Source organism: Marmota monax, unplaced genomic scaffold (genome assembly GCF_021218885.2).
Source record: "Marmota monax isolate L192 unplaced genomic scaffold, Marmota_monax_Labrador192_F-V1.1 WCK01_AAM20220418_F8-fsc00041, whole genome shotgun sequence".
In the NCBI taxonomy this organism is placed as follows: Eukaryota; Metazoa; Chordata; class Mammalia; order Rodentia; family Sciuridae; genus Marmota; species Marmota monax.
The window spans coordinates 8436991-8509079 of record NW_026695238.1 but is presented as its reverse complement, the minus strand read 5'-3'; the positions used below and the strand labels follow the sequence as shown (position 1 = coordinate 8509079).

Sequence of the window (72089 nt, the reverse complement as noted above, 5' to 3'; positions counted from 1 at the left end):
GAGTAGCCACTAGCCTGGGAAGACTAGAAGATACCTAGAGCAGAATTGGGGCCAGACCCAGCCAAACTCAGACTCGAACAACCACATCCCACACCCCAGCCAATCTTAGAATGTATGAAACAGAGATAAATGCCAACCACTGTCTGCAACTAGGGTAGTTTCTCATAGAGTATACGTGACCAACAGTAACCAATGGTCAAATTTCTCAGGCTTCAATGCCATTAGCTCCAGTCAGTGGTTCTCTCAGTATGTTCATCAGCATCACCTAAAAACAAAAGCAGCATCACCTATAACCTGTTAAAAATGATCAGGTCCCAGCCCAGACCTACAAAGCCATAAACTTCAAGGGAAATACAAGCAACTTTTGTCTTAATAAGCCTTCAAGTGGTTTTGGTTCACTGTAAAATTTGAAAAACATAGACCTAGATTATATACCCATTCTTAAAATTGCAGTAGCTGAACAGCTTGACCTGGTGCTTTGGAATAGCTCAGCAACATCAAAATGATTTAATCTACTGGGGAATAACCCAAGAATGTACACTTCTAACAAGTTCCCAGGTGATGTTGATGTTGCTGCTCTGACTATACTTTCAGAACCACCATCTAGGTTAAGTGACAAGAGTGTTTCCCCATTTGGAAATCAACATCCTATTGATGAAAGAAGGAAACAAAATAAGTAAGATGCTGGACAAGGAACAGATATCTGTCACTGCTGTCAATCATTCTTATTGAGAGAAAAAAATTCTAATGGAAGAGATCAAACAACCATCAACAGTCTCCAGCGATTCTGCAGGGACAGGGAAATATGAAGTGAAAAGAGAAACCTCATCTGTCATTCAGTTCATGAAATTGATTGAGACACAAACTGATTCTTTCATCTCTTCAATTTTACCAAAATTCAATACAGATCTGAGGAATCAAATAAAAGACAGCAGTTTTTGCTTTAGAAAGCCATGTATCATTTTCAAATGTGATGTGAGCTGTCACACTAATCTTTCTTAGTACAATTCGCTGGAGATAAATAAAGTATTTAAGACAGTGTCTATGTATCACACAATTGAGTCATTCTGATTCAGTCTGGTGAACCAAGACAGCAACCTATAGTTTTGAGTGATCCAAGATAAGAAATAGAACCACAACCCCTGATTATTGACACATTATTTTAAATCTATTTTTGAAGTCTGAAAATCAAAGCATTTGAGACCTCAGAGGAGCTTAGGGTTCACCTAGCTCAGATATGGTGAACTGCCTAAAAACAGGCCACATTCTACCCTGAAATATGTCTTATTCTTATGAAACTTTTCTTTTCAGTAAAATTATCACCATATTTAAAATTTTTCAACTTTTCCTGATGATTTTGAAGATCTAGCAACACATAATGTGGATAAAAGTCTATGTTCCCTCACAGGCAGTCAGAGATGAGTGACCACTACCGGGAAAGAGGCAGATATTGTTAGACCACAACGAAAAGAAAAGACCACCGACTCCAATTGAAATCAAATTAAAGCAAGCTTATAATTTTTACCCGCTGGGCTGTCTTTCCCAAAAACTGCAGGAACAGAAGACAGCCCCGCAGTTCTCTAGGAGCCCAGCTTTAAAGCACAGAAAGTTACACAAAGTGGGGTTTGAGAACTTACAGATAACAAAATTTTGACAAGCATAACACAAAGGCTAGTTAATATTTTAGCTGGCCCCGAAATCAGAATTTATGAGGGTCATTAGAGCTTCAGAGAGGGTTGTTATCTGGTCAGGGAAAGCCAGGCATGGATGAGTTCAAGGCATGGGCAGGCATTCCAAGCAAAGTTTAGAAATCGCAGTAATTTATAGTAAAGCCAAAATTAGCTTTTCATGCCTTTGTGGTGAGATGGCTCCCAATCTTAAGAGGGAATTAGGCTGGGTTTATCAATATCCCTACCCCCTACCCCAATTTGACAGGCCTCTTCACTCTTTTCCAGGGCCCACCTGGGTCCTGCAGGCATTTGGGTTCCTCAACCCTCATCTCAACCAACTCCTTTGTTCTGTCAATGAGAACACTGAGGTCCCCAGTGGTGACAACTTTAATTCACATCATCTTGGTAGTGCAGACCAAGCTGGTGTTGTTGGACTTTCATGGTTCTAGAATGTAATTTTCTCCTAGAGATGTTTATTCACCATGGAAAAGGGGATTGTGAAAGTTTGCCATTGGAATTCTGCTTAGTCGATACCGAGGTAGCAATAACATCAGTATATGAGTAATCTCAGCAACCTCAAGAATAAATCCATGCAGAATGTGAGCAATGACAGAAAACAAGTTTAATATGAAATAAATCTTATTCGAATTATGTACTCTAGATATTTTTCAACTCCTCCGGCTACAAAGTGATTTTTTTTTCATAAAAAGGAATTTGTTACACCTTATACCTATTAGGATGATTACTATCACAAAGACAGAAAATAAGTATTAGAAAAGGGATAGAGAACTTGGAATCATTGTGCACTGTTGGTGGGAACGTAAATGGTGTAGCCACTATGTAAAACAGTATGGGAGTTCCTCAAAAAGTTAAAAAAAAAAGGATTACCACGTGATCCAGGTAAGATAGGTAATAAATAGAATTCTAGTTATATATTCTAGAATTAAAAGCAGAATATCATCCCAACTGGGTTCAGGTGCTTACTAGTCATAGTAGCCAAGACATAGAAACCTAAATGCCCAGTAACGAGCAAGTGGATATTCAAAATGTGGTGTGGTGTGTGTGTGTGTGTGTGTGTGAATATTATTCAGCATTAAAGAGGAAGGAACATTTGATACATTTCACAGCATAGATAAACCCTGAGTACATAATATTAAGTGAAATAAGCCAGTAATAAATGACACATACTAAACAATTCCATTTCTGTGAGGTATTTAGAATAGTCAAACTCACAGAAACAGAAAATAAGACTGTGGTTACCATGGGCCTGGGGGAAGAGTAAATGGGGAGTTATTGTTTAATGGGTATAGAGTTTAAGTTTTGAAAGACAAATAAGTTTTGGAGATAGGTCGTATAACAGTGTGAATATATTTAACACCATTGAATTGATTAATTAATTTTTTAAAAAAATAATTTTAATTCCTCTTGGAGCAACAAATAATGAAATGCTCTCTAGAGCTGGAACTGATAAATTTTTGGATTAGCACTTTATCTCACTTCTAAAACTACAACAAAAATTATCACATTTAATGTTTCAAACGTATTCTAAAAATAACATGTTGATAGGGATATTTGATTGTTATAATTAATAAAAGCCAACTATGGAAAGATTAGGAAGGACATTTTATGATACTTCACTCATCCATCTCTTTGGGATTCCTGATCTACCTTCTGGATTTTAATCATCTTCTTGGTATAGATTAATTCCTCCTGTTTACAAATTCTAGAGATGGTTACTCCTGGAATTAGCTGGTATTGTAACTGTTTTGTCTCCACAGGGTCTCCATCACTGAGAAAAGGCAAGACCAGTGTCAATGCCCCAGAAGGCAGTCCTAATGCAGACCATCCTCAGATGGTTTTGCAATGGTTGGCTTATTTTCTTCTGCTGGATAAAACAATCTGCATGCCACTAGTGTGGTTATTACTTTGCCTCATCAGGTTTCCACCCTGTTTCTTGGTTCTCTGAAGACTGCCAAGGAAGGATCCACTCTGCCAAGTCCTCCAAATGTAACTCCACGGCTGAGTTTGGTTGGCTGGAGAAGTTTCATTTGGCTCCACTCTGTGAGTGTCGCTCACAGCCTCTCTTCACTGTGGATGCTCTTGAGCTATAAATAGTAAATGTTCAGTCCTATGAAATGGAAACTGGAAGCTATCCAGGAAACAGATTAGCCTAGTACTCCAGGGGAGGCCATCCCTGAAATGCAAACTACAGACCTGTTTGAGCCTTAGGAGGGAGCCACATTGTCATCCCTGCATTGAAGCTAAGTTGCACCAACAAGAATTATCATGATGTCAATACTCTTGTGAGTGTTGCGCAGGGGGGTTGAGGGAGAGGAATTGAAAACAATGAGGCCATTCTTTGCTTTCAAGAAATTTATAATTTAGTCAAAGAGATAAATGCTATTTACATGATTCCAGAAAATACATGACAGTATATAATCAAGTGTCAAATTTTGTGGCGTCTGCTCTATTTATTAAGAGAATTTAAAGAAGGAAAAGATCAAGGCTGTCGAGAAGGATTTGTTTCATGAACTTGATATGGTTCTCCATGGACCTTGAAAAAAAGATGGAATATGATACACAAAAATAATCCGAGAGTGGACCACCCATATCCTCCAGCCTGGACTCTACAATTAGTATTTCCTATATTGTCTTTATCAAATACCTAACCTTCCTGTAACCATCCACCAACCCATCTTGTTTTTAAAAGTATATTTAAGATAAATGACTGACAATATTTCACCCCTAAAAATCTCCAATACGAATACCACAAACTGGAGTTTAATATGTTCACAATTTTGAGGGGAAAAGTTACATGAAAGGAAATGGACAAACCTTGGGTGTGCTCTAGTAAATTTTGACAAACGCTGGTCCCTGTGTAATGCAACCCTCACCCTTTCAATATGTCACTACAATCGCCCCAGAAAGTGCTTTTGCTCCTTTGCTGTGAATTGTCCCCTTCAGGGGACCACTGCTTTAAATTTTATCCACAAATTAGTTTTGCCTATTGTACAGCACCATGTAAATGGACTGACAAAGATTCTTCAGAGTGAGGTTTTTTTTAAATTCAGCATGGTTTTTGACATTCATTCAAGTTTTTTATGAATCAGTAGTTCCTTTCTTTTTAGTGCTGGGTAGTATTCCACTGGATAAATACACCATTTTATTTTATTTATATGTTCTTCTGATGATAATCACCTGGGTGGCTTCCAAGGTGGGGCTTTTATGAACAAAATATCTGTAAATATTTGTATATGCATCTTATCATTTCCCTTATGTAAGCACCGAGGAACAGGTTACTGAGTCAAAGTAGATTATACATATATCTTCATTTTATAAGAAACGGACAGACCTGTATCCTAATTGATTGTTCTATCTTACACTCCCACTAACAGTGCAGGAAAGTTATATCTTTTCTACACCCTCACTATTAGGGTTTAGATACGAGGTGTCCCCCAAAGGCTCGTGCATGAGACCATGTGAGAATTTTCAGAGCTGAAATGATTAGGTTATGAGAGCCTTAACGTCATTGGTGAATTAATCCACTGATATGGATTAACTGGGTGGTACCTATAGGCAGGCAGGGTGTGTCCGGAAGGGATAGGTGACTGGAGGTTTGCCTTTGGGTTTATATTTTGTCCCTGGTGAACAGAGCGCTCTGCTTCCTGATTGCCATGATGTGCTAACTCATTTGGGCTCAGATGGAGTTGGCCATCTATGGACTGAGATCTCTGAAACCATGAGCCCCAAGTTATCTTCCCCTCTTCATATTGTTCTTGTCGGTTCTTTGGTCACAGCAATGAAAAAGCTGACTAAAACATTCACCAACATTTGGAGTTATCAGTCTTTTTCAACTTAGTATCCTGGTGGATGTTTGTTTTGGTTTGGGCTTGTTTTTTTGTTTTTTTTTTTCTTTCTTCTTAATGATGTTCCTAGATTCTGGGACCAAAAATAAGGAGAAAGGGAAATAACTTTACAGCTTATACCAGCACCTCATTTAAAAGAGAGAATACAGAAAGAATAAAACCAGATGATGGTGTATGACAAGTCTTAGCAGTCTGTTTTTAAATTAGATTTTGCGCTATAAAGCTTCTACAGCTTTAGTAAGTCAAGTCATTCTCAGATAAATTCAAGATGTTCTGCCACTTAAAATAATCAGATGTGGTTAAGTAGTTTTTGAAAATAAAATGTTTTTTCCTACCACAGGCAACACAGTCACTCAGAAAGCAGGACCCTTGCAGAGATCAGAATAAGATCATTGTTGTCAAGTTTGAGACTGAAGATTATTCTAGTGAAATAATATCTGTAGGAGAAATTCCTTATATGACATTGCATATTAATAATGCATTACAAAATTATCCCAAATCATTCTGTCTCCTGCCGTTTATTACCCATTACTTATTATCTGCTCTAATCTATCATCCATAGTTCAAAGGGTCCTTCTAAAACTTTAAAACTTACAAGCCAAACTCCTTGGTGCTGTCTGCAAAGCCTTTTGTAATCCAGCTGAGCTCCTGAGAGCTAAGGTATTCCCATCCTTCTGCCACAGAGATCTGCCCTGGATTTCTTCCTTAAGACTGTTCTTGGTGATTCCCATCCAATGTTAATCATAATACTAATCACAACCTACATTTTGGTTATGATTATTTTATGTTTTTATTTGGCCATCTTGTTTATTCCAGGCACAAAATCTAACTGTCTCCAGTGCCCTATTGGTACCTTAGATTGATGCTTAGTAGGTATTCATTAATATATCCATAAATAAATCAAACAAATGAATAAAAAGAATTACTCTCAAAAAAAATCCCTCTCCCTCTCTCTCTCTCTCTCTCTCTCTCTCTCTCTCTCTCATACACACACACACACACACACAGTGTTTTAGGCTTGCAGTAAATAAACCTTTTCAAGCTATTGCATCACTGAGTTGAGAACTTTAAGTGTGCTCCTCTCCTTGTGCTGGGCAACTAGGCCTCACCTCCTACAGTTTCCACCGCCTTCCAGTAATGCCACCAGGGACCAAGCCTTCAACACATGGGCCTTTGGTGGAAAATCCCAGATCCAAACCACAGCAGAGAGCAAAAGTAGAAACTTCAATGCCTCTTAGGAGCTAACTTTGAAAGTCACATACCACTTCCACCATTTTCTATTGGTGAAATCAAGTCTCAGGACAACCTGGATTCAAGAATAAGGGGAAAGACTCCATGTCTCTATATAGGAGGAGCTGCAAAGAACCTGTGGGCACAAGGAATCAACTATAGTTGCCCTTGACCCCTTTGGAAACTGTTAGAACTCTCTGCATTAACTCCCCATGTCTCCAAACTGTTCATTGGCCTAGAAAATGGATGTTGGCTTCCCCTATTATGTGGTCATGTAGTCAACCCTCAAGAATGCACTGGAGTTGAGATCATCATTATTCCCTCCTTCTGAACAGGCTGACCTGCAGTCAGCACTTCTGGAAAAGTCAGATAGCAGGAAATGGGGAATGGATGGATGGTGGGGGTCCCTAAAGTATTAAACACACCTTGATCCCTAAGGGAATAGTGGAGCACAGATTCTCAAGATGACACCACTGATCCTAGGCAGGGTGCATTAGCAGCTTCATGTCCTTGTGGAACTTCAGAGACTGAGAATCCCTTACCTAGTTTTTAGGAGCATCAACATTCTCCTTTGAGTAACCACCTCGACACATTTCCACATGCTTGTTTATTAAAGAGAAAAATATATCTGCTTACTAGTTCATTTGGTGTCTTTCAAGTAATTACATTGCTTTTGTAACAAACATAAACCTTCAAACATACACAAAATGCTTTTCTGATTGACTTGAGTGTTTTCTCTGGCTAGTCCCTTTTACTCCACAGGTGGTAATTAGTAGTAAAATAAAATAATTTAGATGTATTTTCAACTTGGATGGCAGAAGGACCTGACAAATTATTCATGTAAAGATCAATCAGACTTCCAGATCAGGGTTCTCTCAAATGATAGATTCTACCCAGCTTCTAATTAATTCTAAGTCCTTGAGCATATTTTCATGTGCCTAGTTTAGCAATTAGCATGTAGGGAGGAATTAAATAAATGCTTGTTGTTTAAAAATACATGAACAAAATTTGTATTAGTATGCCATACATTTCATCCTGCCTCCATAATTTGAGGACTAGCACGAAAGAAACCATCTCCAAGATTCTATGAATATACATCCCCTTAAATCCCCTCATGACCCATTTATTCAACAAACATTTACTGGATGCACCCTTCTTGGTATGGAGATAAAGCAAACAGACCAAGCCTCCATTCATTAAGAATGTAGAGGCACACAATTTAAAAAAAAAATATATATATATATATATATATATATATATATAATGTCAAGTGGATGCATATGAGGAAAAAAAATAAAACAAGGTGAGAAAACAGGGTGTGACGGGGCAGCTGCATTTGATAGTGAAGTTCTCTCGGAGGAGCTGACCATTGAACAGATCCCTGAAGGAAGAAGTGAGCAACATAGCCTGGGTCTTTGGATCCCTGTGGTAAGATGTGGCTCTGAGAGACAATGATGTGGCCAGGGTCCTTGTGTTAGTCAGCACAGGTTGCCATAACAAAATACCACAGACTGGGTGGCTTAACCAACAGAAATATTTCTCACAGTTCTGGAAGCTACAAGAACATAATTAAGGTGTTGGAAAATTTGGTTTCTGGTGAGCTCCTTGGCTCCTACACAGCCGCTTTCTTGATGTGTCCCCACATGGCTCTCCTCTGCTTGTCATAGAGAAAGCTCAAGCTCTCTGGTGTCTCTTCTACAATGGACACTAGTAATATTATGCTGGGTCTCCATCCTCAGGACCTCAATTAAACTTAATTACTTCCTTTTAGGCCCATCTCCAAATACTGCCACACTGGGGGTTAAGGCTTCAATATACACATTTTAAAGACAGTCAGCCGATTCGAGTTCTCCATCTAGAAAGTGTTCTCTGTCCCAGGGATGGAATTTTAACCCAAGGCCAGTTAACTGCAAGGCTCACTCACAGTCTATCATAGCCTAGAATCACTCCCAAAGACAAGATGCTCTGAGGACAAAGTAGGGAAATAAATGTAAAAATGCTTTCTAACTATTAATGTACTACACAAATATAAAATAGTATTGTTACTCCCAAGAATACTGCTGGTCCCTACCACTTAAAAATATTTTACTACACTGAAGTTTTATTTCAGTGGTAACTATCAGTATGATAAATATGTGATCAAGAAGAGTTTAAAACAAAAAGAAGTTCACAGAAGCAGAACAGAATAGTGGTTACCAGAGGTTGATAAGGGGAGGCACAGGAGAAAAAGAGAAGGATGCAGGGGTGGAGTTGGATAGGAAGGATAACCTCTGTAGCACAGTAGAATTTTGGATGAGCATAGTAGTTGGCTGACAATTAATCGTATATTTCAAATCAGCTAGTAGAGAGGATTTTGAATGTTCTCAACACAAAGAAATGATGTTTGAAACTACAGACATGCCAATTACTCTAATGTGACCATTACACATCGTAGTGTGTATTGAAATGTCACACTGTACCCTACAAGTACATACAATTATTATGTGTCGATTGCATTTTTAAATGTAAGAATTATTTTTTAAAAGAAAGAGGAGCTAATGAATCAACACAACCATAATGACTGCAGCACAGAGAACACCGTGTCTGTGCAAAGTGATTCTGATAAAATTAATCAACTTTAAAAAACAATCAGAGTATTTGCCAGCCAATCAGAAGTTATAACATTGGCTTCTTCCTTCTCTCTCTCTCTTTTTTTAATTCCTTCTCTGTTTTTCCTCTTCTATTTCAGACCTAATTCTCTGTATTCCTGGGCAAAGTGCTGGCGAATGAGAAGCATAATGATAGCACTTAGCGGAAATAGGTCAACATTAATAAACTTAACATTTATTAAAGGACAAGCTCATAAGCAAGATTACCTGCGGGGACTGCCAACAGACACACACTGTGGAAGTGACACTATCCTCCTTCATGCTTCTAATGGAAGAAGTTAGTCCTTTCTCTCCCAAAGGCCTTTCTCCTAATATTGTCATAATTCAGTTAGAATTTCTATATATGAATTTGGGGGCAGGGGGCTCATGGACATTTTGTCCATGACATTTCTCATGGGAAAAATGAAGGGCTCTGCCTCCTGGAAGCCACACACATTGGAACCAAGAGACTCAATCCACCCCCTCTGACTTGTTTTGCTGGACTTGCATAGTATATCGTAAAAGATTGAATCAGCTGCCCATCTTTCAAACTTGGAGATCTCCTATGGAATCTGGATTCCCAGTTTCTTTTAGGAAGTTAAAGAAATGGAAACACTGTAACTGCAGTCCTTCAAAGCAACACATGGCTGCCCAACTTAGCATCTTCATTCATTATTTTGTTTGCATCTCTGCTCAAGTCAATTGATTTATAATTTTTGCAATGTGTCCGTTTTACAATATTTAAAAATGAGTTAGTAACAGAAGACAAGTTAGGACCTTGGACTTCTTTACCTTTCCGTTATATCACTTCAGATTTTTTGCACACAGAATGGACCTGACATTCTTATTCTCATTAGAAACTTACCACAGGCCATGGAAGCCTATCAAATAGTGGTTGTTCCTTCCCAAACCTGTCTCCAAAGAAGACCCTTTATGCATAGCTAACCAAGCCAAGATCATCTCACAACTGGCTACACCAGGAAGTGGCTAATCTCTTTCATGTGAATTGACCCAGGGAAACCTTAAATATCCCTCTCACAGACTTATCAGCATTTCATGGATGATGTGCCTGTCAAAAACTGCTGTCATCTCCTTCCTTTCTACATGATTGCTCTGCCACTGTGTGGTAATCAAGTGTCAAAACAACAGCAAGATGGCAGACTGTCAAATACAGTCCTGAGTCTGGGCTCATCGCAACACCAGATGCTTCTGGTCACCTGGGAAATAACTGCGACAATGGCCGCATATCAAGTTGAAGGTCAGTAAGAATTCTGAGCAAATGCTGCAAAAGTAGAATTTCTCAGGAGCTGTTTAAATAATTTATAACAGCAGGATAGATGTCTGCTTGAAAAGTAAGACATAAGATTTCATGTAAGTGACACTTTCCTATTATGTCACAGCGGGTAAGGCAATTGGATATCTCTGCACCAGAAGGAAATGCAATCGAGTGGTGAAGAGCCAGCCAGAATTCCAGCATTCTGTGCTGACCTTGCTCATCCTCTGTCATTGACTAAAATGGAAGGTTCTGACAGATAAGGAAGCCACAAGTTGACCCTACACCTCATATTCCAATGAGGCATGATTTTATGCCCAAGAATTATTTATTTGAGGAGGAAAGAAGGCATTTGGTGCCAACTCTCCATTGTCTGAAAAGTGGACATCCTAATGTAGCTAGTCTCCACATTTAAAATATCACCCTCAGATATGAAAAGAGCTGAAGTTCTCCCCAGTCCCCACCAGGCTGACTCACCCTGGAGGTGGGAGACATGAGGATTATTAGCTGACTCAGGAGGTCAGCCACATAGATGTCCAGGGGGACCTTGGCCTTCTACTCCAGAAGACACCCACATGCTTAAAATAAATCACAAGAAATTACAGAACCATCAGTCCTCACATTTACACAAAAATTACTAATTTTAACCAGCTTTTGTTCTATATCAAATTTTAAAACTATGATGACAATTATTGCAGACTAAAACCACCCTGGTAAGGAAATTCCAGTTCTCACAAGTCATTGTGAGACTTAATCACCATTCGATCTCAGCAAAACTCTTCCAAAAAGTCCAGAGAAAATGTAATGATGATCCATTTTATTAAATTTATTTCATTTTAACTATTCCATTTAACTTACTTGACATTTTCCTTGTCAAAGTCCTTAACATAACTATAGTATTTTTTAAATTTAGATGGCATATATGGGTAAATAAAAATCACCCAAAATCTTACTACACAGGTAAGAATTCTTTTCCTTTTGGAGTACATCTTTTCAATCCTTTGTACATAGTTTAGATTTTATTCTATGTATAGTTGGGTATGCTAGTTTTTTTCCCTCTACATTTTTCAGGTTCAGAATATTACTGTTTTATGTCTGTACAACATTTTATATATTCATTCTCCTCTTTTGAACACTACGTTATTTCCAATGTTCTGCTATTAATGTGCAGTGCATCCTTTTACAAAAAATTTCTAAATGCAATTACTTTCTTAGGTAGAGTCTAGAAGGTAGAATCTTAAAGTTTGCAGTTAAGAACTTTTCAAATATATTTGATGCTTATTGTTCAATTGCTTATCAAAAAGAACTTCCGGAACTGGGAATGTGGCTCAAGTGGTAGCACGCTCGCCTAGCATGCGTGAGGCACTGGGTTCAATTCTCAGCACCACATAAAAATAAAGATATAAAAATAAAATAAAATAAGACTCTGAAAAAAACTTCCACTTATTAATTTTGATTTTTTTCCTTTTTCAACATCTTTGCTAACTACTTAGGAGCCTCCAAAAAATATTTATTTTAATATAAAAATTACTGATGAGGTTGGACTTTTTTCAAATTTTTACCACTTGTATTTCTTCCAGGAATTGTTTTGAGACTTCATCTTGCCTAAAAATTTACCAATATTTGCTCTTTTCCTTACCATAGCTTTACACTATGTTGAACAATCTAATTAGGCAAGTTCATTACTCTTCACTTTAAAATACTTCAAAATGATTGTCTCCGGCTAAACTTTAGAATGATTTAATAGATTTCTCTTTTGTTAAAGTCCCATTGAGATTCTGATTGGTCTTCCACTAAACCTATAAATCACTTAAAATACATGGTTCTCTTACCAGGAATGTAGCTTCCATTTTCGTAAGTTTTATTTTTTATCTCAGTAAAGTGCTAGTTTTCTTCATGGTAAACATTACAAACTTTTTAAAAAGGAAATTCCTTGTCACTTTATATGTGGAAGGCTAGCGTCACTGGAATACTTTCCAATCAGTTTTCTCTCTATAGTTATTGATAGTATTTTGAAAAACTATTAATTTATGAACAGGGCATAATGACACACATCTATAATCCCAGTGACTCTGGAGACTGAAGCAGGAGGATCCCAAGTTCAACACTAGCCCCTATCAATTTAGTGAGACCCTCAACAGTTTAGTAAGACCCTGTCTTAAAATAAAAAATAAAAAGGACTGGGGATGTAGCTCAGAGGGAGAACACCTGTGAATTCGTTCTCCAGTGCCAAAAAACAATAATAATCAATAAATAAACTATTAGCTTTTAGGTGCTCATTTTGTGACATGGGTTAATCACAAAATAATATTTTGGATTCATTTTCTTGGGTTTTCTAGACATACATTAAATTGTTTATAAATAATGATGATTATCTTTTCATTTCCCAATAATTATACTAGTTATTTTTATGTGTTGTTTAATTTCTAAGTACAGTTGCAAGAATAAAATGCAACTTCAGTATTGAATATAATTTTAGGAATGATTTTCACTGCCACTTTGTGGAATATTTCCTACAATGCTGTCCATACTCTGTGGCAATTTATGTTATGCCTGTCAGATGCCTTCAAGACACCTGGATAGCCTAGTTCAAAAGGCCTACTGATAAATGGGAGCATGTCCACAATGAATGTCATTGATGGACTCAAGACCCTTGAGCCCACGGTAGAAATCGGAGATATTTATTCTGGAGAGTAGAGACTCAATGGAATATGGTAGAACAAAAATTCATTAAAACAAAGATTGGATATACTATATAACATCTCCTAAAAAGAAGTTCTAAGAACAAACTACATGCCAATTTTTGGTCAATGTAAGTCATTTTTGTTAAAAAGCAAATAGCAAATCCTGTTCCACCCAGCCCAGGACTCCTGGACCTTTGCGGCTGGTCTGCTGCTGGGTGCGCGACTCTGGAGCCTGAGGTCACTTGCGGGCAGGGTCCTGACACCAGGCTGCTGGCAGGCCAAGTGGTTCTGGAGCCTCTGGACTGCGGAGCACAGCCTGGCAAGGCCTGGCTGCGGGAGCCCGAGCCTGGGGAGGTCTGTCCACAGTACCTGCCCTGCCCTGTCCTACCCTGTCCTGCCCTGCTGCTGTTTGGTTTGCTGTCGGCCTCAGGGGAACGCGTGAGAAGACAGACTCTTGACCTGTCTCACCAGATAGATAGGCCTCCTGAACACTGCACCACTCTGGGGGAAAGAACCCAGAAAAAGCACATGGCTTCTGAGCAAAGAGAAGCAAGGTCCCAGGTACATCTCCAAGTTGCTCTCCTGCCCAGAACCTTCTTTATCTCTGCGTCTAAGACAACCCCTACTGCATCTCCCTATCCTCACCTGCTGCCCGTGGGTTAATACCGGGTGATGTGGTATGTAAAACTCAGTGACAGGAAGTTTAGGACCAGACAGAGTGCTGGATTCACAATTGGAATACTTAAGTTATGTTCTTGCTGCTGCCACCGGTAAAGTATGTGATCTTAGGTCTTGGTTGCACTTGACCTTATTTTCCTTTTCTCTGAAATAAAGATTGAACTAGAAGATGGCATTTGCTCCTGCTTGTCCTGCCAGTTTTGTTTTGTTGCAGTGCTGGAGATCGAACCCAGGGCTCTTGTATGCTGGAGGAACACTCCGGGGCTGAGCTATACCCACAACCCCTACACAGCTGCCTTTCATCGTTCAAATGATTTAATGCATTTTCCTTGTGTGCTATTTGCATTGTAAATTCTTTGAGGGCAAAGATCATTTCTTGTATTTCTTCCATATGTCAATAAGTTATTTTTCTTGTCATATATTGCATGCTCATGGTAGAAATTTCAGAGAATAATAAAAGCGTATGAATAGTAAAAGTCAGTTTTTTCCACTGTACTCTCACAACATTCTTATGATACTAGGAGTGGGGGGCAGGGAGATTCCTCACCCACCAAGCAAGTAATGCTGCAGAACCAGACACTGGCTGGGTGTCCTTTAATTCAATTTATTTTTGACACTGCCTTCTTGGGGGTAACAATAGGTCCCATAGGTTGAGGGCTTAGACCCTCAAGACTTTCCCCCAATTCAGACAGCAGTTTAAGCCAGTTATGACCAACCTTTATCAATTTGGTAGAGCAGTTCACAAAATTAAGGGAAACATTCACCAGCTTATAATAAAAATTACCACCAAACAATAAAAAATAAATTATCAGAAAGGATCCAGATAAAGAAGTACATAGAATGAGGTATGGGTGTGCCACCCTCCAAAAACCTCATGCGTTCAGCTCTCAGACTCTCCAAATCCATTTTTTTTTTCAAGTTTTTATGGAGGCTCCGCTAACACAGGCACGATATATGAAATATTTGGCCAACTTCACCATCAGGCCCTAGCCTTTGTCAATTCTTAGCACATTAAAAAGTCACTTGTCATTTATCAATTTGAAGATTCTATGGATTTTAGGAGATGTGTGCCAGGAAATGAGATGAAGACCATATGTTTATCTTACAAGACCACATTTCTAAAAAAGAAAGCAAAATCACTTCCTTCAACATCTAGAGATAACCATTGACAGCTCTTTGGTTCATATCCATAAGAATCCTTTTCTATGTTCTTTTATTTATGTACATATGTATATGTATTTTATCTTTTAAAATTTTTATTCTAAAATGTACATACTGTGGGGTGAGGATATGGCTCAGTTGGTTGAGTGCTTGCCTTGTATGCACAAGGCCCTGGGTTCGATCCCAGCACCACAAAAAACAAACAAAAAATCCTATAGGGGTGATGCTAAAATGTACATACTGTTTAATTTTAACCATTTTTGAGCGTATAAGTTCAATGGCATCTTAAGTGTATACATTCATCTTGTTAAGGAACCATCATTATCATCCATCTCCATTGTCAATGATGACATAAAACAACAACTTGACTTTAAAGAAAATAAGATAGCTTATCCTGAACCAAGTATGAGTGGCACAGGAACACGGATTCAAGTTGCCTGAATAACTTGTTCTGATGTGGAAGAGGTTACATGAACTATTTTATAGCCAAAGAACAAAAGTCATCAATCAATATGTTTAAGAAATAAATTGGTGGGGCCAGTAGGTAGGTGAGCTGTAGCAAAGAAGGAAAGTTTTTCCTATAGGTATTGACTGTTATAGCCTTCTTAGCCTTAGGGTTGGTGGAGGCTAGAGGTCTGTTAAGCTGTTAATACATTCCAAGAGGTTTACCTAATAGGAGAACGTTAGGTCAGATACAAAAGTTAAAGTAAATGACTTTTTCTCTAAAGGCCCCAATGTAGCCCAAGCTAATTTTTTCCATTAACCTACAATTTGCCATCTCTCCACAATCAGGATGTTCTCAGCTGAGGTCAGTCTGCATGATCTGTAATACAGCTGTGGCACTGGGGAATAAAATTGACTGATTTATGTTATATGCATGTACAATTATGTAACAAAAAATTCTATTATTATGTTTAATTGTGATGCACCAATAAAAATTAATTGAAAATATTTTTAAAAAGCAAATAGCAAACTTTGGTAGGAAGAAGACTCTCTTACAATCGAAGTTTTCAAAATATAGGGTCAGTGATCCATTACAAAGATACCGTGGAACAGATTAGAACATCCAATAGGTGGTGAGACTGGGCGACCATTCCAAGTCTATCTTGCTCCGTATTCCATACTTCCACACTCACTTCTATATCCTCAGAATGCCCAGCATCAAAGTGTTTATTGAAAATCATTTAAACAGAAATAGCATCTGCAAATATCCCAGTTATTTTTACAGACTGACTTTTTCATAAGCGTATTGTAAAGTTTGAACATGTAAATTTGTATGAATAAAAAAGGTACAATACTTTCTCCAATCACTTCTTCCATCTGTGGCCTTGAATCAGTCAATAAATATCCATTAGGATAGGCAAAAACATCAATATAGGAAACATCAATATAGGAAATAGGAGTCAACAAATGGGTGGGAAAAATGATCTCCATGGAAAGTTTTCCAATGGTTTTCACCTATTGCAAAAGATCAGTTATGTTTAAACATTAATTGAATTTCCAGAGACTGCTATCAGAGTGTATATTATTTAAGATTCGTACTTTTCATTCCCAACAAAGAAACCCTCTTCAGGAAATAGGTAATGAAAGCTGTAACTGTTCCTTGTTTTTTTTCATTCAAGATTAATGTTCTGCCCTTATCTTCTTACATTCCCAAAATATCCCTGGGCATCCTGTGCCCAGGCAAACATCCTAAAACAAACTACCAACAAGATGCTCTAAGTTACAAACCTGCAGAGACATCCTGCATATGGTGCTTCCTTGGTCTGTCCTGAGGGATTTATGTATAATTACCAATATCATATTTAAATAATAGTCCTGCAGTTCAGATGACTCCCTTGTGATTAATGTCACCCGGTTCCTTAATCAAAAGGTGTCAAAATTAATAATTCTCCATAAAAACTACAGAACTATGGCATATTTTACAGAAAAGATAAGGCATAATTCTTAGGTCAGTGTTGTTCTACATGTGGCAGTTGGTGAGCCTTCAAAACATTTGATCCCAAAGGTGGCCACAGAGGAAAGATGGAATGGCTGTTGTGGCTATTATTTCAAGATGGGAACAAGAAACTCCGTCCTCACTGGAAATTTTTTTTTGGAGTATTCTCTTCTGCCCGGACACAAAGCCATGTGTAGAACTGTGGATTGACATGAAATTAAAGAAAGAAAAGCACTGTTCTGAAAAACAAAACCCAGAATGAATAAGTCATGGAGATCCTTCGCCTCCCCGGGCAGCCTAACCCCCGGGGGCTGAAAGATGGCACAGGGAAGAGAGACAGGCATTGTTTGGGAAGGTTCACTGGAGGACCACACTGTCCCACTGAGCAACAGTTGGCCTGTCTTCCCCAGAGGTACAACCAGAGAACCACGGATTGAAGCAATGGAAGCTAACACCCAGCTGCTCAGAGTCATCCAGGAAATGCGAGCAGAGATCAGCAAACTGGAGAAGGAGAATCAAGCCCTCCGCAGGAAACTGGCTTCAGGTAGTCAAAGAGCCGCGGGCTCTGGGGGAGAATCAGGAGACGAAGGGGAAGAAGAAGTGCACGGACCACATCCAGCAACCCCTCATGGTGGTACTCCCACTGATGCAACACCAACCACGCTGGAACACCAAGGTACTGGGCTTGTACACTCTTCTGGCCTGTACTGGTCTTTGCATATGTCCTCAATAGTGGGTCTATGGTGCTATCACATAACTGCATTGTTCAGTATTCCCAGTGATGGGTTCCCTAGACAAAAAAATTCATTAGCATTTCCAAGCAAACTATTTTAGCAGCACTAAAACAATTTCTGGATATGTTGGGAAGAAACACCAGGTTTGTGGAAATTAATCATGTTAAGAACCACTTAAATGCTGCATAAAGAACACTGAATGTGTATCTCTCAAATGGCATGTTCTCTTGAGCTGGGACAGTGTTGCAGAATAGGTAAGTGTATGGATATCAAAGTCAGACAAGTATGTTGTCAATGATTTGTTACTCAGCCACTTGACTGTGAGCTAGTTATAAAACTTCTTTAATCTTCATTTTCCAAAATCCAAAAGCATTATGGTACCCAGCTTGTGTTTGTGAGGGTCACCTGCAATTGTATGGACTTAAGGCTCCATATGGCACCTGGCAAACACACATCATATGGCAGACAGTGGTTCTTAACCACATTTTACAAAGAGCTTTACTGTCTTACGTGAGGCATGTTGCACATGACCCCACCTACTGCACAGAGTGAAGGCTTCCAGAAGTAAGATCAATGTTAGATATAGTCTAGAAATCAAACTTCACCTTTTATAAAAAAGATTTTTTAAATTATAATTATTAATGCATAGTACTTGTGCAAACTGATGAGCTTCACTGTGGTATTTATATATATATATATATATATATATATATATATATATATATATATTTATATATATATATAAAATATATCATGCTTTGATGATGCCTACCTTCCCTTCTTTCATTTCTTGCCCCCTCCTCTCATTCATCCTTCTCCCTAATATCCCCTTCTTCTTCTCTAATAGTCCCTTGTCTATTTCCATATAATCTGTCTTAGCTTTCTTTTTTTCTTTTATTTTCCACATATAAAACATTAAATACTAATCTTTCTGTATCTGCTTATTTCCTTAACATCGTGTTCTCTAGATCCATCCAACTTCCTGCAAATGACAGGATTTCATTCTTCTTTATGGCTGTGTAATAATCCACTGTGTGTGTGTGTGTTTCCTTATCCATCCATCTGTTGATAGGCTAATTCCACATCTTGGTTATTACGAATAGTACTGCCAAAATAAACATGAGTACACAAGTATCTCTTTTGTATGCTGACTTCATTTCTTTCAGATAAATACCTAGGAATAGAAAAACAGTGGAATGAGATGGACATCACCACTCTAAATACATGTCCTAGGAATGGTATAGCTGAATCATATGATAGTTCTATTTTTAATTATTTGAGGAGCCTTTACGCTTTTTCCCATAATGGCCATACTAATTTACATTCCCAACAACAGCATCTAAGTGTTAGTTAAGACTTTTGATTCTGGAGATTATACATAAGGTCAGAAACCAGCAGAGCAAGAAATATGTTCTGCATTTAAATTGTCAGTGATATATTCAACAACATATTCACATAAAATTGACATACATAATTAACCACTCAAAGTTCTTAATGTCATCTGCCAAGGCTTCAGGCAATGCCATTTGGAGTTTCTGAGCAGATTGACAATGTGCTTCTCTCTATTTGAGTTTCTCTCTCTAGTATGGCACACTAGACCCTATGTTTCAAAGCTGAAAACAGACTCTAATCAGGATCTTTCCCTTTTTGTCAAGTACAGTTATGGACTTGAGTAGCTCTGTCTTCTGATTATGTAATAAAATGGCATAAGGAGATTAGAACTTTTAATGAAAAACAAAAATATATTGGCATTGGTAATATATCCTTACTCCGGGTTTCTCAACCTCTGCATTGGTGTTTTGGACTGAATAATACTTCATTTTGGAGGTCAGGATAAAGGGAATTCCCATTATCCTGGGTACTGCAGGATGTTTAGTGACTCCCCTGGCTTCTAACTACTAACTGCTATAGTTCCCACCCTTACACCAGTTATGATCGTCAAAAACGCCTCCAGACACGGTCAAATGTCAGCTGCCGGCAAAATTCACACCCCACACCTGCCACCGAAAGCCACTGCCTTGCTCCAAAAGCAAACAACACTTCTTCAGATCTATTTTCTAGCACACTTATCCTAATAAGAAAGTTGGGTCTTTGTGTATCTTTGTCCTGTCTTAAAACAAATATTGCATGGTTCAAAGAGCAAAGAGTAGAACCCTTTCAACTCTCAGGGTCTGAAGATCATCAGGCTTAGTGGAGGTTAAAATATTTGTAAGAATTAAACACATGATGGGTGTCACACTCCTTCAGCACATAAACAATAATGTCCAATGAGACATTGGGAACTCTTGCTAGGTGCATCAACAAAACACAGATAGAAGTGTGATTCACATTTTGCTTGAGAGCCCGGTTGTGTTACTTTAAATATGTATTTGTTTATTATATGTGATGTAGTACTGTAGAGTAAGGAGAATGAATATTGATTGGCTTGAGCCTGAAGACAGCTGGGTGATAGCCCCAGTTTTGTGCTAGTTGTACAAGACTGAGCAAGTCATATCAAATTGCTGATTGTAACATCATCACATAAAAATGAATGGATTGGGCTAGACATCTTCCAAGGCCTCTTCCAACTGTAAGCTTTCTTAATTCCATAAGTGCAATGTGCTTTTATGATCCGTCTCTTTGCCTGTACAACAGGAATAGTGGTAAAACCAGTCTCGGGACTGTCAAGAGGATTAAATGAAATAACACAAATAAGACTCAGCATGAATTATTCACGGTTGTCATATAAGTGGATGTATCAGAAAAATAGTGGTTGACTTGAGTATAAGTTTTTATTAGTATTTTCAATAATATTTTGCCAACATCAATTGAAATTCATACTTGCAATTGAATCATAGAAATCTACCAGACAGGAATTTCCAAAGATCTTCCAGTAGAAACGCCCTTTTTTTTTTTTTTGAGAATATAAAATCCAGAGAGATTAAGTGATTTATCTTACCCTTTTTGATAATGAAATGATATAAACTTGGTTTTTGAGGAAGAATGATGTAAAATCAGAAGTATGAGTCTCACTTTAAAAAAGGGAACATCTGAGCAGGCATGGTGGTACAGGCCTATGATCCCAGCTACTAGAGAGGCTAAGACAGGAGGATTGCAAGTTTAAGGCCAGACTCCGCAACTTAGCAAGATTGTGTCTCAAAATAGAAGGTGCTTGGGATATGGCTTAGGAGTAGTAGAGCATCCCTGGGTTCAATCCCAAGTACCAAAAGAGAAGAGGGAAAGAGACAGGGAGACAGAGAAAGAGAGAGAGTGTGTAACCAAAAAACCTGAAAGCAAGTCAGTTGGAACTGAAAGTTTATCTCTTTGCTCTGTGATATATGTAGTAAGAAAAAATAAGTCTTTGTGAGTGGAAGATCCTGTTTCCCCTGTACTCACCTGAGGACACAGAACGCTGATATAGCTCTGATATAGCTCAGGGTATTTTACATATTAATATGGATGTTATAAATATAGCTATGTCTATCCATCAGGAAAATGCAAATCATAACTACACTGAGATTCCATCTCATTCCAGTCAGAATGGCAATCATCAAGATTGCAAAAAACAATCAATGGTGGTGAGGATGCCAAGGGGAAAGGAACACTTAAGTGCTGTTGGTGGGAATGTAAATTAGTATGGCTGCTATGGAAATCAGTATGGAGGTTCCCCAAACACTAAAAATTAAACTAACGTGTGATCCAACTGTACTACTCTTTTGTATTTATCAAAAAGAATTAAAGTCATCACACTTTAAATATACCTGCACAATTCACAGTAGCCAAGTTATGGAATCAGCCTTGATGTCTGTAAACAGATGAATGGAATAAAATGTGGCATATATACACAATGGAGTCTTATTTTGCCCTAAAGAAGAATGAAATTATGTCCTTTGCAGGAAAATGGATGGAACTGAAAAGTATCATGTTAAGTGAAATAAGCCAGACACCCAAAGACATACGTCATAGGTTTTCTCTCATATGTGGAAGCGAGAGGGGGAAAAAAGAAAAGAGGGTTATCATGAAAGTAGAAGGGAGACCATTAGTGTAGAGTAATGGGAGGATGAGGTGGAGTAAGGGAGGGTATTGGGAATGAAATTGATCAGATTATTCTATATGCATGTATGTTATGGTTTGGATGTGAAGTGTCCCCCAAAAGCTCACGTGTGAGACAACGCAAGGGGTTTCAGAGGAGAAATGATTGGGTTGTAAGAGCCTTAACCCAGTCTGTGAATTAATCACCTGATGGGGATTAATTGAGCAGTAACTGGAAGCAGGTGGGGTGTGGCTGGGGGAGGTGGGACATTGGGGGTGTGGCTTTGGGGTATATATTTGTATCTGGAGTGGAGTCTCTCTCTCTCTGCTTCATGATATTCATGTGAGCTGCTTCCCTCTGCCACACACTCTGCCATGATGTTCTGCCTCATCTTGAGGCCCAACAAATGGAGATTGCTGCCCATGGACTGAGACCTCTGAAACCGTGAGCCCCCAAATAAACTTTTCCTCCCCTAAAATTGTTCTGGGTCAGATCTTTTCATCACAGCAGAAAAAGAAAACTGACTAAAACATTATACAAATATGTCCCAATGAAACCCAATATTCTGCATAATTAACATGTGTATGTATACATGTATACATATGTATACACACATACATATATGTTATAAGAATGGAGGGTGCCCGCTCAGAATGAGTCCTTGTTGGATAAATGCTCAAGGAAACCTCAGTATGTGCCTAAATATTTGGCAGAGATGAAATCTAGCCAGTGCTTTCAGGAATGGTCCCTCTCCCCTTCTACCCTGTGCCACCTTGGCCTTGGGACTATTAGGGAAGAGGTAATTTGCTGCAGAGAAGATAAAAGAAACAATGCATTACAGGGAACTCGCAGCATCGCCAGGCCTCTTTTTTTCAATTTGCTCATCTCCTTTACTAGCACATAAACTGCATTTGGAAATTATCTTTGAAATTGTGCTAAGGATGTTGGGATGCTGTGTTGACTATCTCTTCCCTTGTGTTGATGAGAAACTGAAGGACACACTCTATTTGTGACCCAGGGAGATGAACAAAGAGCTTATTGCTAATCAGTTCCACATTGAGTATAGGGCCCAAATAAAAATAAACTCAGCTTCACTATCACAGCATGATTTCCCCTGTTGTTTCCTGTGATTCAGAATGAAGGGCTGTCGTCTAACCCATTTAAACAGAAATGTTCACGTTTGCCAGTAGTGGCAAATCTGTTTTACATAATTATGAAAGTTATGTATCATGGCCAAAATAAAGTGTTTCAAGTTAACTTATGAACAGAATTCGCAGTTAATCACTTCAGACAGATTTGAACTTAACTCTCCCCAGAATCTTCTCTAAACTTGGTCTTCTGCTCTTCCAAACTACACAAAGCCAAGGAAACCTCCACTTCATGCATTTGCCATAATAATCTTATGTCTGCTTTCTGCAGAGGCAGGAAGCAAATTTAAGAAATAATTGTACTTCTGCGATTCTAATGCATGACACAATATGCAATGTTTTTACACTCCCATGAGAGTTATTAGCAAAGCTATGGTGAGAAAGAGAAAAGGGTCCAAAAGATGAAAACCAAACCATGAGGTCAGTGTTGGCCTCCTCGATAATAAGTGGATGTCCAAGGAGAAGTCAAAAGAGAAGCAGGGTGCTGTGGTGCACACCTGTAATTCTAGCAACTCAGGAGACTGAGGCAGAAGGATCACAAGTTCAAGGCCAGCCTCTACAACTTAGTGAGACCCTCAACAACTTAGCAAGAATTCATCTCAAAATAAAAAGGAATGTGGCTCAGTGGTAAACTGCCCCTGAGTTCAATTCTTAGTGCCAAAAAAAAAAAGCAGTCAATTGACAAGTTCCAGGTAGCAGTTAGTACAGTGTGAGAGTTGGGATTTGACAAAGATCCCCTAAAATGAAACTCTTTTCATTGGGGTTCTTTAGTTTCAAGGAACAGAGAAGATTTTATTTACCTCAAGAAAGGATTTTATTGGAAAAAAACAGACAGAAATTGCACTGAAAGCCCTCAGGAGCTAAGGCCAGGGCTCTCTCTCCACCTCACCCAGGGTCACTCCAACTGCCTATGCATCTTCTCTTCTTTCCACAGGTCTTCTCTGCTCTCATCTCCCCTTCAACGGGTTTCCTCATAATAACTTTACCATGGAACCAAAACATGCAATAACAGGCCAGTTAGAGCAACCACTGGATCACTGGGGCATTCAAGTGGCCATTCAGGTGACCATTCAGGTCAGGGATGGTGGATGAGCCAGTTCTAGAGTGAGGGTGAGGAGGCCATCAAGAATTGGCATCTCAAAAAGTCCCACATTACTCCAATTTTAAGGCCTGGGTTTATTATCTATTTATGACTAGGTCCCTCTTCCTCATTTAAAATCCCAACGGCATTTCTTGTAGAAATAGAGAAAGCAATCATGAAATTCATATGGAAAAATAAAAGATCCAGAATAGCAAAAACAATGCTAAGCAGGAAGTGTGAATCAGGCGGTATAGCGATACCAGACTTCAAACTATACTACAGAGCAATAGTAACAAAAACAGCATGGTACTGGTACCAAAACAGGTGGGTGGACCAATGGTACAGAATAGAGGACACAGAAACCAATCCACAAAACTACAACTATCTTATATTTGATAAAGGGGCTAAAAGCATGCAATGCAGGAAGGATAGCATCTTCAACAAATGGTGCTGGGAAAACTGGAAATCCATATGCAACAAAATGAAACTGAATCCCTTTCTCTCGCCATGCACAAAAGTGAATTCAAAATGGATCAAGGAGCTTGATATCAAATCAGAGACACGCCGTCTGATAGAAGAAAAAGTTGGCTACGATCTACATACTGTGGGGTCGGGCTCCAAATTCCTCAATAGGACACCCATAGCACAAAAGTTAATAACTAGAATCAACAAATGGGACTTACTCAAACTAAAAAGTTTTTTCTCAGCTAAAGAAACAATAAGAGAGGTAAATAGAGAGCCTACATCCTGGGAACAAATCTTTACTCCTCACACTTCAGATAGAGCCCTAATATCCAGAGTATACAAAGAACTCCAAAAATTAGACAATAAGATAACAAACAACCCAATCAACAAATGGGCCAAGGACCTGAACAGACACTTCTCAGAGGAGGACATACAATCAATCAACAAGTACATGAAAAAATGCTCACCATCTCTAGCAGTCAGAGAAATGCAAATCAAAACCACCCTAAGATACCATCTCACTCCAGTAAGATTGGCAGCCATTATGAAGTCAAACAACAACAAGTGCTGGCGAGGATGTGGGGAAAAGGGTACACTTGTACATTGCTGGTGGGACTGCAAATTGGTGCAGCCAATTTGGAAAGCAGTATGGAGATTTCTTGGAAAGCTAGGAATGGAGCCACCATTTGACCCAGCTATTCCCCTTCTTGGTCTATTCCCTAAAGACCTAAAAAGAGCATGCTACAGGGACACTGCTACATCGATGTTCATAGCAGCTCAATTCACAATAGCAAGACTGTGGAACCAACCCAGATGCCCTTCAATAGACGAATGGATTAAAAAAATGTGGCATTTATACACAATGGAGTATTACTCTGCATTAAAAAATGACAAAATCATAGAATTTGCAGGGAAATGGATGGCACTAGAGCAGATTATGCTAAGTGAAGCTAGCCAATCCCTAAAAAACAAATGCCAAATGTCTTCTTTGATATAAGGAGAGTAACTAAGAACAGAGTAGGGACGAAGAGCATGAGAAGAAGATTAACATTAAACAGAGATGAGAGGTGGGAGGGAAACGGAGAGAAAAGGGAAATTGCATGGAAATGGAAGGAGACCCTCAGGATTATACAAAAGAACATACAAGAGGAAATGAGGGGAAAGGGAAAAATAATACAAGGTGGAGAAATGAAGGTCAGTAGAGGGGGCAGAGAGAGAAGAGGGGAGGGGAGGGGAGGGGGGATAGTAGAGGATAGGAAAGGTAGCAGAACACGACAGTCACTAGTATGGCAATATGTAAATCAATGGATGTGTAACCGATGTGATTCTGCAATCTGTATACGGGGTAAAAATGGGAGTTCATAACCCACTTGAAGCAAAGTGTGAAAGATGATATATCAAGAACTATGTAATGTTTTGAACAACCAACAATAAAAAAAATAAAATAAAATAAAAAAATAAATAAAATAAAATTAATTGGTACTGTTTTAATTGTATATAATTATGGGGTATAGTGTGATAATTTGATAAAAGTATGCAATGTGTAATGCTCAAGGAATTAGCATTTCCATCTTAAACATTTTTTCCATTTTTGACCAGTACATTTTATTTGTTCATATTAATAGAGTATAATGTGATATTTCAACATGTGTAGATTATGCACATGGCTCAAATCAGGATCATGAACATTTCTCTCTCCTGAACATTGCTTTGTGACTGGAACCTTTGAGTGCCTCTTTTCTAGTTATCCATAATAACAGCTTATCCGTAAGCTATTGTGAACAGATGCTACCTTCTCACAACGATTTTTTATAAGCAAAAACTTAAACAGGGCCGGGAATATAGTTCAGTTGGTAGAGTACTTACTTTGCATGCACAAGGCCCTGGGTTCAATCCCCATCACCACAAAAATAAATAAAATAAAAACTTAAACAGCTTCCAGTCACCTCCTTCATTGGTCTCTCTCCCCTGCCCCTATCAGACCCATCTTTCTCTGTATGAATCATGTCGTGTATTGTTTGGTTGTTATCTGTCTTCCACAAACAACTATAAGCTCTCTGCAAGCAAGAATTTTATATTCATCATCACACCCTCGTTTTAGAAAAAGTTACTGCTACATGGTTGGCCTCAACTGACATTTGTAAAATAAATCAATACATAGATGTCTTTTGTGCAAGAAATGAAACAAAAATAATAGTTTTGTTTAGTTAGAGTCAATAAAGTGTGATTGACATAATTTTCCACATGTGGATGTCATTAAGGGTAGAATCATGTTTAACTTGAATTTTTTGTCTCCCCTGCAGGCAATGTCATGATTGTTAGGCGCTATTCCATTTCTTCATCAGTTCATTCATTTACTGCAAATGATCCCTGGAAAACTAGGAAAAGACATCCAAATGGTGGAATCGTGGAAGCTCAGGGACCAGTTAAGTCACTGACAAGTTCTTCAGTTACAAAGCAGGACAACCAAGACAAGATGTTGGCTGCAGATTCTTTTAGCAACGGTAGTTCCAGCCAAAGAGCTTCTCCTGAGCATGCTTTCAGGTGCAGGTAATGTTCACTGTGCTAGGCACATGCTTAAGATTGGACCAAAATTGTTTCCATCTGATTTATATCCATTTGGGGAATCCATAGGAACAAAAAAATTTTTAGGTCAAACCTTACAAGCACACTCTGATACTTCAAGTAAACATAAAACATAAGCTTTCAATCGTTCATCAGGCCTTAGCAATGATGTTCTGAGCTAGGCACCAACAACACAAGACTCAGCAAAAGTAAGCCATTATGTTCAAAACTCTCATTTAATCCTAGAGACGCACAGCAAACTGCCCACACACCAAAGTGTTTCTAGGGAGAAGGCCTGGGCACGTTGGGAGCTGAGCAGACAGTTGCTCTCAGAGAGAACTCTTTCTGTGGAGGCACATGACTTAATGGGCCGGGTGGGCTTTAGGGTCTTTGAAGCACTCTTCAGGCAAAACTCAAAAGGGCCAAGAGTCAAAGGGAAAGCCAAACTGTCTCCAAATTTTAAAAATTGGTATTTGCAGAGTTCGGCATAGCCTAAGAATGAGAGGAATTTGACAGAATATTTGAGAAACATTTTGGGGTCTTCAAGAGGAATCTTAGCCAGTGACCCCTGCAGCAGGGAGAGTCAAGGAGTCTTCTAGAACAAAAGTGTCATATTAAGCATAATTGATCACCCTACCAGGCTGGAGGGTGGCCTCCTTTCCCCCACACTCTGCCTTCTACCTTCCAACCCCTAGTGAGGCCCTGACTCCAGCCAAGTCTCCACACATCTGTCTTGTGTGAATAAAAGGAGGAAAATCAAGAAAAGAAAACCAGAGCTTCATGATTAGCTTATCAGAGAAAAGAGAAAGTAGAAAATACAAATGTTGAGAGAGTAAGTGAATCATCTCCTTTGGTGGTGACAGAATATCCAATCAAGGGATAACCATAAGTAATCGCGCTGCAGGAATTCTCATAAGTATTGCAAAGAGCACAGACCTCCCACAGGATGTGGGATTCAGAAGTTGAGCCAGTTTTATTTGGATTTCAAAAGACAGAAAGAAAATTGTGTGTCCTTTGTAGAAAGTTCCATCCTAGGAACAGAGAGGAGCCTGAATCATAAAGGAAGGCTAGATTTAGTTAGGCAAAGAAAAATGGAAACCTTATCATAAGTAAAACAAAAAAAGATGTGAAGGCAAAAAAAAAACCCAAAAAACATGACATTAACAGAAACCAAAAGTCGTGATGTGAATGAGGATGGAGAGATGAGCAGAATCTGTCATTAGGGGCCTTCTGTGGCATGCTAAGGAATATGGGTTACATCCTGTAACTATTGGGAGGCTAGTGAACAATTAATTGTCATTTGAAATCTTTCAATGCACAGGAGTATTCAGAAATGTTACAAACACTGATGTAGACATCTACAAGAGTTCTGTCGCATTTGCTTCAGATATTTTTATGTATAGGAGAAATGAAATGTGACTAATTAAGAGGAAGGCCTTATCTCTCTCTTCCCCCAACCCTCTCAGGGGCAAATGTCATCACGAGTTTGGTTTCGATCTTTCCAACCTGTTTTTCTGCTTGAATTACATATAGTCATCTATTCAATAATTATGTCCTGAGTGTGTTCTTCCTGCTGGGCAAGATTTGAGGCCCCTGCATACAGCAGGAACAACTGCCAAGGATCCCAGCCCTCCTGGACCTTGTTTCTTTGTAACATGATAATCAGTGAACATGAAAATTGAGAAAGGGTACATTATGTCAGATGCTGTGAGGAAAAACAAAGCAAAATAGAGGGCAAGGGTGAGAGGAGCCAGCATTGTTAGAATATTTGCTGCCACAGCCAAAAAGGGCCTCACCACTTGAGAACAGAAGGAGCGAGGGATGGTACCCCAGGGAAGAACTCGGCAGGCCTTGCAAACAGCACATGGGAAACACCAGGCAGGAGCATGACTGATGTGTTCAAGGACAGGCAAGGCGACGGGGCTGCCAGCAAGGGAGTAAGCAGCCCAGAGCAGAAAGACGGGAAGGCAAAGAGCCAAGGGCGGTTTCCCCACCTCCAACAACTCTGGATTTATTCCAGGGAATTGGGGTGCATCACCTGCTCTTTTCATTTAAAAAAAAAAAAGGATCATGTTGGAAACCCTGTTGTGAAAAGACTATGAAAGAACAACACCTAAAACAAGGAGACCAGATTTAGACCAGGCTCTAAAGTCCTCTAGGCAAAGGGTGATCATTTCTCTGCCACAGTAGGAACATTGGATATATTTTCTGAATATGTTTAGAAGATGGTGCCAAACAGATTTGTTGACAGATGAGATATGGGATATGGAAACAAGGAGTATATGCAGAGCCACTGGATTTCAATGGCCATGTTTCTTCAGAGAGGGAAGAGGAAAGGCAGAGGTTTGTATTTTTTTTTTATTTTTGCTTTTTGTTTTTAATTTGTTTTCTCTAGAAAAGGAAGGAAAAATGCATAACACACTCACCTACCCCTTACAAATTGCAAAATATAAATGCAATATACAAAGGAAAAACACACAAAAAAGGAAAATCCTCCATAATCCCACTATTAAATGCCTACTCTTTAGATTTTCATTGATCTCTTGTGTCTATACATTTTGAAATTGAAGAATGAACATGTATTAAAATGTCTTATTTTTTATACTTAACCAGACCATAAATGCTAACTAAGAATTATAGTACTATTGATATTCCCATTTCAATTTTTATTTTTTTCTATGATAGTTTGAGAACATAACCAATGTTCATAAAGTATTATTTTTCTGAAGTAAAATGTTTTCCAACTTCCAGGCTGCCAACTCACAAATAGGTATAACACAATCCATTTCTAATTTAGAAGTTAGTTTAATTTGAATGACTGAGACAATTGTAGGATTATATTAAAAGAACAAAGTCAATATTGGCTTAAAATCAACATCAGAATTGGTATAAAATCCACTAGATACAGAACTTTAGTGTATGGTTTAAGTATATTTTTTATTGTAGTCCTTTTCTATTTTGTTCCTTACATTCTCAGGAATTAACTAGTAAAGTGACATGTCATTACATTATTTTTCTGATTGTTTGGGAAATTCACTTACCTCCTAATAACTTTCAAAGAATTTTACAAAGGTTTACAGAGAACCAATTTGTTGGAAATAGATTTTGAATCATATCAGACATCATGCCTAATTTTCTTGTGAACTTTTTCATTATTCTATCATGAAAGCATTTTTTTAGAATAATGCCAATGTCAATATTTTTAAGAACCAAAGCTTTCCAGAAACTAGAGATGGGATTTTAATTTTCATTTAATTTCAACAAAGAAATACAATCTTTTCTTCCTGGGTTTCAGGGGTGGTGGGGGGAGCAATCCCAAGCTGTTAACAAGGAAAGGGTCCAGACAGACAGTTGAAAGTTAAAATGCTGTTTATTTCATTTTTTAATTAAAAAAAGAAGCTAGTTGCATTCCAATAAGTGTATTCTCTCCTTTTCCAAATGGAAGTGGTTAAGAAGATGGTCTCTGGAATCAGATGGCTAAATTCCCAACTCCATCACTGACAAACAACGTGGCCTTGGAAAGAGTTATTAGTGTTGTTTGCCACACGAATTACTCTTCTGTGAAAAGGGAATCATAACAGCAGTTACCTCATAGTCTTAGTGAGGAATAAGTGAAATAGTCCAGTGAATGCTCCATAATTGGCTACGGCCATCATTATGTTATTGATTCCAACATATGAACGCCTGGCCAGCCTTCCTCCCCAGGGGAAGGTGCAGATGTGTTTCCTGAGGTCCGGGCCACAAATGCCATTCTGTGAAGTTATAACCTTATCTACCCATAAAGAGGACAATGCTGGGGGGAAAAAAGCACTCATTTTTAAACACAGCTCTTTAGACTTATTCTTAAGAGCCGTTTGTCCTGGTTTACATCAAAATTCGATATAACGCTTTAGAGATAAAAAGAAGTAAGGAAAATGAAGAGATTGCCCAGGTTACACTGGGCAATTGCTGTTTCCCCTTGTTCCATTTGTTGTTGAGGCATGATGGATAGTCAGTGAACTCAGAGTTGAAAATCAGCAGATGGGTCTGGATTATAAGATAATTGCTGCAAAATTTCTGCTTCATTTCAACTGAAGAGATTTTGTTGCAAGACTGTTTGCTTAAGTCAGTATGATATTCCACTTACATCAAGCTAATAACCAATCCTCTGAGGTACAGACCCTCCTTCAATAGTTTCAAATGCACTATTCACTGGGCTTAATTAAAAGCCAATTGCAATATTTTTTTCTCATGACTTTTTTTTATTTTAATTTGTTATATATGACAACAGAATGCATTACAATTCATATTACACATATAGAGCACAATTTTTCTTGTCTCTGGTTGTGCACAAAGTAGAGTCACATCCTTCGTGTCTTCATATATGTACTTAGGGTAATGATGACCATTGCATTCTACCGTCTTTCCTACCCCTATACCCTCTCCCTCCCCCTCCCTCCCCTTTTCCCCTTTGCCCTATCTAGAGTTCATTTAATCCTCCCATCCCCCCCCCACAGCATATTAGGGATCACCATCCTTAAATCAGAGAAATCATTCAGCATTTGGTTTTGGGGGATTGGCTAATTTCACTTAGCATTATATTCTCCAGCTCCATCCATTTACTTGCAAATGCCATGATTTTATTCTCTTTTAATGCTGAATAATATTCAATTGTGTATATATACCACATTTTCTTTATCCATTCATCTACTGAAGGGCATCTAGGTTGGTTCCACAGTTTAGCTATTGTGAATTGTGCTGCTATAAACATTGATGTGGCTGTGTCCCTGTGGTATGCTGTTTTTAAGTCCTTTGGGTATAGACCAAGGAGAGGTATAGCTGGGTCAATGGTGGTTTCATTCCCAGTTTTCCAAGGACTCTCCATACTGCTTTCCATATTGGCTGCACCAATTTGCAGTCCCACCAGCCATGTATGAGTGTGCCTTTTCCCCATATCCTCGCCAACACTTACTGTTGTTTGTCTTCATAATAACTGCCATTCTGACTAAAGTGAGATGAAATCTTAGATTAGTTTTGATGTGCATTTCTCTAACTGCTAGAGATATTGAACATTTTTTCATATATTTGTTGATTGATTGTATATCTTCTTCTGAGAAGTGTCGGTTCAGTTCCTTGGCCCATTTATTGATTGGGTTATTTGTTTTTTTGGTGTTAAGATTTTTGAGTTCTTTATTTTAGAGATTAGTACTCTATCTGAAATGCGTGTGGTAAAAATTTGTTCCCAATTAGTAGATTCTCTATTCACCTCACTAATTGTTTATTTTGCTGAGAAGAAGCTTTTTAGTTTGAATCCATCCATTTATTCATTCTTGATATTAATTCTTGTGCTATAGGAGTCTTATTAAGGAAGCTGGGGTCTAATCTGACATTATGGAAATTTGGGCCTACTCTTTTTCTAATAGATGCAGTGTCTCTGGTTTAATTCCTAGGTCCTTAATCCACTTTGAGTTGAGTTTTGTGCATGGTGAAAGATAGGGGTTTAATTTCATTTTCTTGCATATGGATTTCCAATTTTCCCAGCACCATTTGTTGAAGAGGGTATCTTTTCTCCAATGTATGTTTTTGGTGCCTTTGTCAAATATAAGATAACTGTAATTATGTGGGTTAGTCTCTGTGTCCTCTATTCTGTACCATTGGCCTATGAGTCTATTTTGGTGCCAATACCATGCTTCTTTTGTTACTCGGTAGTATAGTTTAAGCTCTGATACAGTGATGCCACCTGCTTCACTCTTCTTGCTAAGGATTGCTTTAGCTATTCTGGGTCTCTTATTTTTCCAGATGAATTTCATGACTGCTTTTTCTATTTCTATGAGGAATGTCATTGGGATTTTGATTGGAATTGCATTAAATCTGTATAGTATGGTAATTTTGATAATATTATTCTGCCTATCCAAGAATAAGGGAGATTTTTTCATCTTATAAGGTCTTCTTTAATTTCTTTCTTTAGCATTCTACAGTTTTCATTGTAGAAGTCTTTCATCTCTTTCATTGATTCCCAAGTTTTTTTGTTTTTGTTTTTGTTTTATTTTGAGGCTATTGTAAATGGGATAGTTTTCTTCATTTCCCTTTCTGAGTATTTGTCACTTATATACAGAAATGCCTTTGACTTATGGGTGCTGATTTTTATCCTGCTGCTTTGCTGAATTCATTTTCTAGTTCTAGAATTTTTCTGGTGGAATTTTTTGGGTCTTCTAGGTACAGAATCATATTCTCGGCAAATAGTGCTTTTTTGAGTTTTTCTTTACCTATCCATATTCCTTTAATTTCTTTGGTCTGTCTGATTGCTCTGGCCAGCGTTTCAAGAACTATGCTAAATATAAGGGGTGAAAGAGCGCATCCCTGTCTTATTCCAGTTTTTAGAGAGAATGCTTTCAATTCAATTTTTCTCCATTTAGAATGATGTTGGCCTTGGGTTTTGCATAGATAGCTTTTACAATGTTGAGGTATGTTCCTACTATCCCTAGTTTTCTAGGGTTTTGAACATGAAGGGGTACTATATTTTGTTGAATGCTTTTTTGCATCTATTGAGATGATCATATGGTTCTTATCTTAAGTCTATTGATGAGATGAATTACATTTATTGATTTCTGTATGTTGAACCAACCTTGCATCACTGGAATGAACCCCACTTGATCATGGTGTACTATATTTTTGATATGTTTTTATATTTGATTTTCCAGAATTTTATTGAGAATTTTTGCATCTATGTTCATTAAAGATATTGGTCTAATTTTTTTCTTTTTTTGATGTGTCTTTGTCTGGTTTTGGAATCAGGGTGATATTGGCCTCATAGAATGTGTTTGGAAGTGCTCCCTCTTTTTCTGTTTCCTGAAATAAGTTGAAGAGTATTGGTATTAATTCTTCTTTAAAGGTCTTGTAGAACTTGACTGTTTATCCACCAGTCCTGAACTTTTCTTGGTTGGTAGGCTTCTGATGGCGTCTTCTATTTCGTCACTTGAAATTGATCTGTTTAAATTGTGTATATCATTCTGATTCAATTTGGGCAAATCATATGACTCTAGAAAATTTTCAATGCCTTCAATATTTTCTATTTTATTGGAGTACAAGTTTTCAAAATAATTTCTAGTTATCTTCTGTATTTCTGTAGTGTCTGTTGTGATATTACCTTTTTCATCATGTATGTTAGTAATTTGAGATTTCTCTCTCCTTCTCTTTGTTGGAATGGCTAAGGGTCTGTCAATTCTATTTATTTTTTCGAAGAACCAACTTTTTGTTTTGTCAATTTTTTCAATTGTTTATTTTGTTTAAATTTCATTGATTTCAGCTCTGATTTTAATTATTTCCTGATTTCTGCTGTTGTTGATGTAGATTTGTTCTTTTTCAAGGGCTTTGAGATGTAATTTTAAGTCATTTTTTTGTTGACTTTTTCATCTTTTAAGGAATGAACTTCATTCAATGAGCTTTCCTCTTAGAACTGCCTTCATAGTGTCCCAGAGATTTCAATATGTTGTATCTGTGTTCTCATTTACCTCTAAAAATGTTTTAATCTCCTCCTTGATGTCTTCTGCAAGCCATTGTTCATTCAGCAGCATATTATTTAGTCTCCAGGTGTTGGAGTGGCTTTTATTTTTTATTTTCTCATTGATTTCTAATTTCATTTCATTATGATCTGATAGAATGCAAGTAGTATCTCTACTTTTTTATATTTGCTAAGAGTTGCTTTGTGGCATAATATTTGGTCTATTTTAGAGAAGGATCCATGTGCTGCTGAGAAGAAAGTGTATTCACTTGTTGAAGGGTGAAATATTCTATATATATATCAGTTAAGTCTAAGTTATTGATTCTGTTATTGAGTTCTATAGTTTCTTTGTTCAGCTTTTGTTTGGAAGATATATACAGTGGTGAAAGAGGTGTGTTAAAGTCACCCAAAATTATTGTGTTGTGGTCTATTTGACTCTTGAACTTGAGAAGAATTTGTTTGATGAACACAGATGCTCCGTTGTTATGAGCATATATATTTATAATCGTTATGTCTTGTTGGTGTATAGTTCCCTTGAGCAGTATGTAATGTCCTTCTTTATCCCTTTTGATTAACTTTAGCTTGAAGTCTATTTGATATAAAGATGGAAACCCCTGCTTGCTCCTGCAGTCCATATGAGTGGTATGGTTTTTCCCAAACTTTCACCTTCAGTCTGTGGATGTCTTTTCCTATGCGATGAGTCTCTTGGAGGCAGCATATTGTTGTTGTTGTTGTTGTTGTTGTTGTTGTTGTTGTTGTTAATCCAATCTGCTAGTCTATGTCTTTTGACTGATGAGTTTAGACCATTAACTTTCAGGGTTACTATTGAGACGTGATTTGTATTCCCAGCCATTTTTGTTTATTTTTAGTATTTAACGTGAATTGGTTTTTTCTCTGATTAGTTTTTCCTTTAGTGTAATACCTTCCTTTGCTGATTTTCATCATTGTTTTTCATTTCCTCTTTGTGAAATATTTTGCTGAGGATGATCTGTAGTACAGGCTTTCTAGTTGTAAATTCTTTTAACTTTTGTTTATGACAGAAAGTTTTAATTTCATCATCAAATCTAAAGCTTAATTTTGCTGCATATAAGATTCTTGGTTGGCATCCATTTTCTTTCAGAGCTTGGTATATGATCTCCTGGCTTTGAGAGTCTGAGTTGAAAAATCTGATGAGATACGAATTGGTCTCCCCCTATACGTGATCTGATTCCTTTCTGTGGCTATTAAGATTCTACCCTTATTCTGTATGCTAGGCATTTTCATTATAATGTGCCTTGGTGTAGATCTGTTGTAATTTTGTACATTTGGTGTCCTATAAGCCTCTTGTCGTCTTCATGCTTGGGAAGTTTTCTGATATTATCTCATTCAAGAGATTGTGCATTCCTTTAGTTTGAAACACTGTGCCTTCCTCTAGCCCAATAACTCTTAGATTTTTGTCTTTTGATGTGTCCCATCATTCTTGGATGTTCTGTTCGTGGTTTCTTACTATCTTCACTGTGTGGTCAACTTTATTTTCCAGATTTTATACTTTGTCTTCATTATCTGACATTTTTTCTTCCAAGTGATCTAGTCTGTTGGTTATGCTTTCTATTGAATTTTTTATTTGGTTTATTGTTTCCTTCATTTCAAGGATTTCTGACTGGTTTTTTTTTTTTTTTCAGAGTCTCTTTCTCTTTCTTGAAGTAATCTTTTGCTACCTGTATTTGCTCTCTTATTTCTTTGATCAATTTTTGCCTATATTTGCTCATTTAGGTCATTCTTTAATTCACAGATCATTTTAGTTATGAACCTTCTGAACTCCTTCTCTGACATTTCATCAACTTCGCTGTCCATGGGTTCTGTTATTGTAGTGTCCTGGTTTGTTTGGGGCTCTTTCCTCCCTTGTTTTTTCATGTTGTCTATGTGTCTTCCTTTCTTGCAGTGTGGATCTGAGATATTACAATTTTTTTTTTCTCTGTATTCTTGTAGTAGCCATGCAGATTGTCTGTACCTCACCTTGATGTTGGGCTTCCAGATCCCTGCTGGTGTCCCTCAATGGATGCTACTACAACTAAAGGTGGTGGCAGCAATAGCTGAGATAACTTGAGATGATAGTGGAGGTGCCCCAAGATGAAAACAATGTCTTACAGAGATGGGGCTAAAAAGGTGGGCCTCACACTGTCTTTGGGATGCCTTCTCTGAGATGCAGCTGCTTCTAGGCCTGGTCTGTTGTCAAAAAGGTAGGGGCTACTGCTGGGGAAGGCTATGGCGATGACTGCAGTGTCCCAAGATGGAAGTGGGTTAGGCTTAGGCTCCCAGATGGTGGAGGGGTGGCGAACCCTGACATATCCTAGGCCTGGGTCCCACGTATGTTGGTGTGGGCGGATCTGGGCCAGGCCTGAGCTCTGGCAGGGGTCTGCTGGCCCTGTGCTTGTGCTCTGACAGGTACCTGCAGCTGGCAGGATGGACCTGGGCCTACTGTGAGACTGGACCCTGCACAGATCAGTCCCAATATATTATTATTATTGAATAACTAAACAAAAATACTATCATAATACAGTAAATAAACATTGAAGACAGTATTTGGTGTTGGACAAAAATAGCAAATGTAACATATTAAGGCTCAGTAAAAGCCCTTCTTCTGCTTTCTGTAGGGACAAGATCAAGACGGTCAGCTTCCTGTTACCCAGGAGCATGTCTTCATGTTCCAAAAATTCAAGTTCTTTGAAATGCTCACCAAATCAGACCTCCAACCAGCTAAGTGCTATTGCAGAATAGGACACGCAAGGCAGTAGATGTAACAAGAACATCAAGATGCGAGCATCAAGGCCTAGCTGGACCTGTGCCTTTCCCTGCCCAGAACTCTGGCAAGATGAGCAGTAGACACATGGAATGCCAAGTGTCTGGACAATGGACTTGCTCAGCCTAGGAATGCAAGTGATGGCCTTTTGTTTTTATTAAATACTAAGGACCTATGCGTGTGCAGTGGCCACTGCTTGTCATGCAGCATGTGAACAATTAAATTGAGCCTGTGCTAAGTATCCCATCTCTGCACTCTGCCATCAGGAAATGCTGCTGTCCACATTATAAGTGTCACTTTCCAGATAAAGCTATAATGAGCTTAGAAAAAAAATTGGGTTTTGTTAATGGCACAAAAGCAATAATGACTATCTTTATAGTCCATGGTGTGCTGATATTTCACCACTGCTAGCTGAGTCGCAGGCTCAAGAGCCCCAACACATGAATGCCCATCGCATACATGACAGATTCAGAGCCACCATGGGCTGGTTAAAGGCAAAGACACTACACCTGATTGAGAAGAGAAAAAAAAAATCATTCAAATCATCATTTGTCAGGAGCTGGAAATTCTCAGAATGTCCCCCATCCCTGATCTTCTAATCCATATAATCCCTCCCCTTCCTGTATACAGTGATTGTGTTTCTAATACCAATATCTTTTTTTAAACTGGCACATATAATTATACATGCTGATGGAATTCAATGTTACGTATTTGTACCTGCACACAATATAATTTGGTTAATTTCATTCTCCAAGACCTCCCCTTTTTCTCCGCTCCTTGTGCCCTCCCCTGGTCCCTTCCCTCTACTCTCTATTGGTCTCCCTTTGATTTTTGTGAGATCCACTCCATCCCCATTTCTCCTTTATTCTTTTTAGCTTCCACATACAAGAGAAAAACATATGACCCTTGACTTTCTGAGTTTGACTTACTTCACTTAACATAATGCTCTCAAGTTCTATCCAATTTTTGCAAATGATATAATTTCATTCTTCTTTATGGCTGACTCAAACTTCATCATGTATATAGACCACATTTTCTTGATCTACTCACCACTGACAAACACCTATAGGCTGGTTCCATAATTGAACTATTGTGAACTGTGCTGCTGTAAACATGGTAATACCAATACTGTTTTAAAAATAAATAAATAACTCCATAGTGTTAAAATGCAGAATCTTAGTCCCTACTCTAGAATTATTAGATTGGTAGAAGGCAGGGACAAGGCCAGAAATTGACCTCCTAAACAAGAATTCCAAGCTGAACAGTTATACTTTGTTATTTATCCACTATTGTAAGTACTAAAAAAAAATGGAGCAGGATTCTCCAAATCTGGAATCAAGTTGAAATGGAAGTTGTAAAGAAGAAAGGGTAGGAATGGTCCACACCATGTCTATCAAGGGGTTTTAATAGTCACAGGCGGACTCCTGGAAAGGAGACAGATGAAGGAACCAGCACCCTAAGGCAAAACCACATGATGGGATCAACTGCTTCTTTTATTTATGATACGCATTTAAGATTAACAATATTCTCAACATTGTACAGATGTACAGTGGGGCAAGTTTACAACCAGAGGGGAAAAAAGATACAAATGAGATGCAGAAACACATTCACCCAGGAATAAAGACACACAGAGTAGATAATTTAAGGTATTAACCAATGAGGTAGCTGATACTTTTAGTTCATGCACAATTATATTCTTTGTATATCTATAAAATTGAGAATTTCACTTTAACATTGGTTTAAAAAAACATTGCCCAAATATTATATTTTTAAAAAAACAATATATGACAGCCATCCAAGTTAAAATGCCATACCTGGCAAGGTTATAACAACAAATTATCCCCAATGCCAAGCTCAGTGAATAGTATGTGACGGACATTTCATCTATGTTTGATGAACTGAACTGAATTACATGGGCCTAACATTGTCCAGTAAAATATATTGCACCATCAAATTTTAAACTTTGAAATTAAATCATTAAGTGTTATGATTAAAGAAACAAAGTTCCTGTTCCCGGACTTTTTATAGTGTTTGACACCAAGCCCTCTGAGCATATTTTTAAGTATAGTGAATTACAAAGAACACGAAAAGCATCTCAGGCATACTCTGATCAACCAATTACATTGCACTTGAATTCTTACATGCCCCAAACCCCCAGCTATCTGCAAGTAAGTTAGAAACTCAAACACCCACCAGCGATGAGCAAGTAGCAGAAATGAGTGTGGATTCCAAAACAGATCTGTGTATGCCGGATCTAAAGGGAGCCACAGATCCCACCTTTGGCACAGCATGGGAAAGCAGACCCAGTACTTCTATTTGCCCAGTTTTCAAAGATATTAAATTCTGGGGTTTTATGCAAAATCTCCAGATTGACAAACATTGGCAGCAAGTTCAATTTTTTAACATCATGAAAATCGAACACAATACATCCAGGAGCCAGATCTTATGCCTATGATGCCAAATTGCAATCTCTAACTTAAATGTGAATTCCCCAAATTGGAGATCCAAAACAAGAAGGTGGATCTGTAAATTTACACTTTGGAGAAAGTAAAAGGGAGAAGTAAGTGTGAGGTTGAAAGAGAAGGTAAGAGGGTGAGGGGTAAGAAGTGACGTCTGCTTGGATGAAGTGGGTGAAGTTCTAGATCTTCACAGCCTACCTCAAGGTCAAGACATAGCTGGTAAAACTGGAACATGATGATAGAAAGCAATGCACAAGTTTTGTTTTAATTTTTTTCATTATCAGTCTTTATTTTAGATTTTTTTATTTGTACAGAAAATAATATATAAACAAAAATAATCATCCTGGCTGAGTATTCTTATTTTTGGTGAGGAAAAATTTTTTAAGTCACAGGATAATAAAATATGCCAGTAAAACTCTAATTCCAGATCATAATTTTGTAAAGTAAATATAGTCTGCAGGGGTCATTCCACTATTTAGAACTGACATGGTTATTTTGTAGCAGAGCTAAAATCAGACCTCCATTTCTCCTGACTCCTGCAAGAGTTCTGTGCTATCTCTGAAATATGTGACACTAAGTCAGACATCAAGTTTTAGTGTTTGTAATTTGAGGCTTTCTCAACAAGTGACAGTGACCCCAATGTTCTCAAGGTCCAGAGTCCTTAAGGATCAAATGAGATCATGTATAAGGGTGTACCGTGCAAGGCCCTTAACAAACACAAGATACTATTATCTGGTTTCATTCAAAACATAAATTCCCAAAATATGCTTAATTGTAGTCAAGAGGTTAAATCAATAAAAGTTAGAATGAAATCTCTAGCTGTTGTTTTTTCCAGATTTTAATTATCACTTGGTAAATTTAAGAGTCAGTTAATAGATGGAGAGCAATGCACTTCTCTTGTAATGAGCCACAGAATGACATGGAAAAGACAAGAAGGAGGAGGAGGAGGAGGAGGAAGCTACCCCATGACTGGTTCTTAATGGTCACCACACTACCAGTAATGGCACAAATTAATAATCCTGTGGGTGATGAAAGTGGAAGGCTAATAACTGCATGCTTCTTTTATCGAAGTGCACCGAGGTCTGCCAGACATTTGCTTTCTCAAGCATGGCCTCCTGCAAATTTCCTTGAACAAATGAGCATATTAAAACAAAGGAAGGCTAAATGTGTTCAAGCTCTGGCCATTTTTCTAGCACCCTAATTCTGTCAAGCCCACTGCCTTGAGCTGTTCTACCCCCTGGGCTGTGAATCTAGAATAAACGGAACCAGAGCGATATCTGTGTGCAGGGATAATATGAAACTCTATTGAGTGCATGTTATTCTTTAGTACAAATTCATTTTACCCTCTAGGAAACAGATCTTAAGAATGCCTAAGAACCCTGGTGGCACAAGCATTGAGGCTGACAGCTTTTGTCACAAAAATAAAAGGCAAAATACACTAGCATCTGCTGATTATGGAAAGCACCATCCATAGAATTTAAAGGATATGATCAAACATTCTGGGAAATAAAAATATATTATTGAAGCCAATGTAAAATGTTCAGTTATATTTCTTCCAGAAGAGACTGAGTTTCACTGCCTGCAGTAAGACTTAATTTTTAAACATCAGTACAGGAAAATGAATGTTCATTTGTTCAAGCTGTATTTGGAAAAAAAATTACAGAGAATATTCTTTCTTGTATAGGAATGAATAAAAGACTTGTTGTAGCTTTAATTCTTCTGTGGCTTCTGTCTTTATCATTAGTGCTACTAATGATATCTCTGACTACAATAATCTGCTCACAATTGGTTTTCTAAAAGGTGAGAAAAGAAAAACTGAGTTTATCCAATTTCATATATAGATATGTGTGTGTGTGTATATATATAGTTATATTTTTATTATATGTAAAGAATAATTTGGCATTGCAAAACTTTTACCTTGAAAATTTGTGCTTGAGACATCATTCAACTTGAACACAGAGAGAGATTAAGTTTGCTCCTGTCCAGGTTTTCCTAAAAGATTCTCAATAAATAAATAAATAGATAAATTTTCTATGCTTAGTTCACACACTTATTCCAGACCAGGAATTCATTATTTCTGTTGGGAAAATGGAGGAGCCAGCAAGACTTTCTATCTTGGAGAAAATTTCATTCTAAAATTCCCAAAAGACTCTTGATTTTGAAATGCCATTTGATCGAACTAACCCTGTTCTCCAATATAATAAGAGCATCACAGAGGAGACTGAATGCATAGCTCAGGAGCAAGACACTCTTTGGTCCAGTGGTATACCTTTTAATGCACTAGAAAAAGTAATCTGCTATATGGCCCATGGTCTTGGGTAACAGTTAAATTGGCATCCAAGAAATAAGTCAATTACTCCCTGACTATGTTACCTTAGCTCTTAGGAGGATGATTTTATATTGCCCACCAAAACTGTAACCTTGTTCCTCTGGCATGCCCTTTGTTTATGGTCCTGGATGGATTGTGTAGGGACCTATCACTATATCCTCACACACAAAATCTTCTTCCTCTCTAGAGCAAGGAGCCCCTGGCACCACATATACCCTGTCCTAAGCCAGCTCAGGCAAGTGTTCTTCCCAAGCACTGGCACCTTGCTTTTCTAAAGCTACAGTTAAGTTTAGTCCCAGTCCCAGAAATTTAGCATTTAAGGAAACCTCTCGAAGGGGCTATACCAAGAAAAGCCAGCTCTCCGAAAACTAGAGTTCCAAGGCCAAAAAAGAATATCAGCCCTCTTAGACTTCTCTCATTGATCCGGAAACTTCACGTAGGGCAGCAGTTCTTAACCTGGATGTAAACCCAAATGAACTGAGAAAATCTCAAAAATCTTCAAAATCTCATTGCCCAGGCCCCGCCCCAGACAAATTACATCAGCCTCTTTAGAAGTGACCTTGGCATTCACAGTCTTTAAAATCCCTCTCTACCTGCTCCTGGTGGCTGTGTACAAGCAGGTTGGGAATCACTGTTGGAAAAGTGAGGGGTTGCTAAGACCAGCTCTGTTCGTCATGGGTCTTAAAGAAAAAAGTGCCCAGAATTGAAATCACACAGCCCTGGCTCTAATTCCTCTTAGGCAACATGACTAGGTTTCATAAGCCTCAGTTCCCTCATCTGGAAAGGGAGGGTATATTGGCATTCTCTGGCTCATAGAAATTTAATGAGAAAAATAACAATGTAAAGCACCTGCTATGCTACCTAATTCCCAGGAAGCACTCAAGAAATAATAGTAGTAGTAAAATTACCATCATGCATGAAGCATGGTTTTCACCTCCAAGGAAAATTCAAGTGGAGTCTCATTCTGACTCCATGTCCTGCCCAGGAGTGACAGTCTGCACCTCAGAAACCCACCTCTGAATTTCTGGTCCAATACATTTCTATAGCTTCATGCTTCCACCCAAGATGAGTCCAGCCCTCCTGTCATTCGTTGTTCAGTGGCTGCAGAGAATGTGTACAGTCAATGACGCTGAAATGAACTTTCCCATATGAAATAGTATGTTATAAATCTACTTTTTTAATATAACACATTTGAAGTGTTTTTTGTTTGTCTGAAGACGGTAGCAACTTCAAAAGGTTTCAATTTACTCCGAACCATTTCTCATCAGTTGCCTTCCTACCACAAAGCACCTGCTTCCCATAGTGACTGTCAATTACAGAGCCACTGACCTGCAGGGGAAACCTTGACAAAGCTGCAGTCACCCTGTGAACATTTCCAATTCATTTCTACACCAACTGCCTTGTGCCAGTGAAGCCTGACACCATTCTGCTGCTGGCTGGACCTCAGAGCAAAACCGGGCTGGGGCAGGGGCATGTGATGAACTGAATAAGCTAATCTGTTTTGGAGAAAAAGAAATAACTTTGCCTGAGTATTGGTTACTGGCAAATAACCATTTAGAAGAAAGTCTGCATTCAGAGCTTTCAGGTGATGGGCATTTCCATAGCTACTCATTGGTAAGTACTTGGATTGAGTTAAATTTTGTTTGGAATGCTATGACCCTTTATGAAATATGCATCATTAACTGTTTCTGAAACAGTCAACAAAACAATCAATAAACAAAAAATTCTAACTAGGATAGGCTGCGTTGAATGTCACTCTCATCTCTCTCATCTTTATCAGACATGACAAGAACATTCAAAAATCCAAAGATGCTTTATCTGCCCAACAACCTCTTCACGGTTCTTTGCAATGTCTCCCTTAGCTACCATGACTTGAAGATTAACACAAAGAACAGCAGACACAGGCAAAGTAATAATCTACTATTACGAGAAAGTAGCATTTACTCTTAGAGCAAACACAATTATTACTCTCCCTTCCTGAAGAGTGATGTGTGAGATGTGATTCTTTGAACCAAAGCATCAATCTTGTCACCATGAGGAGATTGGCTGGAAAACAAGAGCAAAAACCACGCTGGGGATGTCACTGAGAAAATTTATCAAAAACCTGGGACCTTGAATATATCAGAAAGCTGCTGAATTCACCATCCCCAAAAACATCTTCCTTCATACCATCACTCCAATGTTCTCTAAAAAATCTTTATTATTAGTTTCCTATTATTGTTCCTTTGTTGTTGTGATAAATTACCACAAACCTAATGGCTTAAAAGGAACTGTAAAATCATCTTACAGTTCTGGAGGTCAGATGTCCAAAATCCAAGATATCAGCAGAGCAGTTGCTTCTGAAGGTTCTAGAGGAGATGCCATGTCCTTGCCTTTCCAGCCATCAGAGGTGGTCTGTGTCCTCGGCTTGTGGTCCCTACATCTGCCTTCGGGTCAGCAGCACAGAGTTACCACACCTCCCTCTCTCTCTCTCTCTCTCCCTCCCCCACTTCCGCCTCTGCTCCCTATCTTGCATCTTCTTTCTTTACTATCTTCTCTTTTTCTTCTTCTGTCTTCTGTTTTCTCTCTTCTTTCTATCTTCTATCTTTCTATCTTCTACCTTTCTACCTTCTGTATTTGTTCTCTTTCTGTCTTCTGTCTGTATGTCTGTCATGGGCTTCTGCTTCCAACATTACATTTGCTTCCCCAGCTGTGAATCTCCTGGCTCCTTCTTCCACCTGTAAGGACTCTTGTGGTCACATGAAGCTCCCCACCCAGATAACCAGGATAATCTTTTCATCTCAAGGGCCTTACCTGAATCACATGTGCAAAGTTCTTGGGGCATGTCCTTGGGACATGACTATTTCAGTTTGGGGAGTTAAGGACATGGACTTTGGGTGGGGTGAGGTGTCATTTTTCAGGCTCCCACAGGAATGGAAGCAAGGCAGTGTTGTTGTTTTTTTCAGATTGTATTATGATAAGGAGCAAAACAGACGACCTTGCTCTGGTGCAAAACTATAAACCTATATTGCTGTCTCTTCCACATGAATGAAAATTGCTTTTGATCTTCGTCCAGTTAGGTTACAAAAGAATGCATTTGCCAAGTCCGTGGCCCCACTCTATAATCTGAGGTTGGGTTAATCTGGTCTTGTTTTCTATCACCTATAGCCATGCTCCAGATCTGCCAACTTTCACTGAATCTCTACTGGTTAACTGAATGGAGACGTGATGGGGGCCACCAACTCTGTATCCCTTCAGCTTTAGGGGTGTCCCTAATCTCTCCATGCCCCTTATGATGCCATACTGGTTTTGATTTACTATCTTGTTCAAGGATTGAGAAAGAGTTTCAGAGCCTTTCACTTAACTTTCTTCACCCTGGCTAGATCTTACTTCACAGGCCATGGATTCAACGTGAGGATACATTTAAACAGGAGAAAATAGTAACATTGAAAAGAAGAAAATAAAATATAGAGCCTTTGTGAGAAATTGCTGTTTACAGAATATACAGAAATCCCTCACGTGAGAAGAGACAACCTCAAAAGAAAAAAAAATAGTAATAAGAATAATAAAAGGAAAAAAACAAACAAGTCTAGAGATATAGGAAAATGAAGAACTACCTGCACTTTTATTTACCAGGCTTTATTATGTGTTATTTGTTATTACCCAGGTTAAATAAAGTGCTTGAGTTTTTGTTCCCTGCAGTGCAGAAATCATCTTGAATCTCCCATGTTTGTGAGTGACAACACCCTGTTATCTATCTCCTGTGTGTACAACAGATCTGAGAAAGGAAATGGGAGAAAAGAGATTACTCAGTAATTTCACTTCTATCTGCCCAGTTAGAATCCTGTGAGGAGGTTTTAACAAATATATTCCTGAGAACTACAGTCAAGTTGAGGTAGAACCAGAAAATGTGCGAGTACCTGGAGGCACCCAGTGAATGACCTGAGTCCCACACAGGTCTGTCCCTGCTGCATGTCCAGAAGGCCAAGGCCAATGGCTTGGTATGACAATGATTCCTCTTCAGGGCTACTAATCACTAAACACAAGGCCTTTAAAGTGTCCAGGCAAAAGCAGGGGCTCATGATGCAGCAGAACCTTCACTGTATCCCTGAAAGAGGGCACCCACTTTGGGTATCAAAGTCTCTATCCCTACAGAACCCAGGGTTGCAGGGGCAGGAGGCATCCCAACTGTGCATCTCCATGGCTGCTGTGGTCCACCCCTTGTGCCACAGGGAGCCTGTGTCTCAGGTGACCCACATTCAGAGAGCAGCTCCTCTGTGAGTCCCAAGAGCTTCTCTTCCTCAAGGTAAATGAGGAGCAGGTTTGTGGGACGACCTACAGTCCCGTCCCGGCAGCTGCCCTCAGGCACAGCTCTTCACCACCTCCCTTCTTGCTTTAGTCAGATTTTCTTTTTATTGCTGTGAGAAAAGAGCTGACAAGGACAACCTAGAGGAGGAAAAGTTGATTTTGTCTCATGGTTTCAGAGGTCTCAGTCCATAGATGGTTGACTCTGTAACTCTGGGTCCAAGATCATGGCAGATGGGCACGGAGAGGAGAGCAGCTCAGGGCATGGCAACAAGGAAGGCAAAAGAGAGCTCCACTCACCAGGGACAAAATACAAACTCCAAGGGCACCCCCCAGTGACCCACCTCCTCCAGACATACCCTACCAGCCTACAGTCACCACCCATTAACCCACAGTAGTGGATTAATCTACTGATCAGTTTACACTCTCATAAATCTAGTCTTTTCACCCCTGAATGTTCTTGCATGGTCTTACACATTTGGGGGACGCCTCCTCCACTGTCCAACATAAATTCCTTGCTCTCCTACACCACCTTTGCCCACCTTAGTAGTTTACTTAGTGGTGTGACCCAGACTCATCATGAAGGGTGCGAAGCCCCAGCAATCATATCTCACTCAGTCCAAGATGACTATGCTTATTCACAATCCCAAGCCAGGGAGACATAACCACTACCACCCATAAGTCCCACGGTCCCCTCCATCTCAGAAGTCATCTCCACCCCCTCTGATTACCTTGAGCACCCACTGCCTGGGTCATTGTTCAGTAGTTTACTGCTGGTGGTCGGAATCATTTTTGCATCATTATCACTTTGAATCTCTACCCTAACTAGCACAGTGTCTAATATGTATTGGGTGTTGTCTAAATAATCTTTGATTGGCAAGTTCACAGAACATAATCTGGGGATATTTTACCATCTCTGAGTCTTCCAAGTGACCCATTGACTGACGATATTTACAATAAAACAACGTGCATCTTTTTGCTTCTGACATAAACAAACTGTATTTTGTTTTTTAAATTCCACATTGTCTTTTGGAGAACATTCAAACCTCAGTGGGTTGTAGGAGAGTGAATAAGGGAATATTCGAGAGAGTGTGAACATGTGTGAGGGTGAATCTGAGTAGGAGAGTATTTAGAGAAGTGAGTGAAATTGGTAGGGGTGGACCTCAAGTTCATTGGCCCCTAGTCCATGTCACATACTCTATAAAATTTCATAATTCTGCTCTCTCATGACCATCACAGCATATTATAGTCTCTACTCCCATGATTTCCTGCCAAAGCCATCAAAGATGAAGAATATCTGGGTATTTTTGTAATTCTTCTATTTCTAAAATCTTACTCGGGACATTTGCTCAAAAATTGTTAATGAAGGACTGAATAAATATTTGAAAAAGTGGGGGGGGGCAGTCTGGGATTGTGGCGGTAGAGCGTTCGCCTTACACGGCGGGACCCGGGTTCAATCCTCAGCACCACATAAAAATAAAGGCATTGTGTTGTATCCATCTACACCTAAAAATTAAAAAAAAAATGAGCATTTTTTTAAAGAAAAGAAAAGAAAGAAATAGTGGTGGGATTGCAGAGAACTTACTCAGGAATTTTTAAAAAAAAAAATTGCCAGACTTCCCAGAGAGGCAGAGTGTCATAAGAAATAGAAACTGGGGCTGGGGTTGTGGCTCAGAGGTAGAGCGCTCGCTTACCATGCGTGAGACACTGGGTTTGATCCTCAGCACCACATAAAAATAAAATAAAGATATTGTGTTCACCTATAACTGAAAAATAAATATTTTTTTTAAAAAAAGAAAGAAACTGGACAGACCAAGCTTTTTATATGAGGTCAAATTTGAGGATAGGATCTTCACTTCTCTGAGGCTCAATTTTCTCCTCTATTAAATAAATGCTGACCCCCCCCAAAAAAAAATGCTGTTTGAGGAATAAAATAGGTATATACAGAGTAAATGGCACTGCCCAGGTCAGAATGATTTCACCCAAATGTTATTTTTAACTCAATTTGGATGTTTTTAAGCTCACAATCATCGTTTCAAATGTGTGAAAGGTTTACTTGGAAGCTACACATACACAAAGATAATCCATACCTCTTTTCTACATTGTATACATAAATATATATCATATACATATATATATAACATATGCATGCATGTTTAGGTGGGAGGAATTACAGTTCTTAAAGTCTTCTAAGACCAATGTGCCTAATCCTCTTATAAACGCTTTTAAGAATAACTAAAAAGAAACTGAGTCAAGTTCTCTATATGCTTGGATTTTCTGGGTTCAAGAAAATTTCAAGAGTAACCACTTCAAAAATATTTGTTCTTTTAAATATTCAAAGAAGTTTTCTGTACAATGTCATATTTTCATCAGTATACCAGCTTTAGTTAGTCATGATTTGCAAATTTAACATTTTTAAAAATTAAAACAGTTTAACCACAGGTGCCATCCTCCAGGAAAATGGTTGGAGGGAGAAGCTATTCTATCCAAACAGGACTCTACCCTAGTTACAGAGTTGGAGCCATTAATGGATTTGCTACCACCACAAGGAAAACCTCTTTCCCCTCCTGCCACCACATCAAAAGGCCCTACTGTTATAATTAATGGGTTCAGGAAAACCTGGGCTGATCCTAGGAAAATTCCCTATGCCCCTTAACCCAGTAATTACAGGTCTAGCAGTTTTTCCTGATGAGTTGATCCAAAGCTGTGCAAAAAAAAAGAAGAAAAGAGTACAAAGCCACTCATTGTGATATTGTTTTACAAAAGAGTGTTTAAAAAAAAGAGTGTGTATGTATCTCTGATGTTCAAAAATTCATAAAATTTGGGGTATAATTTTATATATGATAGAGAGTTTTTCATGACGTGCAGATGTACAAATGATATATTACACTTCTATGGTACACAACAGAGCACACAATCCCATTTTCTTATTTAAAACAACTAAACAAACACGATAGTAGATAGATACACATGAAGAATCAATAAAATGGATCCAACCCCTCAAGTGCTCATCTCTGCATGGTAAAGTATTTTATTCTTCATACTCTTATTTATTTTCCAAACATTCTACAGTGAACTTTTATAATCAGGAGGCAAGGCTGTTGATCACACAGAAAAGCTACTCAGAGGGAGTGATGGCGGGGAGCTGGGAGTATCACCCTTGTGCATGATCACCAGAATCCAAACACCTCATGGCCTCTCACTTCTGGCTTGATTTCTTCTCTTTAGACCATGACAATGTCCTCTCAGTCCAAAACAGAAAAATAAACAGTTTATAATTTTATCACATATAATAATATTTAAATATTGATTATTAATAAACATGAATCATGGAGATATCATAAATTATGTCATCATGTCTACCTCACTCTGAACAGGGGAACAAAGGATTCAGTTCCATGTTGGTGACGTCAGTAATCAGGGTTCCCACAGTGTTCCTTTAGCAAAACTGGATATAATAATTCTTCAAAAATGCATTCCATCACACAGAGATGAAGTGATCTGACAGTCCTCTAGTTAAGAAGATCTCTCTAGCATTATGCCAATCAGCTATACCTGGACTTGCAATGATAGAATTCTAAATTATCTGAGAATCTAATCTTTATTTATGGCCCATCACTAAAGAATATATGAAACTCAGGCTGGGGTTGTGGCTCAGCAGCAGAGCACACGCCTAGGATGTGCGAGGCCCTGGATTCAATCCTCAACACTACATAAAAATAAATAAATAAAATAAAGGTATTGTGTCCAACTACAACTAAAAAATAATTTTTTAAAAAAAGAGTATATGAAACTAATAATACACAATGTATTCTTATCATATCTCTTTTTAAACAAGTTTCATAAAATGTTATTATTGTCATTTCCTTTCTCAGCTTGAAACGTATTTTTTAAATAGAAGACATCAAAAAGAATGGAATTTCAAATCATGGCAATCCCTCCACCCAGCTTGGCCTCAAATTTCCCATCTATGAAAAGGGCAGTTGGATTGATGTATTTGAGGTCTTCTACCACTGACATTTCTATGATTCTTTGAATATTGCCACAAGCTTATCATCTATTTTAGATTTTTTTTAACAAAGCAGACACATGAATAAATATGAAGCTGTATCCCCAGAATCTGAAAGAGTGTAAGACAGGCTCACATAAAATTTGACTATCAACTCACTCTCAAATTCCCTTAGTATGCTAGTGAGAACTCTACATGTCCTCTAGTTTCTATGCTAGCTTAGAGCATTTCATCATTGGAAATTTCTCAGAGATGTCAGTGGAACTGAGAAACCGAGTCCTATCAACAAACAATTTTCATTATTCACAGTACTTAGGTTCTAGAACATCACTGTGAACATGGATGAGTGAACACTCAACCACTGGGCTGGGTAAGGACAAGGTTAGGGCCCTCGGAGCCTCTGACTCAACAGCTTCATCAACGATCTGTTTCATGTGTGTTTCTGTTAAAGACACTTTGTTTAACATATTTGAGATTCATTAACATTGAACTCATAGCTTGCAGCTCTTAACCATGATTGAACACCTGTATTTTCTCCAGAAGGCCAGTCATACCTTCTTGCACTTAGAAGCTTCAGAGAGCATGTCACCCTAGGCTTGAGGGCCATTTTAAACATCAAAATCACCAACAAGAAACAACATGTGACAAACGTGGCACTAACTGATTGTGGAAGACACACTTGTTTGCAACATGAAAGGTGAAACAAGATTGCTGGGGGAGTTGATTTTAAGTGTTCTTACCACATACCACCCCCCCAAAAAAGACAAGTATATAAGGCAATATATATATATATATATATATTAATCAGCTTGACTTAGCCATTCCACAGTGTACACACACATCCAAGCATTACTTGGTGCACCATAAATATATACAATATATTTTTGTTGTTGTTTTTGGTACCGGGGATTAAACCCAGGGGCACTTAACCGCTGAGCCACATCCCCAGCCCTTTTGTATTTTATTTAGAGACAGGGTCTTGCTGAGTTAGTTAGGGCCTTTCTAAGTTGCTGAGGCTGGCTTTGACCTCATTATTCTCTTGCCTCAGCCTCCAGCTCTGGAGATTGCCATGTTCATGTTATTCTATCTGCAAGATAGAATCCCATCCCTAACTCTTTCTGAACTTTTCTGCTTCTGCTTCTTCTTTTTTTTTTTCACAATTGTCATTTGATGTTTCCTAAATAATGATTAGCACATCATAGTGCTAAGGTAAGTTCTATATTATCATCTTTGATTCTGACATGTACCCGGAACAGAGTTAAACATGTATTTGAAGTGGCAGCTAAAAATTTCATGCCCAGAATTCCAGCCACCTTCCCAGCTTGCTCTTTGCTCTCCTTCAAACACCTTTCCATCAATAACTTCAATAAAAGGGGACCTTATGCAGGGTCTTTAATGTCCTTCCAGAAAGATTTTGTACCTCTGGTTCAAATCTTTGCAAAATTACTCTGCAATAGTATAACCACTTGGGAGAATTACTGGCAGTTTTTACCAGAGTTATACACCTATTTATGCCCAGCAATTCTACTCCTAGTACATCTCCAAGAGAAATAAGTTCATGTGTCCATAAAAATCACTGCATAAGGATATTCAAGGAGCATTATTATTAATGCTACAAAGAAAAAGAGCAAATTAATACAGTTGAATACCACATAGCAATAAAAAATAAATGATGTTGACAGATGAACTTCAAAAACATGCTATAAAAAGGGTCCAGACACACACAAAAAGCACATTATGTGATTCCATCTATAAAATGACAAGAACAGGCAAAACCAACCCATGAAGACAGAAGTTGGATTAATGGTTACTTCTCATGAATGATATCAATTGGGGAGGACATGAGAAGACTGTCCATAATGGTGGGAATGTTCTTTATCTTGTTCTGGGTGGTGGCACACAGATTTACCAAGTGCAAAAATGCATTTAATTGTTACATTAGGTTTCTACTGCTGATATAACAAATTACCACAAACTTAGTAGCTTAAAACAACACAAAATTAGACTATTCTGATTATTCTGTAGGCCAGAAATTCAACAAAGGTCACCCTAGACTAAATCAAGATTGGCAGGGTTGAGTTCCTTTCTGAATGGCACTGGAGGATGCGTTTTCTTGCTGTTTCTGTTTCTAGAGGTCACTCACAACATTTGACTCAAGGTTTCTTTTCCCCATCTTCAAAGTGAATAATGGACATGGAGTTTTCACATCCTCTTCCCTTCTGCCTCCCTCTTTTAAGAAACTTTGCAATTATATTTGGTCACATGGAAGATCTAGAATAATTTCCCCGTGTTGGGGTACTCCATTTAAACACATCTGGAAAATTCCCTTTTTTATATAAGGACACATATTCACAGTTTTCAGGGATTAGAATGTTAACATCTTTGGAAGCCCATTATTCTGTCTACCATAGCACTGAAGATGCATGAATTTTACTGTGTATAAATTATATCTCAACAAAAAATAGATAAAACCTTTCAAGAATGAAAAAATTGCATGTGTGCATGTCTGTATAAATATGTGTGTATATATATGTCATATATATTCATATATAATATATATGATATATATATATCAGACAGGCATATATATATATGACAGAAATTTTGGGAAAAGACCTGAGAATGACAAACCACATTAAATGATTTATCAAAATTTAGTACCAAAGCCAAACAGAATTCAAACTACTAAAAATTAATTCACAGCCTGCTTGTTAGCCCAACATAAATCATCAGTTCAATTTAGGAGTAAATCAAATATCCAAGTTCTGTTTTGGTTTAGCCAAAGGACATATGGAAAAATCTACATAAAGCATAATACAAAATGTAAAAATGTAAAGCCAAAGAACCAATTCATCTGTGTTTACACTGTCTCACCCAAGAAAATGTTGACTGTTATTTGATGATATGGATCATTTAATTTGTAAGTTCACTCTGACTTTTAACTGGATAAACAAGCCAAAAGATAAATCATTATCCCAATCCTGTAGATTTTTATTTTCAGCTTTCTACTGCAATTTGCAATTGAATTGAGAAGCTCCTTAAATTTAAATGTTTTTTAAATGCAGAAACATTGGATGGTAGTTAGATAAATTAAAATAGATGTGAAAGAACGGTATTCGCCTTACTTTTTAAAGGCAGTTTAAGGATTGCTCTTTGTTCACATTAAAATATATTCACAAAAGATACTTGCTATACAAATTAATAGTCTTTGCCTAATAAGAAAACAAATACTACACCATATGGTCTCAGTTACACTTGCACTATTTTGCCAACATTTCCTTGAGGAAAATAACTCTGTGGATTTAAGCTAAAAATATGTGTATAAAATGAAAGGCCCTACCTCTGGCTCTGTTCCAGCCCAAACCTGCTTTCCCACAGGTGCATCTGCTGCCCTGCTAGAGATGGGGGCCATCTTGGTTCTCGAATGCCATGGGCCTGGATGGGATGCCAAATATCTTTCACTAGAAGTGGCACTGTTTCTCTGCTGAATGTAAACGATGTTAAGTCAACACATTGGGGTTCTTCACATAAAGAGACTATCCACATGTACCACTTGCCAGGTAACTTCTCACCATGTCTGAGCCTGGGAAATGCTTTTTTGTCTTATAAATTTGAGGAGAAAGGGACTGTTATGGGCATGGAATTTGACCCAAAAGTAAAAATCCAGGCACCAATACTCGTAAGACATCTCTTAAATAGGAAAAATCACTACCTTAGTCCACGTGGGCTGCTATAACAAAATACCATAAATTGAGTGGCTTATAAACAACAGAAATTATTTCTTATAGTTCTAGGGACCGGGAAGTCCACAACGAAGGCAAATTAAGAGCTTGGTGAAGACTTGCCCTTTGATCACGGTGCTTTCTTGCTGTGTCTTCACATGGCAGAAGAGGCAAGGGGATCTCTGTAGTCTTTCATGAGGGCACAATCTCATTCAGGGGGTCTACCCTCATGATCTGATCACATCTAAAGTCCTCTTCCCAAACTCACACGGAATTGTTGTTGTTGTTGTTGTTGTTGTTGTTGTTGTTTTGTAACTAGGGATTGAATCCAGGGACACTTAACCACTGCGCCATATCTCCAGCCTGTTTTATTTTTATTTTGAGACAGGGTCTCGCTAAGTAGCAGAGGGCATTGCTAACTAGCTGAGACTTGCCTCAAACTTGTGATCCTCCTGCCTCAGGCCCCCAAGGCCTTGGTGAGCCACCAAGGAAAATATCCTAGATGTTAAACACATTGAAGAACCCACCCTTTTTGTACTAGACAGACTTTAAGAAAAATTCAGTGACAGGACTGAGCTGTGTCATCTGCCATAGATTCTTTGCCATCCATGCCCAGGAGCCAGAGACAAACAGTTAAAAGTACCAAGAATATCCAAGCCCCCTGATAGAAGAATGGCTTTCAAAAGCCCAAAGGTATATATAACCTCCTGTCAACCTCAATTTGCCTCTGCTGCAGCTGCCATTCAAGAACATACAGTCATCACTTAAGCTATCCAAAAAATCTATTCATTTATTCAGGAAATCTTAACTTGGTACTTACTATGGGTGAAGTACTGTACATGTGCTATGGTTACTGCAGTGAACCAAACAGAGGTCCCTTGATGACTGGAGTTTACAGAAAGCAGACAAAGAGATTTACCAACCAAGATATTATCCAAAAAGTACATTAAAAAAAAATACTTACTGAGGGGCTGGAGTGGTGGCTCAGCAGTAGAATGCTTGCCTCACATGTACGGGGCCCTGGGTTCGATCCTCAGCACCACATAAAAATAAATAAAGTTATTGTGTCCCACTACAACTAAAAAATAAATATTAAAAAAAAAACTTACTGAAATAAGTGTTGAAAAGAAGATCCACTGAGAGTTAAATAGAGAGAAATTCCATACATTTTCAGATACTGAAGTTGGAGTATGCAGTAAAGCCAGGCTTCAAAGAACTGGGAGGGCAGCATCCAGAGAGAGGGAAGAATCGTTTCTATTCTTGGTGCAGGTGGTCACCTTCCCCCAACTCCACAGGAACCATTTTCCCACCAACAATGTCCTTTGGTCTTTAATGAAGGGAGAATAAGTAGGATGCCAAATGCCCTTGCAGATGATTGTAGCTCCCCTCTGTAAGATTCTAACCACAGCCTTCAGATGCACATCTGGATCTCAGCGGAGAGAAAGTTCAGGACTGGGTGAAACACTGAACCTTCAGAAAATCCATGCCCTGACCCTAGTGCTGCCCCTTCTCAGGGTGGGCCCTGGGTAAGTGTGCCTCCAGTCACTCAGCCAGGCTAGGCTTCTATAAACTGTAGGCATTGGATCATAAAGTCCCTTTCATCACTCATGAAGCTTTGATTAACTAACAATTCCAAGCTGTACAACACCCTAATCTTTTTTTATTGCATCACATAAACCATACTGTATTATATAGTTCCTATTCCATACTATTTGGTTTTAAGAGCTTGTCCTCGTGGGCAACATGGATGAAATAGGGAATCATTACAAATGGTTTCTCATCACAAGCATCCCAACTAAGCAAATTTTTTTTCCCATAGATGTCCTGCTTTACTCCTGCCTGTAGTAATCTGTCCTCTATGATAAATTAGCCTCTCATTTTTCTACATTAATTCCACCTGATTTTTTCCCCAGTTCTCTCCATGCATGCTCAAGATGTCTCCTTTAAAATTTCAACTTTGCATCATTTTCATTTCTCTTGGGCATTCAATGCCACCTGTCACTGGCAAGCACAGGGTAAGTTGATTCCAGGCCTGGCCCCACAGTATGCTGCCGGAGCACAGTGGTTTCTCCTCCAATTTTGGTGTCAGTTTCTAGTAAGCTTTCCAAATTCCCACTGAATGACCAAAGGGTTTGAAAACAAGGCACAGTTTTGTCCTTAAAAAGGCAAATTTTATTTTATCACTTATACTAAATCAAAAACAGATGAAACTGTACCATCATGTTGGAAATCAAGAGAGTGACAGTCTCTGAGCCAGAGAAAGAGGTAGCTACTGGGAGGGGCATGAGGTGGCCTCCTGGGTACCAAAAAACACTATCATTCCATCAGAGCAGTATTTGTGGGCTTGTCTCCTTTGATGACATACCAAGTTGCACACATGACTTTTACACTGTCTTGTGTTCATGTTATCATTTAATTTGAAACTTATCAATTTTAAAAAGTCAAAACTACTTCCCTACTTTATTCAGTATCACAGCCAACTCTTACTTCAGGAGTTAAGAGGGCAGCTGCTGGAGCTAGACTCCCTGGAGTCTAATCTGAGTTCCTCTGTTTTATAGCCCGATGGCTTTCCTTGTCCTTAAAATGGTAATGATGATAGTACCTAGCTCAGAGGGTTGTTCTGAGGAGTAAAAGAATTATTGTCTATAAAGCCCTTAAACACTGCCAGGCCCATTGAGGGTAGTATTTAAATATAATTTCTCTCTGTGCTTTTATAATTATGTTAAATGGATTCTTCTGTCATCTATAACTCTAAAGAACCAATAAAAATATTATTTATTATATAGGCAAAAGAGGGCTATAATTAGCACCAGATTTAAAGAATGAAACCTTAGACATAAGGTTCCTGGTCTAAAATGGGCAGAGGGCACAGATCCTGCCTTCCTGGCCCCATGGGTCCCTGAACCAGTTAAAGGTCCCCATCATTCATCCCATTGTAAAAGTCAGAAACCTAAGAGTCACTGTAGAAGCCTGTTTCCCCTCCCTTACCCACCCAGCTTTTGGCAATATGTCAGTGGTATGTCCAAGTCTAATTACTCCTCTTACCTAAACTCCTCCCCACCTGATCTACATGTCTCCATACTTGCCTCTTCCTGCCTCTTGCTATACAGCAGCAAAAAAAAAAAAAAAAAAGCAAAATATAAAGTAAATGATGCTAATTCTCCTAAACACCCTTGCATGACTTTTACTATCCTTGGGGAAAATCTCCAAACTCCTTGCTGTCGTCCATAAAGTTCCACACAAGATATAAAACTTCCACCTATTCTCAGTTCCACGTATTACAATCTTTAACAGATAAGGAAACTGAAGACACCAAGAGGTTAAGAAACTCACTGCCAGAGTGGCATAGCTGGTGAGTGACAGAGGCAGGACTGGAACTCTGGAGAGCCAGCACACCTAATTCCCTACTACAGTGCCAAGTTTTTCCTGCCCTCTATCTTCACTTGCTTTCCTCTGTGGGGCACACTCTCCCTTCACTTTCAGTACAGATCTCAGTGTAAGTGCCTTTCTATCAAACAAGTTGGCCCCTCCCACAATTGGTCTCAGCCCTTTATTTGCTTATAACAATCACCCTAGTTCATAGTCACTTATTTAATCTGCCTTCTTGTTCTCCACTGTTTTTCTGCTTCCTGGAGCACAGTAGCTCTCAACAAATACTAGATGGATAAAGAATGCATGATTTATACTGGGAAATTGTTACTATGCAATGTCAGGGAAAATTAACTCCATATTCAGCTCACAATTTTTATATAGTTATGTGTATTCATACAAAAAAATTCTATAAAGTTGTGAGTGAATTTTTCTCATTCTTATTTTATATCAGTCTTATGATCTTTTCTAATTTGCATTAATTCAAAACAGCCTTAGGGAACTGGGGTTATAGCTCAGTGGTAGAGTGCTTGCCACACACATGTGAGGCACTGGGTTCAATCCTCAGCACCACATAAAAATAAATAAAATAAACAAAGTAAAGGTATTGTGTCCATCTTTTAAAAATCTTAAAAAAAAAAAAAAAAAAACAGGCTTGGTCATACCACTTGCTATGACCAAAGAGCAATTATCAAGTGTGATGTTAGCAGTTTTGACACTGCCGCTTGACCTCTTAGAATGTTCCTCCTTGGAAGCCAGCAAGCAGTACAGTGTTCCAAGAAAGTTAGGAGGAGCTTCAAGATCTTTTAGTTTTATAAATCACCATGCTACCAAGAAGCCCAAAAGAGATCCATGGAAAGGAATCCCAGAGAAGGAGAGACCACATTGGACACAGAAGCCCCAGATGAGCTCACAGCTCAATGAAGTTGCAATCAGGCACAAAGGTTGCCAACAACTCTACTGCCCTACAACGTTAGCTAACCTCGAGGTTTCTGCTTCCTTATCTACGAAACTTGGCTTATGATAGGTGATCTTTAGCCTCCCTCTCAATTTCAAATTTCTAACATTGTAGATGTTTAAAAACTTAAAGGAAACATAGACTTTACTGGTTTCATAATAGACAAGGATAATGATAAGGAAAGAAAATAATTCAATTTAACCCCAATGAGATACTGTGATAGACAAGGTATTTTTTATTTTCTTCTGTTAGAAAGAATAAGACTTTGAGCTACATAAATAAAGTATGTTTATTTTTCCCTGATCTTTCTTCTTTTTAGAATCTTATTCAGTCCACAAAATAATAAATAAATAACAGAAAATCCCATCACATGCTACAACATGGATGAACCTTGGAGTTCTACATAAACTAAGTAAGCACAAAAGGACAGATACTATATGAGATATGTAAAGTCAAATGCATAGACAGAGAAAGCAAGATGGCACTTACCAAGGGCTGAGAGAGGAGGAACAGGGGAGTTACTATTTAATGGTTATAGCATTTGAGTTCTACAAGATGGAAACATTCTGGAGATGTTGCACAATAATGTAAATGTGTTCACCTCTGCCACACTGTACAACTCAAAATAATTAACATGGTACATTTTATGTTCTTACTACAGTTTATTTTTTAAGACTCTGCCTTAGTTATCTGTTGCTGCATAACAAACTATCCCAAAATTATGTAGCTTAAAATAACAACAATATATTATTTCTTACCATGCTGTGAGATAACTGGATGATTCCTTTGAGCTTTTGCCTGGGTTCTGTCATGCTGTGTACTCAGCTGAAGCTGGCTGGGCTGGAAGAAGACCTCATCCCATACCTGATGTGGCTGTTTGAAAGTATTTCTTTTCCATGTGGCCTCTCATGCTTGAATAGGTGAGAACTGCTTTCCTGTGTAGTGATCTCAGGACGGTGTCAGAGCAGGTAAGAAAGAAGTTCCAAGGCCTCTTGTGGTTTAGGCATCAGAATACATATAATGTCACTCTGCCACATGTCAGTGGTCAAAGCAAGTTCTAGGGCTGGATTTGTGGCTGAGTGGTACAGTGCTTGCCTGGCATGTGTGAGACCCTGGGTTAGAGCCTCAGTGCTGCATATAAATAAATAAATAAAATAAAAAATCCAGTGACAACTAAAAAAATTTTTTAAAAAATGCAAGTTACAAAGCCTGTGCAGAATCAAGGGGAGGAGAAATAAACTCTACCTTTTAAGAGGAAAAGCTGCAGTATCTTGGCTTTTCAGTTTGCCATAGTCCCATAGTCTAACATTTCAGTTCTCTCCTTTGTCACAATCAAAAATATTTTTAGCTGGGCATGATGGCCTTTGCTTATAATCCCAGTGACTTGGAAGGCTAGGGCAGGAGGATCACAAGTTTGAGCCCAGTCTCAGCAATGTAGCGAGATCCTGTCTCAAAATTTAAATAATAAGAAGAAGAAGAACTGGGGGATGTAGCTCAGTGATGAAGCACCTCTGGGTTCAATCCCTACTGTCCCCACCAAAAAAATTTCAAAACTTATTTGTTCACTAAATGGAAATTCTATTCTTCCTCCTAGAATTCTCCATGATTCCAAGTTTGAGTCGGGGCAACCTACAAATATTTGGATGATTATGGAGAAAAGATGTGATCAGGCTAGTGACAGAGCTGAAAACATAATGAACATCTCAGGAACTTACAGTGATTTCTGAGAACTTCAGTATAAATCTAAGAAAACTTCCTGATTTTAAATGGGACTTCTCATCTCTGAATCAATAAAAATTCTTTCAAGAATTTTCAGGTGAAATTCTCCATGACTATTTATACTATTTAAAGTTACCTCTTTTTGCCAAGTATTCTTTCTAGAAACATTATTGGCAACATACGATGGGTCTCTCCTACTTTCATAAATAAACTCTTCATAGCTTAAAAAAGAAAACACAGACTCTGGCTAATAATACCATGTTTATTTGTGCAAGTGAGCCTAAATCCCTACCTTTAAAAAAAAATGAATGCAAACATTTTTTGCCAAGAGGTTGCTTTCAAAAGCATAACACTCCTTGCTGAGCTTGGCCAGCTTCTATTTGTTCTGCCTTTCAGTCAGATGAGTGCTGCATGTGTTCACAAAGCTCAGTGCACTGGCTTGTTTTTGGATTGTGTTCCTGGAACAATCCTGTGGGATTCCCAGATTCCGAACCAGTGAAAAACAATATGTCATTCCTAGTTATTGGTTTCTTAAATATGTAGTAGAAATAAAAAAAATAATAATAATTACCCAATGTTATTTGGATTCAAATCTTTTGAGAAACTGAGTTTATGATTTTATTAAATGAATTGAGCCTTATCGCTCACTGGCTTAACCCTAAGTATGTGGAAAAAGGAGATCTAGGAAAAGTATCTCTCATCTAGTACTTTTATCTAAGGAGAAAGACAGTTTGATCTTGGATCAGTACTTCTCAAATTGCAGTGTGCATAAAATCACCTGGAAAGCTTGCTAAAATACAGACTCCTAGGCACCATTCCAGAAATTTTAACACAACAGGTCTCAGAAGGAGAGGTGAAGCTGATGTGACTAGTGCCTTGAATGAGACTGTCTTCATCTACATTAGGTGTGAAAAGAATCTGCATGAGAATATTCTTTGAAAAAAAAACCTTTCACCTTTGTTCACAGATGATATATAGGCCCTGATCATATCATTCAAATACAATAACCTCTGAATCCCCTTTTTCTTGTTGTATGAGGAAATTCAAACTTGGCATGGTGGTACACACATGTAATCCCAGCAGTTTGGGAAGCTAAGGCAGAAAAATCACAATTTGAAAGTCAGCTTCAGTAACATCCAGGTCAGGCCCTAAGCAACTTAATGAGATCCTGACTCAAAATAAAATATAAAAAGGACTGGAAATATGACTCAGTGATGATGTGCCTCTATGTTCAATCCTGGTACAAAACAAACAAACAAAAACCTCAGTGCTGTGGTGCAGGTCTATATTCCCAGCTACTCTGAAGGCAGGCAGGTGGGTCACAAATTCAAGGCCAGACTTGGTAACTCAGCAAGACTCTGTCTCAAAATAAAGTAAAAATTAAAAAGTAAAAGTAAAAAGGCTGGGATGTAACTCAGTGGTAGAGCTCTTGCATAAAAATGCAAGGCCTTGAGTCAATCCAATCCCTAGTACTGCAGAAAATAATCAAATAAAAAGTAGTTTAACTAACTGTTATTCAGATTTGATTTTTTTGTTGTTGTTGTTGTTGTTGTTAGTTTGTTGTTCCAAGTAAACCTTTCATACAGTTCTAGCAAAGATCTTGGGCATTAAAACACCCAGATTATCTAAAGAATAATGGCAACGTGTCAGACTATCATTGTTGTAGATTGCTGAAAGCAGTTCTCAGCTTCCTCCTTCACAGTGTGACTTTCCTGATTCTCCCATTCAGAATTGGACTTTAATTTTCAAACTCCTGGAATCTGACTTTGCAACTTGCTTTACCCAATAGAATATGCTGATGGTATTATAGAAGTCCCATGCCCTCAAGAGCTCAGAGATTTGCAGTTTCTGCATTTGCTTTAAAAAAAAAAAATACTGTCCTGAAATTGCTGAAGAAACTGGGTTAGCCTAACTGAGGAGAAGAAGCCATGGAAAAGAACCAGCCACCCCATGCAGTCAATAAGCAGCACCAACTACCAGATGTATGAGTGAGGCCATCTTGGACTTTGAGCCCAGCTGATCTGCAGTTGAATGATGTTCCATGAACGAGCCCAAGCAAAACCAGCAAATGATCTGCCAAGTCAGCATGAGAAATAATAAATTGTTGTTTTTAAGCTACAAAGTTTGGGGGTGTTTTGTTGAGCAGCAGTAGTTAGCTGACACAACCATCCTTCATGTTTCAGTGAATCTTGGTAAGGAAAGATCCTGAGATCTATAAGAAAAACCAAAATAACCATGCAACCATAGAGACAGAGTTGGGATTTGAATCCAGGTCTATGAGTTCTCAGCTTTCACTGTAATCTGTCATTATCTCTTACAGTTAGTTCACATAAAGCATTTTGAAGTGCAAAGAATGCAGATGTATTGCTTTTGAAGTCAGAGATGCCACTTAGAGTCCCCCTGCTGAGACAATTGAAGTCATCTGTTATATCTGGGACAGGAGGAATTGTTCCTTCTCTTCGAAATAACTGAGAGTCTTAAGACAGTGTTTCTTTTCCAGGTCAACACTGATTATGGTAGCAGAATGGCTAAAAGTGTATGTAATTGTCCTGCCTGAAACTCAATAAAAACAAAAAAACTAAAAATTGAGTAAGACACTCCATGTATTATGAAAATGAGAATGCTCAACTCTCCATACCTCAGACTTTGAGGAACGTCTCCTGGTTACAAAGCTTGCATAGATGTAGAGAAGATGACCAAGTGGGAGCAGAGGATATGCCAACAAAGAGGATGCTGGGAATTCCCCCACACAGTTAATAGAGCACTATGGTAGAACAGAGCAAAGATTTCCAGAGCTTAACCCCTTGTAACTTAGCAGTTACTCTTTCAGAGAAATGAATAGCAATTGCATTGAATACCTTCCTCCATAGTTCCAATAAAGATAACTTAGAGTATTAATTACCTTTGTCATTTTAAGCTTTCATTTTTAAGGGATTTGACTTGATCCTCAGGGGTCAAATAGGGTACATTTTATTATCCTCAATTAGAGAAAAAAATTAAATTTAAATCAGAATTTAAAACTGGATAAAAACTTACCTAACATCTAAGTTAGAAATCACCCCAATTTCAAAGGAAAGGAGTTTCAGGGATTCTAATTACAATAGCAAAAGGTGTTCATTTAGAGTTCAGGTTTTTGCCCTATTTTCCTCAGTTTCATAGTCAGTGGGTCTGGGGCGAGTCCTTGGATTCCTACTGTTAACAAGCTTCCCAAGTGATTCTTTTGCAAGTTGTCCTTGGATTAGTTTTGGGGAAATGATGGAGGGATTTAAAGACACAGTGTTTGGAGTGAGCTGAATCTAGCTCCTCTCTGACCCTTAGTGGCTATTTGACTTGGAACCAGTTTCTCTTTCCTGACCTCAGAATCTTCATCTATAATATGCGGACCATTGTAGCATTGTAGTAGTTTGCTCTGGCTGCCAGAACAAAGTACCACAGGCTGGGTCTCACAGTTCTGGAAGTCTGAGGTCAAGGCATCCGCTGGGTGGACTCTTTCTCATGGCTGGAAAGTAGAATCTCTTCCTGCCTCTGTCTCCTCATTCTGATGGCTTACAAGCAATCTTTGGCCTTCCTTGGTATGTGGATCTCTGCCTTCACCTTCACATCATATTCCTCCTATGCAACTGTGTTCAAATCCTTTCTCCTTGTTGAGAACAATCATATTTGTTTAGGGATGCACCCTTCCCCAGTATGACCTCATCTTAACTAATTACATCTGTAATACTTCTACTTCCAAATAAGGACACATTCAGAGATAGTGGGGGCTAAGATTGCAACATATGACTTTTGGATATACACAGTTCAAACCATAACACATTCCTATCTTTCAAGGTTGCTCTAGGACTTTAAGGAAATAATATGTGCAATTTATTTAGCAATGTGTCTGGCATTTATAAGCCTTAATAAGGCTGAGGGTGTAGTTCAGTGGTAAAGTGCCTATCGAGCATGCAAAAGACCCTGGGATCTCTCCCAAACACAGAATAAACAAAACAACAACAACAACAAAAGCCCTAATAACTGATAGCTGCTGGCTATTATTATATTTCAGGTCTCCCACAACCTTGGAAGTGTATGTTTCCTTTCTACTTTTTAGATAGCTTATGACATACAAATATTACTTAAACAAAAGCATTGGTCCTTTCAAAATGTTTTTATATACCAGAAAGCTAAACTATCTGTTTTTCAAATTTTAAAAATATAATAAAATATAATAATTATGCAAACCCTACTAACGCACTCAGAGTCTGAAAGCTTTTGGGAATCAGAGCATTGCTTGGTGATTTCCTCTTCTTTATAAGGTAACTTACTTTTTAAATCCTGCATTTAATTATATTGCTTAGGCCCCAGGGTACTAAGTCTTTCTAATCTTTTGCCTTTTGTATGGGGGGTTTCCAATTGTTTTAAGGTTTTATTTACTTATTTATAATTCAACTAATAGAATTGTTGAATCCCTTGGAAATTAAGGTAATTTAAAGAGTTTATTGTTTAACTTAATAATTAAATTCCCCAGGTCCTCCCATAATATAGCACTCCTTACAAAGAAAAGTCCCACCATTAAAAAGTAAGTACAATTGTGTAAGAGCAATTCTCAAAGGGAAAAGTGTCTATTCTCATTTTCCCCCAGCAAATTATCCACTTTGCAGATTATCTGCCGAAAACTTAAACCCTTAGGAAAGAAAATGAGAGCTAAGATAATGGCTTTGCCATTAACCCCCAACTAATTTTTCCAGGTCTGAAAATTCTCAGACTACACCATTCCTTGGCTGTCTACTCAGTTGGATATGACAGGGAGAGGTATGATGGCTAACTTTAGATGTAAACTTGACTGACCATGAGGAGCCCAGATTAAAGATTACTGTTGGGCCGGGAGTATAGCTGGAGAGTGCTAAGCACGCACTCTGCCACTTCATTTGAGGCCCTGGGTATAATACCCAGTGTCAAAAAAATAAAAATTAATGCTGGGTGCCTCTGGGAGGGTATTTCTGGATGAGATTAACATTTGAATCAATAGACTATGCAGATTTATATGGATTGGCATCATCTAACCACTAAAAGGGAATGTACAAAAGGTATGGGAAGGAGGAATTTGCTCATTTTCCCCCTGCCTTCCTGCTTAAACTGGGATATCTCATCTCATCCACTCCAGTCCTTCTACTGGAATTTACACCGGTCAGCCCCCCTGATCCCCTGGCTTCCTGAGTGGATTGAACCGCCAGGTTTGATGGGCCTACAGCTAACAGATGGCAGATCAGGGGACTTCTCAGTCTCCATAACTGTATGAGCCAATTTCTCACCATAAATTTTCATATATATTTTACTGGTCCAGTTTCACTGGAGAATCCTTAATAAATGTAATGCATCTAAGTTCTCCATAAAGTTATAGAAACTTACAGCTAAGACTATCTGAATATGGTCAGTGTACATACATATTTGCCAAACTTCAGTGTTATGCTAGAGTTCATATTTGGTGAGATAATAAAATTGGTATGATTTGTACCTTTGTAATATCCTATATAGTTTCTTTGTCAAATGAATCAAAAACAGATAAGCTAGAGTATTGCTTTCTCTTTGTAAAATTCTTTATAATTTTTAAAGTTCATTTAAGGGATTGAATCTGATCCTATGAGGTAAGGTAAGGCACATTTTATTTTCCCCACTTTAAAAAGTAGATTCTAAAACCCATTAGATTTTGTGGTTTTGCAGGAGATCATCTGTTGTCTTGACCTGACTCACATCCTCACTCCTACTCTCCAGATTTATCACCTGGTCCTCTCTCTGGGTACTGTTCCTTTCCATGACTTAAGTCATGTGACCTGATGAGCTGACCCCATCCCCCACCATCTCCTTTTCTCTAAACTTGAGCATCTAGCCAATAGGAGCATCCTATTTCCCTGGGCATCATTACTAAATCAGGGATGAGTCTATAATCCAAGATATTTCAAAGAGAATTGGCTCTAGTCCTTTTATTAGAACTCTAGGGAAAGAAGAGCTGTTTTGCAAAAGGCATGAAACTAGCTAGATACCATCTTGAGTACCACAAGGAAGAATTCTAAGAAAGGATAGGAAAGGCAGCAGAATACAACAGACACTAGTATGGCAATATGTAAATCAATGAATGTGTAACTGATGTGATTCTGCAATCTGTATATGGGGTAAAAATGGGAGCTCATAACCCACTTGAATCAAATTGTGAAATATGATATATCAAGAACTATGTAAGGTTTTGAATAGCCAACAATAAAAAATTTAAAAAAAAAAAGAATTCTAAGAAGAAGTCAATATGAAGAAAAACAGAACCAAAACATGAGAAAGACGGATTATAAATGGGATTGCTGGGCCCCTAGATTCAGCTTTTTCTGCAACACCACTGCTTGACTTTCTCAAATACATGAGCAATGATCTGTGGCCCAACATCATTCTGAGCAATTTAGCAATTTATTTTTTAATTAATTAGATATCTTTTTAGTTGTTTATGGACTTTTTAAAATTTATTTATTTATTCTAATTTGTTATACAAGGCAGCAGAATGCATTTCAATTCATAGTACACATATAGAGCACAATTTTTCATGTCTCTGGTTGTACACAAAGTAGAGTCACACAATTTGTGTCTTCATACATGATGGACCATTATCTTATTCATTTATTTATATGCAGTGCTGAGAATTGAACCCAGTGCCTCACACAAGCTGGGCCAGTGCTTTACCACTGAGCCATAATCCCAGCCCATCCTAAGCAATTTAATTGATGCTAACATGTATATGTGGCCATGCCCACAACATACACACAAACATACATGTGTTAGGGCAATGTAGTTGTACCTTAAATGTGTCTGTTTTACTTTTTTTAATTTTATTTAACTTCTTTACAATGTGTAGTTTAAGAAAAAAAAACTAATCATCCCACATATCCACTATACTGATTAACATTTCAATTAGTGGGAATTAATAAGGATTCTCTTAGGCATCAGGTATCAGAGACATCGAATTGTAATAGCCTTTTGAAATGGCCTCCACTGCTGTGGATGCACAATGATTTGATGAAATGCTAGCAAGTGTCTGAAATAACCACGCTCGGATAATCCATGTGTTTTTATAAGTCAGCTTGTCTCCTTAACTTTGTTTCATGTCTCAAGTCTGGTTCCCCACAAGCTGACCTTGAGATGGGGATTCATAGATTGATTTAGGAAGTGAAGAAAACTGTGATAGAAAGGATGAAACCAAGAAAACCAAGCAGGGTACAATCCTAGGCCGAGGTCCAGGCAAGGTGGGGGATCTTAGTTTGATTCTGCTGGAGAGCTGGGAGTGTCAGTCACAGCTGAGCTGTTCCCATTGTAGACAAGGGACTTGGGGCTGTTGTATTCCTGCTCATCAGCCACTGGTATATAAATGCTGTGCGCAGACAAAGCCATTCTTTAGCCTCAGGTTAACCAATGAAAAGCCTAAGTCTGTTGGAAGCAAAAGCACATCGAGGAAAGAGAGGATTCAGAAATAGTACAAAGGAATACATATACCAGCCACACTGTTCTACTTCCAGGGACTCTTTGCAGGTTTTTATCAATTCATACTTGAAGTAATATGGAGAGAACGTCACCCGGACTTTTCAATTATTGTTCTTGGTTTTCTATAATCAGTTTAATGTCTATTCTTCATCAATTCTAAAAAGTTTGTTTTGCAAACTCGCCAGAATTTGTCAGTTGGCCTTCAGAAATTCAAAAAAAAAAAAATCTTAAAGGAAAAAAAAAAGAATTCCTTGCTCCGTTTCCTTGCTCCTTGGGCTATATAGGTCAGGAAATCTAAAAAGCTATGTGAAGTCCTCCTGGTTCCTTGGTTTCAATCCACAGACTGCTTGGTGGCCTTAGAAGGTTCCCACCTATCTTATGAACAGGGAATATTTCTCTCTGTATTATCAACCTTCAATCCTGATATATATATATATATATATATATATATATATATATATATATATAAAACTGTCATATGATAATCATCTACATTCAATGAATTTTTATTGACTGGGTGATTTATCTAGTTTTTCAGCTTTCTCAAGACATAACATTTAAATATTGGCTCTTTCTTACATTCTCTCTAGTTACTCCCAAGTACTAGTATAGGACAAACCTGTCACAACACTTCAATGTCAGGGAATAATAGGTAGGCATTCCTCCCCTACCAGAACAACAAAAAATGCTAATAAAAAAACAGGGCTTGTGAACAATAAGAAGCCCATGCTGCTCACCTTCTTGCAAAAGTCAGTTTTCCAGATTTCTTGATTCTTTTAGTACTCATTCACCCCTCCTTCTTAACCTTGTAACTCCACCCCAATACTGACCAACAGGTTTTTCAGAACTCAGAAGAAATTTTAAATGTTTTTCTCACTATTCTGTTGTATATAAAAAAATGCACATTAACATAATTTTCTGTTAAAATTACAATATATACATATTGTACATTATTATACATTAATAAAACTATAGGTAATATTAAATTTATTAAAAGCATAAATAATATTATAATGTATAAAATTATAAATATAATCATAACATAATTTTATATTCAAGTGTATTGTTTTATGTTTTCATAAATATTTTATATACATCCCTCTGGTTGCTGACCAACACAAAATGTCACTAGGCTTACATGTGTTTTCCTGGTACAAACCAGAATGACCAGCAGATTTCAATTGCACCTAAGCATTTAGGAGCTGTTCTGAGCAGGGTGCTGAATTGTTTCCATCACTGAAGGAACTACATTCATTCCTCAAAATGTGGGGACATTACAATGTGCTCCTCAAGCTAAAAGCTGTCAGGATGCTCTATGAGTGTCCTCTAAAACCACATCCACAAGAACATAATTTGCCAGTCAAACTGTGGCAGAATACAGATCTCAGGAAAACATGCATCTGGTTGATTATTAGGTTCAATGCCAGAAGCAAGGAAACCCAAACTCCATGGAACTTTGGATCCTATCCTACTCTGCTCTTTGAAACCAGGTCTTTTTGACAAAGCATACTAGCTTGATGCAAATGCTGCCATCCACTATGATTGACTTATTACTTTAATCATAAGAATGTGCTTGTTATTGACTTCCACACCTTACAATTTTCTTCCAAAGGTGGAAACTATAGAATAAGTTTAAAGATACAAAAAGAAGTTCAGAGAGTGCACATTTATCACATCAGACCTTAAGCCACTGTTCAGTTGGCCTATTAATTTCACTTGTGCTACCTAAACTAGTTGAGTCAGTCATAAAGAAAAATAAGTTACAGTTTGTTACATGAGAGGTGTGTTTGCATGTGTGCCTTTTAATCTTAGACACAATTTATCACCAAATGTGCCCTAGTCCTTTCATAAGTACTCAATGCCTAAACTAAATATGTAATGATTATCCCTTCTTTTGTAAAAGTAACCACGTCAAACATGACCTGTTATACTTTTCATAATTTTAAATGCTTAATCAGTGTCAAGTCATTTCAACACCAAAAGATAATATTTATGAATTTCAGGTTAATAATTATTTCATCCAACTTTCTTTTGGATCAACATAGACAATTCTATGTCATTATTTGAGTAATAGTTTTCTCTATTTACACAGCCCCTTTAAGAAGTATAAAGGGGAAAACTCATTTGCCAACATATATTTTAGGTAATGACACCTAATCCTCCTGTTAGTGTTCTCAGGTCCGGATCCTTGATACAAAAAGTATTTTTTCCATCTGTCTTGTTAAATTCAAGGCATTGGTCCAACATTTCTGTGCTTAGCCAAAGAAGACTCTTTTCCTCCTGGTTATGTACTTCTGTATCCTGAGTTTTAAGTGCTGCATCTTTCAAGTCCATTTCACATCCTTCCTTGGGGCTCTCAGACTTGTGCTTCCCTGATGCTATAACTCTTGTTTACTGATTTTATGCCTGACTCCTAGAATTTATGGTCTTGCAAGAGTTGCCAGCTAAGATCCAATCCACTCTCAGCTCACTTTCAATGAAGAACCAAAAAGCCATTCAGAAATACGACATCTCATCTTGTCTCTTGAATGCATTTTCTAAACGTACTGAGGGTAAATAGTAGAGAAAGAAGTGACCCAGCCTAGAAATCTCCATGGCTTGCCTATTTTCACTTTATTAAGGATCTACATGGATACAAAAGATCAAATAACTGCAATGTTTACTTGCCAGCTTGTTCACTAAAAATAAATCATGTTACTCAGAAAATGAGTTTCCAGGGCTGAAAACTTATGAATATTGAAATGAATGCATTGATCTTTAGGGATCAAATTGGACTCATGTAAATATCTTTGGTGTGTGCTATTTTTTTAATGAAGTAAATTCTGAGTGAAAATATGCTGCTTAAATTTGAATGCCAGTTTTAACCCAGTTTGGGCATTCATAAATGTTTGATTAATTAATGTCAAGAGTGTATCTTCAAAAAGACTTCTCCTGCCTCTGTCCAAATCCCCACACTGTGACTTCACCTTGATCGCCCTTAACCACACACACTTCATTAATTGACTCTGAGACTTTCAAAAGCAGTATAGACAGACTACAGGTAAAACTGAGTGGACCTGGTATTTCAGTACTCTGTCCAGTGTTGAAAATAACCAAATTTTTTTAAAAATGGAGCTAAAGTCATCACTTCCGTAGCAGTGAGGGGAGAAAACATAGTTGGACCACCAGTTACTAATTAACTATTTTTTTTTCATTTACTGTTCTTGAATTTCCTTACTTGTGAAAGGGATTTGTCATTAAAGATTTGCTGCTTTATTTAATTAGTGTGATGAGAAAGCTTCAGAAGGGAGGTAAACTGGATTGCCTGATTATTCCAATTATACTAAATAGCACCACGTGGTAAAGTCCCTTCCCCCTTGACACCCTTCAATTCACAGTCTCTCCAATTAGCAGTTTCTTTCAGCTCCAAAATCCTCATGAAGGGAAATCTCAAACGCCCAAATATAGTCTTTTGCAGTTATGCTCTCTTAGCTTGACCTCTAGAGGGCGATCCTTCCTAATTTTAATAGGATCTGATTCTGCAGAAAAGAGCTGGGGAGTTACCTGAATCCCAAACTGGAAAGAAATCTCTTGCAAAGATACGGGGGAAGAGAAAACTAGTATTACTGCTTCCAAGTTCCCTGTGACTTGCCATCGATCAAATCTTCGTTTCTGACACTAGGACTTTTTCTTTTTATTTCTTCATCTATAAAATGATGAATCACCTTAAATTATCTTGGTTAAGTAATCTCTGAAAGTCCCTTCCAGCTAAATATGGAATCCTACTACGTTCCTTATATGATTTTGTTTCCCGGAACCAGAATAGTAAATGCTGTTTTCTCTCTATTAAAAATTAACTAATTAGGGGCTGGAGTTGTGACTTAGCAGTAGAGCGCTCGCCTAGCACGTGTGAGGCCCTGGGTTCCATCTTCAGCACCACATAAAAATAAATAAATAAAGGTATTGTGTCCAACTACAACTGAAATATATATATATATATATATATATATATATATATATATATATATATTTTAATAATTAATTAGGTGTCTCATCTCTAGCTTCCTCTTCCTGGTTTTGTTGTTTTGTTTTGTTTTGTTCTATTGTTTTTAAACACAGGGGTTTTGCTGCATGGAACAACAACAACAAAAAAAATGTTACTAGCAAGAAATGTGCTAACTAATAAATTATACAGGTAGCCATCTTTATAATTCCACCACTAGGCTCCCTAAACACACACACACACACACACACACACACACACACAGAGTTACTAAGCACTTTCTACAGACCAGGCCCTAGGAGGTACTTTACCCAAAATACATCCTCTTTACCCAAAATAGATCCCTACAACATCTCAAAGATGTGTTAT

At 38.1% G+C, this 72089-nt stretch overlaps 1 protein-coding gene and 1 long non-coding RNA gene across 3 annotated transcripts; one reads left to right on the top strand and one right to left on the bottom strand.

The window, feature by feature from the left end:
- Window positions 1–17569: 17569 nt before the first annotated feature.
- Window positions 17570–37370, top strand: Ccdc195 (coiled-coil domain containing 195). Its single transcript, XM_046439755.1, has 3 exons — window positions 17570–17804; window positions 26872–27118; window positions 37247–37370. The coding sequence occupies exons 1-3, from the start codon at window positions 17570–17572 to the stop codon at window positions 37368–37370; spliced, it is 606 nt and encodes a 201-aa protein (XP_046295711.1).
- Window positions 37371–49481: 12111 nt separating this feature from the next.
- LOC131423989 (uncharacterized) lies at window positions 49482–55696 on the bottom strand. Of its 2 annotated transcripts, none has more exons than XR_009226293.1 (3): window positions 55160–55696; window positions 53814–53957; window positions 49482–49706 (listed from the first exon to the last, which is right to left on the bottom strand). It is a non-coding gene; the product is annotated as an uncharacterized LOC131423989 (long non-coding RNA). The 2 variants fall into 2 exon arrangements; XR_009226294.1 differs by having other exon boundaries at window positions 55305–55696.
- Window positions 55697–72089: the final 16393 nt, after the last annotated feature.

What these genes read in the sequence shown, in the direction of transcription:
- Ccdc195 (XM_046439755.1), top strand. Translation starts at nt 17,570, where the DNA reads ATGGAAGCTAACACCCAGCTGCTCAGAGTCATCCAGGAAATGCGAGCA. An exon ending in AACCACGCTGGAACACCAAG is followed by an intron (nt 17,805 to 26,871) that starts GTACTGGGCTTG and finishes TCTCCCCTGCAG; the next exon opens with GCAATGTCATGATTGTTAGG. An exon ending in GAGCATGCTTTCAGGTGCAG is followed by an intron (nt 27,119 to 37,246) that starts GTAATGTTCACT and finishes TGCTTTCTGTAG; the next exon opens with GGACAAGATCAAGACGGTCA.